Source organism: Guyanagaster necrorhizus, assembly GCF_019112545.1.
Source record: "Guyanagaster necrorhizus MCA 3950 unplaced genomic scaffold BT62scaffold_9, whole genome shotgun sequence".
In the NCBI taxonomy this organism is placed as follows: Eukaryota; Fungi; Basidiomycota; class Agaricomycetes; order Agaricales; family Physalacriaceae; genus Guyanagaster; species Guyanagaster necrorhizus.
Window position 1 is genome coordinate 876,655 of NW_025064888.1, and position 68,582 is coordinate 945,236.

Here is a 68,582-nt window from a genome sequence, read left to right on the forward strand (position 1 = left end):
GATATTGTGGGATCACCAGAATGTTATATTAAAGACTTTTCTTGGCTTGCTGGTGATTTGATTCTTGAGCATGAAAAATTACCTTTATTTTTTGAATGTTTTTAATATCAGAAGATTCAGAATAATAAGGCAATTTGAGCACCTTTCAGTTTCAGAGATGAGTGAGAGCTTACCAGATGGCTAATGCATGCTAGTATTAGTCAAAAGAAGATTGACATATTTCTAAAGTTGAAAAGTGTATGTATCTTTGATTTTTTTCACTTGAGCAGAACTTGAATGCTTTTTAGATTAAAAATAATGTCAATTCAAACTTCAGCAATAAAAGAAAGCTATTTCAAATTATTGATAAGCTTTCCACTGATCCTGAATAGGCATGTGAAGCCTTTAGGATTTATAAAGACTTACTTGATGATGAGAATAAACTACAAATAGAGGGTATTAAGCTTTGAAAGCATGATCTAGTTGCTTGTATTCAAAAACTTATCAGTGATGCTCAGTTCAAGGAACATATGCACTATGCACTGAATGAATCTACACAGACAATACAGATACAGTGAGATGGAAACAGCAGACTAGTAGTGGAAAATCCAGATATATCTTTCTATCTTCATATTAAAAGAGATATTAATAATAGAATAAAAACTCTTATTGAAAGATGTAATAATTGCTCTAGTGATTATTGCCTCTCATAAAATGCAGCTTTCATGGTTTAGTAGTGATAAGTCAGTGTAGCCTGTGTATTTAACAATTGGAAATATTAATAAGAACATTAAGTGAAAACCTTCTGAGCATGCAATTATATTGATAGGATATTTATCTATCAGTAAACTAGAGTGCTTCTCAAAAAAACAGTGGTCAGTTGAGTTTTACCAGCTGTTTCATATTTGTATGCACTTACTTTTTGAGCTATTGATCCAGGCTAGAAAGAATGGAGTAAAGATGCTGTGCACTGATGGTTAGATCAGATTCATCTACTCAATTTTAGCTGCATATATTATAGATTACTCAGAGCAGTGCTTGGTTGGATGCTCAATAGAGAATTGATGCTCAAAATGCAAGGCAAAAGCTGATGAACTTGAAGATTCTATGTGCTTACTTATGCATAATACAAAGAAAATAGTTAAGATTCTGAAGCAGACATCAGCTGAGTTAGAATCACAAGAATTTATAAATTGGGATCTATAGCTAGTCAATTCAAAATGGATTGACTTACCCTATTGTAACATATTCCAATGCTTCACTTCTGATATCCCACCAACTATACAAAGGGGTCTTCAAAGATCATATTATCAAATAAGCAACAGCTGCAGTGAACATTGATGGATCTGAGTATCAGACAGATGGACTGCAAAAAGCTGAAGTGGATTGTCACTTTTGAGTCATGACATGACATCTAAGTCTTTGACATTTCAAGAAAGAGATATCATTAATTTCACAGTAGACAGATAATAAATATAAGAATATAGAGAAAGTATTTCTAGCTATTATAGCTGGATATGCAGATGAGGAGATGGCAAAATGCATTAGAGCAGTTGTTAACTTCATATACTATACATACTATAAAGAGTATACAACTGAGTTATTGAAAAAACTGGAAGATTTGTGGTATACCTTTTATAAATATAAAATCTTTATTGACCAGAGAATATGTGATTACTTCAATATTCTAAAAATTCATTTCATACACCACTATACTTCAATGATATACTCACATGGCTCTACAGGTGGTGTCATGATTTTAGCCCCTAAATCATGCCTAGCTGCTTTGGCTTGTGACTTGATCAGAAACTGATCATGCTCAGCTGTTTTGGCTAGGTTTGAGGCACTGAGATATAAGCTTGGTGTCTGATCACCAAGACTTTTTTATACAGTATATAAGTCAGTAGCATACAGAGATATGTCTCAGTTTCAAGCTAAGGTCAGTATACCAATCAAACTCCTAAACTCTTAGTGTGACTATCACTTCAGTATTAACACTGACAGTCATAGCCTATCAACCTCTATATATCTCTCTCCTATTCATCATTCTAAACATTCTTATCCTCATCCTTCTGCTTTAGCTTTAGTTAGTGTTGGACTTCAGCTATTGCAGTGCATTGTATTTGTGATTGTTTGATTGTCACCTGATATTTAGCTTAAAACTCTTCATGCTCTGATCTGAAGATCTTTGACTCAGAACAACTTTTAAGAACATATCAAAAAGACAACTCCATCACTCTCACAGGCACATGCCTGACAATTTTTATAATTGATTTTATTTCTTACAATGTTATATGGATTCTATAAAGAAGAGAGTGATGAAGGATGGAACTGAAAGAGTGGAGAATCCAGCAGCAAATAGCTGCAACCTACAATGTCATCTGATCAGCTCTCTACACACTCTCAAATTGAGAGAAGGTCTATCTCAGACAATACAATCCAACCTCTAGCATTATTCCTTAAAGGAATGGCCAGAAATTCCAGCCTCTCAATTATCAAGAAGGACATCATCAAAGAACCCATTCACTAGTTCTATGCATACAGCATGAAGAGGACAGAGCTCCATTTCTTTGAAATAACAGATGACAATCCTTAAAGAGGATACTGGTATATCACAGAGTGCTGACAAGAAGTGGCAAGAGGATCTGAGAGCACACTACTGATGGTTGAGATATACTCAGATGGCTGATGCACAGTGGGTAGCCTTGGAGGAAGAAGGAAGATATATCTGTATGGCTCTATTCAGTCAGCAGTTTGTTGATGAGATGTGGGTATATACATGTACACAAGAGGCTATCAAAGTCAAGAAAGAAGAACTGCACTCTGAAGTGGCAGTCCTTATATATTACTACTCTGAATGCCATCTCAGCCACCATCTACTATAGAGAGCTGACATAGCTGAAATAGCCAAAACCTTTTCTATGAGTATTCTGCATCATTACTACCATTCTCAAGTGGCTTGTTTGCTAGTGCTAGACTAAAAGATGCTTCAGCAGAATCTGTTACTTTCACAGTATCAGCTCTATCAATAGCATTATTGCCATAGGAACCACATTATAATAGATGACTATGATCATTGCTTCAACCCCAGAACTCAGTTTTGCCACCATCTCTAAGTGAACCATGATCTGACACTCCACCTCCTTGGCAGTCTGAGAGTATGGATTCATGAGGCAATTTTAAACCCACAATTGTGAAGAAACTATTGGCATTTGAAGGCAAGAGCTTAGACTTCAACCAGTTTTTCAACCAGTGTAAAGCATATTTTAAGGTCCATAGCATATATTTTGCTATAAGTGCTAGTGAATTCATCCCACATTAAGTTATCTTCTGCTTGTCAAGGTTTGAAAACAAGATATGTGAGTGGTGGAACCACCAGGAATCTCATCTCCATGATTGACTCACTGGACATTAGTGGTATTCATCCTATTCTGATTTCAAGCATGCAGTGATTAGCTAATTTAAAGAGGATGCAGAAATGAAACTACAACAAATCAAGTGGAGAGTACTGAGACAAGCCAACTATAAGGATGCTAAAGTGTTCTTCCAGGAGTTTGAGAAACTGGCATACCAGATAGGGAAATTGAAAGATAGGTCAGCTATAGTAGAGCAGATGAAGAATGCAATCTGCATCAACATCAAGAACATGATTACATCAGAGAGTAATAATATTTTAACCACCTATGATGAATAGAAGTGCCAAGTCCTGCAGATAGACTATAACTATCATGTCAATGTTGTGGAAGGGAATAGCCATACTGCAAAAGTAGGAGGTACTAAGATAAGTGTGACTGGATCATTCCAGAAGAGATCTGCACCAACAGAGAGTGATAAAAAGACCCCAATTGGTGTAACATATGGAGGAATAGGGCAGCCAATAGATATAAATACCCTTCATAAAGAGAGAAGATGTTTCAATTGTAGAGAGAAGGGACATATGCTTTATACTTGCTCAAAACCCCATTATCCACATACTTCATCTATCACTTAAGACACTTCAAAAGCAAATGACACAGTAGTGTCTCAAAAGGATTTGGGAGATAAAGTTTTCTGATAAAAAATAGTTGGAACTTAGTAAGATATACCAAGAAGAACAAGCTGCCAAAAGAATGCAGGATGAATTGAACAAAGCAAAGATGGTTAAACCTCAGGAGAGTTTTGGAAAGTAGTCTCTCAATGCATATACAGGCAGACTACTAATATTATCTTAAATATGTGAGAAGACAGTGCTAATACAGTGTCTTTCCACTCAGACACTGTACTTACTGATACTAAACAAGTTTTTGTAGATTTCAACAATACTTACTTTATCACTCACTATTAAAGAAACCAGTATGCAACTAGAGACCTCATCTGACAAGGAGATAGTCAAGAACTCAAGTGCCCATGAGAAGGGCCAAACAGAGTGAGCAACACTCCATAAAGAACTACAAACTAATGAGTGATCACCAAAGGATTGGACACCAAAGATCCTGTCTCCAATTCAGTGCACTCTATCAGTCACAGTAGAGAGAGGATCAGATAAAGAGGATAGCATATCATACCAACTGATCCAGAAACAAAAGATGTCTGAACAGTGCAGAGCCTCCAAGAGGAAGCTCTAGTCTAAACAGACTGTCAAGTATCTGAAGAAAGAGCATTCTATTATAAGTGGCATCAAGCTAATTGAATGGCAGAAGCCTGGCACAGCTGCCTGGGTATTACATGCATTAGAGGAGTCAGAAGACCTCATTGCACTAGCAGTGTTAAAAGGATGGATTCATTCAAAGAGGCTGATCAACAACCTTAGAGAGATCAACACAGAAGAAGTACTATGGGCAATAGAAGAGTTATATTGACTCAAGAAATACATCCAAGAAGGAAAAGAGAGTGATGAGACTATCATCCACATACAACTGAAGACATTAGACACCCACCAAGTGGTTAGCATTATGGCACTTTTAGAGAGTGGCTGTATGGGCAGCTTTATTGATAAAAACTTTGTTAGAAAGAGTGGATTTAATACAAGAAAGATTGTCAGGCTCATTTCAGTCTACAATGCTGATAAAATGCTTAATGCAGGAGGCTTTATATCAGAGTACTATGAACTCTGAATAGCTACAGGTGATGGGCATGTTGAATGAATTGACTTTGCTGTCACTCATCTTCATAACCAAGAAGTATTTCTAGAGTATGATTGGCTCAAAAAACATAATCCATGAGTGAATTGAAAAAGTAGAGAAGTCATTTTTGATAAATCCACTTGCACCAGACAGCAGTGGATATATTCTGATCAGGATCAACCAGAAAAGATGATCTGAGGAGAACTGGATGAGAGAGACCACCTGCTGATGGTAGACTTTCAGCCTGCTATAGAGATGCAGGCAATAGGAACTATATCCAATGAATTGGCAGCCAATGCTTAAGCAGAAAAGCTAAGGAAATTCTTCAAAGAAATGGTCTCTGAATATTATAGAGACTATTATGATATCTTTAGTAAGAAAAACTTTGATGAATTACCACCACAAAAGCCTTGGGATTATGCAATTGAGCTAGTCTCTGATGCCAACATTAATCTGGACTGCAAAGTGTACTCACTTGAATGGGCAGAACAAAAAAAATTAGACAAGTTTCTTGATGAGAACTTGACCAGTGGGAGAATCTGAGTATTCAAGTCCTCCATGGTTTCACCCTTCTTTTTTGTCAAAAAGAAGGATAGAAAACTGAGACCTGTACAGAATTATCAGAAATTGAATGATCTGACAATCAAAAATTGATACTCACTCTCACTCATTTCAGAATTCATCAATAAACTATTAGGTGCCTGGTATTTCACCAAGCTGGATGTACAATAGAGATATAATAATATTCAGATCAAAGAAGGAGATGAGTGGAAGGCTGCATTTCAAACTAACTGAAGGCTGTTTGAGCCACTGGTAATGTTTTTTGAGCTCACAAATTCACCTGCCATGTTTCAGACTATGATGAATGATATATTATGAGATCTAATCATCCAAGAAAAGATCACCATCTACTTAAATAATATAATGATCTTCTCAAAAATTCTTTAGGAACATCACAAAATTATGCAGCAAGTACTGCAGATACTACAAGAGAACAAGTTGTATCTCAAATCAGAAAAATGCAAATTTGAAACCCTTGAAACAGGGTATCTCAGCCTCATCATCTCAGAAGAAAGGCTACAAATGAACCCAGTGAAAACAATAGAAGTATGAGAATGACTGACATCTAAAAAATGAGAATTGCAATCGTTTTTAGAATTTGCAAACTTCTATTGATGCTTTATTGAAGGCTATAGCAAGATCATCTTACCACTGATCAAAATCACTGGAAAAGCTGAGTGGAAGTGGAGTGATATGCAGAAACAGGCATTTTAAGAGATCAAACACTAGATCTGCTCAAATCCAATTCTGGCTATACCAGTTGATAATAGAAGATTCAAGATGGAAGCTGATGCATTAGAAGTGGCTCTTGAAGCCATTCTCGGTCAGGAGCAGAGTGGACAATGGTGATTTATAGCTTATTTGTCTAAAGCATTATTTATAACTGAATGCAATTATGAAATCTATGACAAAGAGTTACTGACTATCATGACCACTTTAGATGAATAGCACTATTACCTCATGGATGCCAAGTATGATTTTAAAATCTGGACAGACTATCAGAACCTCCAGTATTTCAAAAAACCACAGAAGCTAAACCACAGACAAGTATGCTAGGTGACAGAGCTGGTTGAATATCATTTTACACTTCACCACAAACCTGGTACTGCTAATAAGAAGGCAGACCTACTCAGTCAATGAGCTGACTATGATCAGAGGGGAAATAACAATGAGGAAATTGTCATTCTTAAGCCAGAGCTATTCTATGCAAATGCAATGATTTTTCCCACAGCTTCAGAAATCCTGAAGAAGGTTTGCTGAGAGAAGAAATCAGTGGAGAAGATGGTACAGCTGGCATTTGATAAGGAGGAGGATGGATAGACTCTTGAAGAGGAGGTGTGCTATTTTTATGACTGACTGTACATCTCTGCCAACAAAAAGCTATATGAGAAAATTATTGCAATATGCCATGATCATGCAACAGGAGGTCATTCAGGAATTGCAAGACACAAAAAACTGACCACATGCAATTATTGGTAGCCTGGGCTCAGGCAGACAGTGAAAGCATATGTCAAAAAATATGAGACATGTCAGAGAGTGAAATCAAACACTCAGCAGCAAGCAGCACCATTATACCTCAATGAGATCCCTTCTGACAAGTGGAAGATAATCTTAGTCAACATGATAGGGCCTCTTTCTGAGTCCAAGAGGTATGATACTGTCTTAATAGTGGTAGATCAATTTTCCAAAGAACTAATCTCAATGGTGACAAACACAAGTTTGAATGCTGAAGGCTGAGCATATTTGTTCTAAGATCATGTGTATGCTTATTATAGACTTTCAGACAAGATAATCTCAGATCATAGCCCACAGTTTATAATGCAGTTCATCAAAAAACTTTACAAGTTGCTTGGAATCACTGGAAACCTCTCTACTGCATACTATTCTCAGACTGATAGACAGACAGAGTGAGTCAATCAAGAAATTGAAAAGTACCTCAAGATTTTCATAAACCACCAGCAAGATAACTGGGTGGAATGGCTCTCAATAGCAGGGTTTGCCTATAATAACTATAAAAATTTCTTGACAGGCTACAGCCTATTCTATATAAATACTGAGATGAACCTCTCATAAAGGGAAAGCCAAGTACCTCAATAATTTCAAAATATAGACAGATTACCAAAACCTCCAGTATTTCAAAAAGCTATAAAAACTGAATCATCAATAGGCACAATAGGTGACAGAACTAGCAGAATACTATTTTAGCCTCTATCACAAATCTGGCACTGCTAACAAGAAGACAGATCTGCTCAGTAAAAGGGTAGATCATGATTAAGGAGAAAGTGATAATGAGAAGATGATAGTGCTCAAGCCAGAGATGTTTTATATAAATGCCATGATCTTCTCAACAGCCTCAGAAATCCTGAAAAAGATTTAAAGGGAGAGGAAGTCTATGAAATGTTCAGTACAACTGACCCTCAACAGTAAGAAGACAGGATGAACTCTTGAGGAGGAGGTAGAGGTACTCTACTTCCATGACCAATTATACATTTCCACTAACAAGTTATGGAGAGAAATCATAGCCACTTGTCATGATCACCTGACTGCAGAGCAGTTAGAAGTTGCAAAAACACAGGAGCTGGTTACCTGCAACTATTGGTGGCCTAATCTCTGAAAATTGATGGAAGCATATGTCAAAGAGTGCAAAACATGTCAAAGGACCAAAACTAGCACTCAGAAATGAGCAGCACTATTACACCCCAATGAGATCTCTTCAGACAAGTGAAAAGTGATCTCTATAGACATGATCAGCTTTCTTCCTGAGTCAAAAGAATATGATGCTATTCTATCTATTATAGATCAATTCTCTAAAGAACTTATTCCTATTGCCACCAACATGAACCTGAATGCAGAAGAATGGGCATGCCTTTTCTGAGACTATGTATATGTCCATGATAGTCTTCCAGACAAGATCATCTCAAACTATGGCCCATAATTTGTTTTTCAGTTTATAAAGGAACTATACAAGTTGCTTGGAATTACCAGGAATCTATTAATAGCATACAATTCTCAAATGGATAGACAGACTGAAAGGGTCAATCAGGAGATTGAAACATATTTATGGATATTCATCAATCATAAGCAGAATAATTGAATAGAATGGTTACTATTAGCAGGATTTGCTCACAACAACTGAGAAAATTCAGCCACAGACTTTAGCCTATTCTTTGTCAACACTAGCATACACTCAAATACCAGGATGAACCTCTTATGAAGGGACAGTCAAGTACCCTGAGCAAAAGACTTTGCTACTGACATGAAAAAAGTTCATGATAAGGCAGAATGAGTGCTTCTCAAAGCTGCCAATTCTATGAAAAAACAGTATAATGAGAAATGGTCACAGGCTAAAGAATATCAACCAGAAGATCAGATCATGCTAGATATGAAGAATCTGAAAACTGACAGGATAATGAAAAAGTCAGACAATAAGTATGAAGAGCCTATTAAGGTCACAAAGAAAGTAGGTAATGAGACATATGAACTATCTATCCTGAAGACCTGGAAAGTCCATCCAGTCTTCAATAAAGTTTTACTCAAACTATTCTAATAAGCAGAATTCTCCAACCAACAGAAACCACCACCATCCAAACCAGTAGTGGTTGGCAATAAAGGTGAGTATGAGATCAATGCTATTTTTGATGATAAGGTCTGATATAGGAAACAATAGTTTTTAGTCCACTTCAAAGGATACAGCAATGAAGAAAACTGCTGGTATGCCAAAAAAGACCTCTTCCATGCTAAAAAGCTTATTGCCAAGTATCAAGCAAGCTAAAGCTCACTGGCAGTTGTCAACTTTGCTCTACTGGAATGATCCATGTTCAACAAGTCAGACTATATCTGAACATAGAAATTATCTTTTCAGAAAAACCAACATCTGTTTAAAAAAAAAAACTGTATATATGGCAGGAGAAAAATGAACTACCAGCCAGAACCTTTATAGACCAAGCCCATTTTCTGAATCAAACAAATAATATCTTCACTGAAATTAATAAAAAAGATAAAGCATAGACTCTTTTTCCTGAGCTGCTTTAAGCAGTTAAGGATAACTGCCTTGAGAAGAGAGTAATATTATGATTTTATCTCTAAATTATGATCTGCTGATGCTTAGTAAGCCAACACTTATCAATTCTGGCTTAAGCCTAACTTCACAAAGATGATGATGTCATGATAACATTATAACTACATCTTACTCATTAACATATAATAAATAGCTGAGAACAATGTGACAATAATCACTGTCTCATGCTCTTGTCATAATAAAAAACTGTGGCATATAGAAAACTCATGGTAGTGATGGTATAGCAGAGCAACAATGACAAACAAAAGCAAGAGCATAGTCATTGTCACCCCAGACAACAGGTAAGAAGCATGGAAATCAGACAATAGTTGTCTGTAGAGCATAGGGTTCCTTGGATAGTATTTAAGACAGTAGAGCACCTCAATGTATCCCAGTTTCAAGCTAAGATTTAATACATCTACTAAACTCTCTGACTATCTAGTGTGAATACTTCTGCCCACTATAGTAGACTGTCTCTACCAGCCATGATTCTTTATCTCTCTATACAAAATTCTCATTGCTTATCTCATTATTCTCATCATACTCTTATACTGACAACAGATCTAAATCCAGAATCCAGAATTGGACTCTAGTGGAAGCAGTGCTGAATATTTGTGAGTGTTTAATAGAAATATAACTTTTTTTTTTGTTTTGGATGGCAAAATCAGTGTTTCAGTAGCTATTTTGATTGGCTTGTCTCTTGAAAGCAGATAAAGTCTATTGTTCTCACATGTGAGAGTGACTACAGGATATCTAGTGGCACTTGTCATCAATTTGAGTGCTACCTTGCCCATTAGTATAGAGGAATGTATGAAGATCCATTTTTCTGAAGTTATTTCAGTGGTGATAGGTATATTGCAATCTACTGTATGAGAGAAGAGGTTTGATCATTGTTATTAAGGATCTCTGTGCATGACATGATACAGTGATTTGCTCAGTAATAGCAAGTAGAAAAAGGATTAGTAGACTGAAAATAAACAATCAACCAAACTAAACCTTTTAAAATTCTACACTTATCACTAATGTGTTGAATTTGGGCATTTCAAGTATGATAGAAGCACTCTGTAGACTTGATAATCAAGGAAAATATTGTTTAAAGATGTTTATTCTATATTAGTGGGCTACACAAAGGTATCACTTCTGTTAGTAGAGGTAAAACATGATTGTAATAAAAGTGACTTGAGTTTTAGAGCTATTGTGCTCAATGAGATAGGACTGCCTTAAAAACTACAGGCACTTTTAGCCTAACTGCTCCTTACAAGTGAGTAAACACTTGATTAGTCACACTCTCAGCAACTAGTGGCACTCTCAGCCTAAGAATAATACTATACTGTGAGTAAACTTGCTAAGTGAACTTATAAAAACACTTTTAGCTATTCTAGACACAATTGTATTCTCAAAGCTAACTTTAAATCACTCAACTCAAGAAAGACTTAACAACTTGTATTACTTTGTCAAGGTTCTAAGCATAAATTTCTTTAATTGAAACTTTAGACTTTTACTAGTGATGTCATGATTTTAGGGAGATGGCTTGCCTGTCTATGTTATTCTATCTTTCTGACTAAATACATTCTATCTAAGACACTATATACTATAACTAGTTAGATACAAGAAACAATATTAGTAAGACTTCTGTGCAGTAATCATGTTTTATGATGAATCATTACACTATTCAGATTTTAAAAGTGGTTGTATGCTGATTAGTGAGTTCAGAAACTTTGGCTGAAGCTTTGCTCCAACTCTCAGGCCTAGTGACACTTTATTGCTGTCAAGAATATTTGACTAGCCAAACTGGCATGTCTGCAACATCTATTTATTGATCATGATTAGAGGAATAGTCTGAGAATGCTAATGCTGATTATGACAGATCTGTATCACACTAGCTGGCTCTAGACTCTGGTCTAGTGCTCTGTTATTTAATTCTAAGTCTTGTTTCAAGTCTACTATAATGCTAGCTATTTAAATTTAGGTGTTTTATGCTCAGACTAGTACAATTGTAACTTTACTCTCTAAGCTCTTTGTCTTCTATCTCTGGTTTAAAGCATTAATGACTTCCTCTCCTACTAGCAACTGTACACTACCAGTTATAGCTGATTCAGAGTTACTAATATGATTGCTAGATAGATTTAACCCACTAGTGATATTGTATCTAAGCTCTATCCTTACTAGCTGTCTACTGCTTTGACTATCAGTCTGAGACCTCAACTATAGTCTTGTTAAATATATCAACATAGAGTAGACCTGCAATAGAATTGTTCTAAAATCACAAAATCTGGGTGTGAATATGCAGTCAGCATATCAGTGAGCACTGTCTGAATTTGGATTCAAAGCTTCACCACCATAGCTCAGCCTTTAGTTAAACTGACAGTATGAGACATTCTGTTTGCCTGGACACAAAAAACACAGAATGCAATAGACACTCTGAAAAGTGCAGTCATTAGTTGTTCTACAATACAACCCATAGACTATATCTCTGGCTGAAATGTCATTCTCTCTATTGATTCATCCAAAATTGCTTGCAGATTTCTCTTGCAGCAGAAAGACCTTGACAACTGAAGGCATATTGCTTGTTTCAGATTGATTACATAGTCTAATGTTGAACTTTAGTACTCACAGGTCAAGATTAAACTCTGAGGCCTTTGGTATGCCTTACATACTGTCTGAATTTACCTTGTCAGCTTGAAACACTTTATTATTAAAATATATGCAAAATACATCAAGAAGATGCTGAATGATCTGGATCTCCACCTGAATGCCTCAATAAACTGATAAACTGAAGCAATATTGATGTTTAATTTCACACTGATGTACATCTCTATGAAATGTTTCAAAGAATCTGATAGACTATTATAGCATGAGCATACAGAAGATGAAAATAATATACCTGATAAAAATGCAGAGGATTAGATTGATAATAATATACTAAGCTATAACATATAGATCACTACATTCCTGCATGATGAGACTATCAGCAATATCAACTAGAGCAAATGAGATTCCATCAGACCTACCTAGGCTTCATTGGCTGCACATGCAGGAAGTGACAGTAGAAGAGAACTCCCACAGAATAAAAAGTATCAACAATGAGATTCAGTAATAGCAGATATTCAGTATTATCTTACATATTTTAAATGCTCACCATCAATTCCATAAACAAAACTACCTGTACTGCAATAACAAGCATAGCTGTACTTTATCACTAGAGGTCAACTATTCTGACACAACCAGAATGGCCAACATCAGCTTGTGATTCTTAGACCAGAATGTCTAGCAGTTTTGCAGGCCAATTATGATAAGTTAAGACACTAAAGAGGCTTTTATTCAATATGGTGACAACTCCAGGATTGTTTCTGGTGGCCTTAGATAGATAACAATATCTGATGGTATCTGAAGACATACTATGAATGCCAGTTAGAATCCATAGGACATGTACACTTATCTCTAAAAATCTCTACATCTGTGAAACTATTTTAAAAGTGTTATATTAATACTATGCATCTACCAAAGGCAGGAAGATATCAGTATATTATCCAGGGGAGGTGCAGTCTCACTCACTGGCTGGAATTCTAACTGCTCCATTCAGAGATAGAAGAACCAGTTAGATAACTTATTTTTAAGGAAATCTCATGTTGATAGAGTAGAATCACAGAGATATTGGTAACAGATAATGGCCTGCTAATTATTGCCACTGTGGACTACCTGAGCAAGAAGTATAGCATCCATCATATATGTATCTCAGCCTACAACTCACAGGCTAATAGTATTATTGAGGTCATTCATCATTCTATTCATGTTAGGCTTTCATTAACACTCACAAATCTCTAGCACTGCTTCCACTGGGGTCTTATTCTAGATGCTAAGTCTAGGTCTGATTTTGATATAAAAGTGTGATGAGAATGATGAGATAAGCAATTGAAATTTCATAAAGAGGAATAAAAGAGTATGACTGTAGAGATAGTCTGCTATAATGGACAAGAGTATTCACACTAGGTAGTCAGAGAGTTTAGTAGATGTATTAAACCTTAGCTTAAGACTGAGATATATCAGTGTGTATTACTGCCTTATATACTATCTGAAGAACCCTATGCCCTACAGATGACTGTTGTCTGCTTTCCATGGCCTCTGCTAGAATAACAATGACTATGCTTTTGCTTTTGTTCATTATTATCACTCTGCTATACTATTGCTATAGTGAGTTTCTCATATGCCACAGTTTCTATTGTGTTCCAGATGTGAGACAGCAATAGTTATCACATTGTTTCTTGTCATCTTATTGTGCATCAATGAATAAAGCATAGCTATAATGTCATCATATCTTCATCATCTTTTGTAAGGTTGGCCTGGAGTTGGGATTGGTAAGCATCTGCTTACTAAGCATTGGCAGGTCATGATTTAGAGGCAAAAATCATGATAATTCATAATACTCTGAAGAAACTCTGTGAAAGAGATAAAAGAGCTTGGCTTAGAAAAGCTCACCTTGCCTTCTGGACAGATGGAATCACTATCTCCCAACAGACATGAGTCTCCCCCTTCTATGCTACTCACAGCATCAAGCTCCCTCTTCTATTTGATATTCTACTTGTGACCTTTCTATTCCTCAAAATCTCTGATGAAGTTATCAAATCTAATCTTCTGCATATGCATGCACACCAGCTAGAATGATGGGAAGAGGACTTAGCTAATCTGGAAAAGTGTGTCATTCAGACTCAGTACAAGTCCATCACAGACTTTCAGCACTATTTTACAAATATGATCTATGATTATGATTTTAAACTGAATACCCTCATTTTTATATTAAACAAAAAAAATTAAACTCAGTGCCAACAGAAAGTTCTGTTCTTATTACTTTAGATCCATGATTGTAGTTTGATGCATCCAGAGAGAAGCATATTATCTCATGAAGCTTGACAGCATAGTCTCTTGGCTAAAATTTGCAGCCTTTCAACTCATTCCATACTGTGCAAGATCAAAGAAGGAGCTCAAGGTCACTGAGTTTGTTGTCATGTCAAACTTCATGGGAATTGCCAATGATGCCAAGAATGATACATAATTTGATCCAGAGGCCAAAATGAATAGTTTGTATGAGATATAAAGGATTTCACACTATTATATGCACACATTATCTTACTCAAGAACCTCAGCCTGCAATTATATTGTCTATATCATTTCTTAGTATCTTTACCTTTCATTGTCTTCATTATTTTGTTACATTGTCTTTCTTATATTCATACTACCTATAGTTCAAACTGTATATAAATAGCTACATCTTATAAGAGTGAGGATATCTCTCTCTCTCCTATCATTTTACTCTTTAGTCTACTGCCAACAGTGACTAAGTACCTACACTACTGTAGTAGTATAGCTAGCACTAGAGTTGAAATATATCCATATGAGCTATCTCTATAATCAAGCATCAGATATAATTATTGAGAGCAACCATATCAAAAATAGTTTCTATAAGAATAGGTCTGTCTTTTTTGCCTAGAAATCTAGTGTCCTTATACTGAAGTATGATAAACAGGCAATCCCTCAGAAGCTTCATTATCAAGGTTCAAAAGATGAAAGTCAAGAAACAGTGATGGTCTGTTATTTAACTTGACAGACTTGCAACTCTTGAAAAACTTGTCAACATCCTTTTGAGTGAGTTTGTGCTGGTGATGCATCTCTACATCAAGCTCCTGAGATGAATATAGTTGAGTAACATTATGAGCACAGGACTAAATAGATTGAGGGTTGCTAAAATGGAATATGAATTGGCTAGTGGAGCAGGAATAATTATGCTTAGCCTATCTGTTGTGTGAGACATTGTTCCCATTGGCACTATTGGAGGGGTTTCAGAATAGATAGCAATTTTCAGCATAGTGACCCTTCTTATTACAATTATAGCATCAGACTTCAGTCATGTTTTAGTGGAAACAAGAGCCTGTGGGCAGCTGTATCTTAGTCTAATGCTCAAAGCTGTTAATGTCCATGAATATAGGTATAGAGATGCATGGGGTGGCTGAGGATGGGAAAGCAATAGATTGAGCAGGTATATTTTTATCATTCTAGCATTGCTCACTCATATGATCAGCCTTATAGCCAGCCTGTGTGAAACATTTATAGCAAACCCAGTTGCAAATAATATCATAGACCTCTAACATAGTATGAGGATTGAGATTTGAGATGTGGAAGCCAAGTTCAGAAGGAAGAGAATGAGTGAAGTAGTACCATCAGTCTTCAAAGGTTATCTTCTTGTCATCCAGCTGCATTTCAAAATTTTGAAAGTGGAGAATATAGTCAGTTATATTGCTGTGATACTGAACTTTGTGTAGGATCCCACAAATTTCATCAGCACAGATAGATGAATTATATTGCATCTTGCACACTTTAACAAGCTCATTCCAAGCTAGTGAATAGCCTCTATTGACTTGCTCCTTCAAGAGGTATGAGATTTGAGCATTATCTCACAGAAGAGCACTAACTGACACACCCCAGTCATCTTTGGAAATGTGTGAGGTCTTGAGATAGTCCTGAATAATGGAAAGGAAGGTCTGAACACTCTTCTTAAGGATGCTATAGAATTTGGAAAGGTCAACACAAAAGCCATAGAGGTGTGCACTAGTAGTTGTTGTAGAAGTAGTGGAGAGTTGGAAAGAAGCATTCAACAGAGAAAATTGCAGTGTATTGGAGATGCAGTCTGCATAGTTACTTTCTGCTCAAAGTGCATCCAAAGTACCCTCATTTTCAGTGAGGCACTGAACAAAAGTCATAAGAACAGAGGCAAGTGCAGCATAAGTATCAGCAGAAACAAAGAAAGCCAGATTATTGAGAGGATCAGACATAATGAGGTAGAAGACTGATAGTAAGCCTTGACAGCTAAAAGTTTTGAATGTGAGATTGACTGGGAGGATAAATCTCCTCTGAGACAATGGTTGAGTGGGGAGTGGAGAAAAATGGAGCTAGCTGAACACATGATCAAGTATCCAGCCTCATAGATAGGCAAGTGTTTTGAGAAAATGTTCAACAAATCCCACACTTGATCAAGTGAGGTATTGCTCTAACTGGGGCAGGCTTGAGTCCAGTCAGACAATGAAAAGGGCAAGAGAATTCTAATATTTTACTATGTAGTTGCATCTTTATATACTACAGAATTCTGACTCCTACCTAGTCAGAAGACTCAGTAACAAGTCACTCTGAGTTATACAGAGGAAAAGGGGGAAGGAGGACGAAGGCATCAAGAAATAATAGTAATAAAACGGAGGGAACAGTGCCATGCAACATTTCATTGTGAGCACGTGAGCACTCTTGCCGAAGCTCACGAAACAGCTTCCATCTCGCTTGCGCATCCTAAGATTTCCACCCCAAGGAACCCAACTCCGCCTATCCAGTCCTCACCGGCAGTAAAGACGGTACGGAACCTAAGAAATCAAGTCTGAAGTGAAGGTGTAGTAGGTCAGTGTATTACGGCGAGTAATGTATATGACGGGAACTAAGCCGACTTCCTAACGTATATGCATTATGATACAATGATACAAGGAATGAACGATGATGGGACGATATAAGTGAGGAAGGGAGCAGAGGAATTATGCATCATAGACAAACGTGTCTTCCAGTCCGTCAACTCGTTTCATGTACTCCTTCTCCAAAAGGATCTCTATGGCCTTGGTGGGATGAATTTATGTAAGAACAGGTATTTTTCGATATGCCTAACAGGACCGCACCTTTTTGATGTCAGGAATCGTGGGAGCGAAACGCTGAGAAACCTGGTAAATGACTTCCTGGATCAGGCCTTGTTCTGTCATCATCCTATAGGCTTTCATGATTCTGCAATACAGTCAGCGGATGGAGAATGCACAGTGCGAACTGTACGAACCGAACAATAGCAGCTCGGATAACGTATTTCCTGTCTTCGTCGACGGCCTTGAGGACGTCAGAAGACTCGGCCTTCACTTCAGCTTTGATTCGCTGATTCAAATTGACCTGAATCTTCTTTGACTTGAAACCTGAAGAGAGAATAAGGACCGGTTAATGAAGCGAAGGCACGAGCGGAACCTATCACGAACCAGGGTTCAAATCGTACTGGTCCTTCTCCTCATTGACGAGAATCTTAGCCTTCACCAACAACGCCAATACCTGGGACAGGATGTCCTTGCTGATCGCGGTCGCTGCAGACAGCTCACCCAAGGATAACGTGTCGTTTCGGTTGTATTGAACAAGAACGGCCATCTGGTACGCGCTAGTCATCAAGATGTATTTCTGGTTCAGGTAATTCGTTCGCAGTTCGTTCTTCGAGTAGTTCCAAAGCCATGTCAATTTACAACCAGGGTGTGTACTCTGGTAGTACTTTGTGAAACGTTCATAGGTAGGCATGATCTCGACGGGAATGGTAAAGCCGTGGGTCGGAGGGTGGAGAGGCCAGAAGTTAGTACCGAGGACCATGACGGTGAAAGTCATGTCCATATCATCGTGGTTCTGGGCCATCCGCTCCTTGAACGAGTCAGTAAGATCCTTGCTCAGACTCATGTCTATTGTGGGCATCGGTTAGTCAGACATTTTGTACTTGCACAAAAACAACGAACCGCTGAGCATACGTTGGAGCTGATTGGTGTATTCGAAACCGCAAACCTTCTTCAGTTTCGATACCATGTTGGCTTCACTCTCATCAGAAACAGATACGCCGTCAATGAGTCGTATGGAAAATTTGATGGTGTAGAACGTTTCGAAGACGTCCTTGTCTTGCAGATACTTGAAGAGAACCATCTACAAGGGACCCGATCAATACAAATCCAAAATTGGCTGAACGAGGAACAGACCACACGATCAAGCGCGCTCTCCAAATCTCCTTCCTCAGCCATCTTGTTGTTCTTCCGCAAAAGCATATCTGCGCATTCCACGATCAGCTCCGGCGACCTGCTCGATGACAAACCGGTGGCGGCGTTATAGTTGATAAACCCTTCGCACGTCTTGTCGAGACTGGCCGCAAATCCAACTTCCCCTCGGAAACATCGAGTAATAGTTTCCGAGTTCTTCTGATGAACCTCCAGCAATGCGTCCACGTATATCTTGGGGTCGACATTCACGGCACTGCCCTCTCCCACAAGTTTCGAGATCGCTGATAGACCTGCTTGCTTGACGTGCACCTCGAACCGCTTCCTCAGCAGATCTAGTCCGTCCGAAGTACGCGACAACAGTGCATACATTCGCTGGAGGTCTTCGTCTTGATCAAAGTCCAGGAATGGTTGGAAGTAGTCCCACGTCAATTTGACATACTCCTCAATCAATACTTCGCGTGTCTCGGTGTGCAGATATCTTTCTACTCGGTCCTCCTCCTCCCGTAGACGCTCTTCCGCCTTTTTCAGATAATCGGAAACTGTATTCTCGGCAAGAAAAGCTTCTGACGCCTTCTTGTAGTACTGCTTGGTGGCTTGGATGAACGGCGCTTCAAAGTGCTCCTTGTACACTTCCAGACACTCTTTGCTGAGATCGGTGTTGTCGAGGCCTAAGGATACGAAAGATTGCACCACCTTCTTCACAAGTCCCTGGTCAATCATATCGCCGTTCCTTTGACGTTCGATAAGGTGGAAGACAGCATTGGCCAGCTTCTGATTATCCGTTTGTATAAAATAGAAGAATTGTGATTTCCATTGCGCGAGAGAAAGCTGATAGAGATGATGTCAATGGTAATGGCAAGACTGCTGGTCGCCACCACTCACCGTATACACAGGATATATCTCTTTCTTCCCCTGAGCACGCTGATGTTGGATCCAATGTCGATTGGGATAGGAGAAGAGACGATTGAGATAGTTCGCCCCAGTGGCGTAACGATGCCATTCCGACGCGTAGTATCTTAGGAGCTCTTCGCCTTGCAGCGAAACGACTGCCTGTGTTCGGTTATTAGGACGATCGCCGTGGTGCGACAAGGACTAACCTGTTTCATAGATACGAAATGCATCGTGAAGTATTCGATCAGCTTGAAGTAAAAGTTGCATGAGGCTACACTAGTACCAACTGCATATTTGTTAGCATGAAGGTGGCATTATTACAAATTCGAACTTACTTCGATTTGAGCTGTCATCGCTTTTTCTGTCACAAATGCCTACCGGCGATGTGCAGTAATTGTATGTCGCTGTGTACAGGTTGGCATAGTCGGTGACAGGAAGGCCCTCGTGATTGGACATAATATGGTCGATGCCTGGCTTGAGGAATGCCCATATATCATCCAAGTCTGCCATCTCAGGAGGAATATTGGCGAATCTGTCAGCTGAAGATGTCATCAAGGATGCCATGGTGGCAGATATGAAAGTTTGAATCAATCCTCCACATGAGCATTATAATTAAGCAGTAAAAAAGGAGTGAGTCATCCACAAGATGGCATCATGAGTCAAGTCTGAGACTTGGACTTGACTCACAATGCTATCTTATTGATGACTCACCACTTTTTTGCTACCTAATTATAAGGCTTGTATGTAGAATTGATTGGTTCAAACTGACTCATTACCAATTCACTCCAACTGACATGTGGTTCCCATAAGGAAGATGTCTCAAACAACACCACCACCTACCCATGTGACTGCTGACCATTTCCATCTTGCATCCTATACCTTCTCTGGAGCCAAGCAATATACATGATAGTTTTCTTACACCCAGAATTGATGCCTTATCCAATTCTATTCCTGTCCTGAATGTCCATCACCTACTTAATGATGATATCAATCATGCATATACACTCACACAAAGCAATGATGAAAATTTGACAAGCAATTATTTACATGGAGTTGCACAGATGCAAAGAAGATTATTGGAATTCAAAGGTATAATCTATAACCACATTAGAACTGGAATGCAATCTTTACATCCAGTACTTGACAAAGTGCATCAAAATACATGCCAAGCAAAGCAATTTGCTGTCAAGCAGCACTGAATATAGGTTACTATGCTAATGAATTAAAGGCAAGACAATGATAGAAACTGAAATCAACATTCACACTTCAATACATATACAGGTAATTCTATCTATGATAGAAGTAAACAAAAAAACCATGTTTGCTGAGACACCAAGACCACCAACTGAAAGCCCTCGCTCATCCACAGCAAAGAAAGGGGAGATACAAGATCCATCAGACGAACACTCAACTCGCCGGTAAACCCTCCAAATGACTCGTACAAGCACATCCAGAGAGCCCGCCAAACGTCCTCGAGACTCCCTCCTTCGAGAGAGCCAATGCTCTCAGTAGAGCGAGTGAGCGTGATTGTCATCGACTGGATTTGAAGGTTGCGGCATTTGTAAAAATGCGAGACTCGGTCAGTTTCTATAGAAAGATCCTGATGAGTATGTATCTAAAGAAGCACAAAAGGCACAGGCAGGGTATTTATATTTTTCGAGGGATGGTCCGTGCGCGGGACTTTGGCTCGGCTCACTGGAAACATTGTTATCCGTTTTGGGAAATCCGTTTAATTCTCAAGTCAGGAGAAATTATTTAAGGCAAAAAAGCATGTAATTGGTACAAGGGAAGATCATAAAACAATACAATAGACAGTAGGGTAAATAGTGGAATATGTATGGCGGCACCTATGGAGACATGCAATGATTGACTCGTATGTACATGGATGCAACGAGGCCCGGGGATGGGAAATAATGAGCGTAAGATGTAAAGTAAGAGGGGATATACGCATAAATGACGATACAAAATGGAGCAGAAAAAAATCATTCTTCGCCACTGACACTCGTTGAGACCACGTCCGTCAACGGTTTATTGGGTCTGCCCCGGCTCTTCATCGGCTCCTTCAGTGACCGGGGAGCCGCACTGACAACAACGGAAACCACTGAACGTGATGGAGAAAGAGACTTTCGCAATATAGGAGATGCGGGAACAGCAAAGGCTGGTGGTCGTGTAGGGCTGGGTGTCCTAGCCGTCGGAAAAAGCACCCGCGTGGTAGCAGGCTTAGGCTTGGGCTTGGGCTTCGCCTTGCGATACTTCGATGAAGTCGACGCCGTCTCGTCAACATCCATATCGTCGTAGTCGGAAACAGGTTCAGGCTTGAACGCCTTGTCGTCATTGGACGTCTTCGCGCGCTTCTTCCGAGGTTTCGAGGGCGGGGCCTTTTGCTTCTCTTTTCCCTTTGAGCTCACAACGCTCTGAGCATCATCAGCTATGGGCTGGTCAACTTCACCACCCTCGCCATCATCATCGGCAGGTCGGGCGCGCTTTCGTGTGGACCTTTTGCGAGCACGGGGAGATGGAGAGGGAGACGAGGTATCTGATGGAGGTAGAGGTGGTTCGTGGCAGCGAAGATGATCGCACGACGTGAGTTTATCGTCGTGAATGGATGAATCCGCGCGAAATCTAGCGCGTCTTAGATCCGTCTGACGAAGTATATCAGCATACATGAAAGGCGACGAACAAAGCAAATCCTACCGTATGCTTTCCTTCGTAACACCACCCATCTGGTGGTCCCATGTCCCCATCGCCCTCGACAGTCTTTCCACAGCATGCCCAAAGAGTCTCGTACTCCGTTCCTTTAGTTTTGGCCGCGCCTACCCTTGACACCTCCGCGCTTTCATCATCATGGTGCACCACGCAACTACGGTCGGTATTCTCGACATCAAAGTAGAACTTGTGGCACCGAACGCAATGGAGCCGCGGTGGTGGAGTCAGAGTCGAGAAGAAAGACGTCAAATGCGTCAGTGTACGCGACGAAGGGGGGTGTATGGGCACATGCGAAGGCGAAGCAGGTGATCGTGTGGGCGGTATGAGATGCGTGAGTGTGTATTCGTGGAATATCTTGGGCGGGACGGAAGATACGAGACTATGAAGGGCGGCAGGATCAGTGATAAAACCCAGATCGGCGGCGGCGTCGCCTTCGAGCGGTGGTGAAGGGGACGCAGGAGGTTCTTGCAGTGACGCAGTAGGGGAAGCATTCAGTCGGGCCATTCCAACAGATGAAGATTCGACAGAAGGAGATGGTGTTCGTAATTGAGTTGGATTAGATTTCAACTGGTTGTCTGGCTGGACCTTGCGAGAGAAAATACCGAAAACCATTATGGAGAATAAAGAGAAGATGGAAGTTATGAAAGAAAGATGACGGCAGATTTGAAAACGGCGGCAGTGCGTTCCCACGGTAACACGCGTCTGATCATATCCCCCTCACGTGTCCTTTGTGCTTTTCCTCCAACGCGATTACCGCATCGCTTTCGTTCATCTTTCGTCGCTTTCGAATGATTTTCCGCGTGGTCGACGTTTCATAGATTCTAAATGTATCTTTTGAGCTTCCGATGAAACTCTCGAAAAGATATATTCTTGTCTGAGGGGCACGCGGTTTGCATGCCAGTGATTTCTAAAAGCAGCCTACCAGGTTGTGCGACCAACGTGAGAACACGCCTCAGATTACCAGGTTCTGCATTCGAGAAGTACATAGGGCTAAACGGAGTAAATTACTGGTATCACGTGCCTGTAGCTAAATGCGGCCCGAAATTTTTACACCACCACCTTGCTTTCGAAATGATTCCCTTTGACTCGATAGGCAGCAAAGACAGTGCTCAAACGGGCGGCTGATATTCAACATTCCCTTACGGGGTTTGTGCCATTTTAATGTGTCTTTCAATGCTAACTGTGTTTTTAGGAAAAGATCTCAGGCAGAAGTGTTAGAGTTTAACGAAAAGGTGATATCTATGAGCTATATGCCGTCACCCTTTTTTGACTTGTAAGGCGCAGGTTTCTTTGGTGCATGCTTATCTCTGGATCCCTTAAGATCCGTAGATACCGATTGTACTCTACCGTAGCCGTTGGCGCCATGGCCCCCAACTACGAAGCTTGGTCAAGAACGGATCTAATCGCTCGCATTTCCGCACTAGAGCAAAGAGAGGCCTCCAACGCCACTTCTCCCCAGCCCAATACGGACTTTGACTTTTACTCCTACCCCATCCGAAAAATTGCGCTCAAGTTCTGCTACTCCGGCTGGGAGTATAACGGGATGGCGTTCCAGAAGAAACCGACACCGCTGCCGACTGTTGAAGGGGTGCTATATGACGCACTGTGTAGGGCGCGTCTGATTGACGAGGCTCGAGGGTACGAAGGTTGTGCTTGGGAGAAATGTGGACGGACAGACCGAGGTGTGAGTGCTGCTGGACAGGTCATCTCGCTTTGGGTGCGCAGTGCCCTGAGACAGAGCAAGGAGGAGAACTCTGATGGACTGGCGGAGGAAGAAGCTGAGGGACTTGACGAAAACGAGGACGATATGCTCGGGCTATTCGATAACACTACCAACACCTCTTTGTCCTCCAAGCCAGAGGAAGAGCACGACTACCCCGGCATCCTGAATCGCATTTTACCCCCCACGATCCGCGTTCTCGCTTGGTCCCCTGTGGCGGAAGAGTTCTCCGCACGCCGGTCCTGCACATTTCGACACTACAAGTACTTCTTCTCCGATCTGAACTTGGACCTCTCCCTCATGCGCGATGCTGCCAGTCATCTCGTCGGTTTGCACGATTTCCGTAATCTGTGCAAAATTGACCCGTCGAAGCAGCTGACGTTGTTCATGCGCAGGATCCTTCGTGCCGAAGTCAATGCGGTGGAGGCGGGGATGTTCGTGTTCGATTTGGTGGGAACGGCGTTTCTTTATCACCAAGTACGGAATATCATGGCGGTGCTCTTGCTCGTCGGACGTGGGCTTGAGCCCCCCGACATCATCGTTCAGCTGCTTAATGTCTCTCAGGGTGCAGAGCCTAGGGATATGGAGATTCTCAGCAGAAAGCCGGAGTACCAGATGGCTGATGGGCTTCCGCTGGTCCTATGGGATTGTGGGTACGACGAGAAGGATATACAGTGGCAGACTGGAGGCGCAGAGGGTGATGTTCGCGGAGGTCAAGCGCGTGGGATCTATGAGCGCCTCGAGGGGATATACGAGCGCTCTAGGGTGTTCACGGCGCTGAACCATCATTTCCTGAAGAAGGCAGCAGAGCTGCATTCGTCGAGACCGGTTGGCACGCGTCAAGAAACGCTTTTCCACAAGAAATGGAATCATCCAGAGGGTATCGAGGTTCCACTTGGTGCAGGAGCAACTAGAAGGATACGCCAGTACGTGCCGCTGATGCTGAGGGTGAGGAATGATGAGGTTGAAGCTATCAATGAGAGGTGGAGGAACGGGAAGGGGAAGAAACGTCTGACAAAGGTGGACGAAGATGAGGACGAGGACGGTGGTGACGATGACGGCGATGAGTAGACTTCAAACTGATAGTTCAACTCTGTGATAATTGATGTGAATTCCGGCGGTGATTGCCCATTTTGGATAGCGGCCAACGATGACACTTATAGTTCGTCGCCAATCTATTTTCGAACATTCTCTCGTCTCTTCTTTGCTCCTCATGAAGGTTTCATCGATGCTCTCTCTGTCCGCCTTCATTCCCTGTGTTTCCGCCGCGACTTTGTCAGTGCTCGTTGGAGTGAACGAAACAACTGGGTAAGTTCCAACTTCTTCACCTGTTCCTTGTGTTTATGAAGAGCTCTTATGCAGACAGAGAGGCATTGGTCGTCTATAGTCGCTGCGAACGGCGATATAATCAAGTTCACGTTTACGACCGGCTATCATCGTGTTCTTGGTGTGTGTCTTGACGCGGCTTCACTAACAAGCGTATTGATGCCAGCAGCCTCATCCTTCATCAGTCCATGTACACCCAGCGGCGGTTTTGACAGTGGCGGTCAGACAGTTCCTGAGGGCACCGCTGTTAATGCTTCCGGTCTACCCACCGTGAGCCTTCAGGTGAACAGCACCGGTCCTCTATGGTATGCTCAACGTGTATTCGTTATTGCACATCATTCACCCCACCTTGTAGGCTTTTCGACCAGGCAGATGGCCGACAATGCAATAAAGGCGGGGTACTCTCCATCAACCCTACTGTATCCCAAACGACGGCCCAGTTCATCGCCAACGCGATATCGAGTGCTGGGTCAGGCGACTTGTCGAGCACCACCACTTCTCACCCAGCTAACTGCTATTCCACGCCCGTGTCAAATGTAACGTTGCAAACAACTGCGGGGCTTGGGCTCACCGATGTGATGTGTCGGCCTCTTCGTATGCATAAGAGCGACGTTACGTGTTTTTATGTAGATTTATCCTTGGGAACTTCGTTTGTATGATGTATACCGGTCTTTGGATTGAGATCGTCTTGTGTTCAGTCAAGCCTTTAGAAACTACGATATTTAGGATGTCTTCTGAGCTGGTACCATTTCACGCGTATAATTAAAGGGTTTGGGGTGGTTCTTCATGTTACATAGTCCAGTCAATGCCATACCCAATCTGTTCGAATCGTTCTGACTGCCCTACGGACGGGTCTTCAACACTCTAGCTTGAGCATAATAGCGATGGGCGAACATATGTTAACCGACGTGCTGTAGACGTCTTGAACCTATTCTGGGCAACAAGGACTCCTTTGATCGACCCAGCGTCGATGTAACGCTTGCTCACTGTAAAGGACCAGTCACATATATACCCTTTCTTCTATCCATAATGTTGCGGGATCGGGAAGAGCGATAAAACCTGGATACACAGTACACCAGAACATATTATCTAACTGGGAGTCGATCATTGTAGAAGGCGAGCATCGTAATTAATCTAATGATTGCGAGCTGCTAGTCTCGTAAACCGGACTCAACGGTCCGTATGAAGATAAGTCGTTCAATGGGCGTAGAATGAGCTGCTAGCGCGTCCGTAGGGCAGGAAGTTTATCGACCTCCGTGGGAACTGCAATGCGCATACCCCTAGGCAAAAACAACTTAAGAAGTACAATGCTATCTCCTCGCGTGGGAGTCGAACCCTACTGGAAACAGGTAGACCGGCGCGCACCTCCATCACGCCAACAGGTGGCAGGCGAACTTAATGGTCATTTTCTCCGAGTCGTGGCTAGAGGCGAAAAAAAGAGGGAGAAGAACTTGACGGTGTACGAACGGGAGCATGCTTGGCGTAGAGCCCCGGGAAGAAGCTTCTCACACGAGCCCGGCGTTGGGCGAGATAATATCGTATTCTGCTAGTCTCTTCAACCGGGAATAGAACACAAGCGCTAATCCGGAATCCGGAACGAACATATGTTGGAAAAGCAGCCTGTGATACGTATTTTTGAAAGACGATGCATGTCAATTGGTTGACGAGTGAGCCGCTAATGCAGAGAATTGCTGGTCTCATAACGGTATGTTCTCCAAAATGATGAACCACGAGACACGCATCTCATCGGCTGGGAATCGAACCCAACTTACCGTTATCATAGAAGTGCATAACCGACGGGCAACTAGAGCGCCGGTGGATCCATGCAGCGTACCAAGATGTTCAAGTTTACACACGCGCGACGGAACTGTCAACGGATTCTCTGCACCAAATGAGGTTCGAGAAGGAGATACCTACTTGAGGCAGTACAAGGCCAGAGTTCAAGCTCCAATCTGAGAGTCGAGATCGCCGCCGGGCTAACATCATTGAAAATAAGAGGCGAGTTTGAAAAGAACATGAACAGACACACGGTATGATAAATGTAGTACATCCTCAAGCTTCTGTGAGACAGGGAAGAGAAGAGGCAGAGATATGATCAATCCAACTGATCCCCGGCGCATCGAGATGGTCAACAACAGATAGAAACACTGGCTCATAACTTCCGCCAGTTTCTCGTCAGAGCTCTCGTCCTCCGCCTCGTCATCCCCCAAATACCTGAAGGAAAAGTCAAGGCGATGTTCACAGCTCTGCTCGAGTGCGCGCTCTCCGAGGCACGTATACTGTCAATTGCGACTACACGATACAGCTCGGGATAGAGTGTTTCGATTACTTCTCTCCACGAGGCTGTATACCTGACGAAATCGAATCCGAAGATATAATGACGTCCTCTGGAGCGGGGATCACATAGATCTTTCTGAGTTCGGTGCAGGATCTTCGCAAGTATTTCTCCACGCAAATGACGCGTGGGAGATAAGGCTGTTTTGCAGTCGCGCCTAATTATTGTGAGCCGCGATTCCAAAGATGCAGCCGCGTCGCGGAGCAGGTCGATGTCTCTCCTTTGGATTGAAGAGTCAAACTGAGCGGCTTGGAAGTGTGTGGGCACTGCGTTGGTGCGCATGGGTGCCGTGAACTCCCGACCGTTGACTCAACCATCGCCGGAGGCACGGCCCGAAAACCGAGTTGTACGCTAACTCTCAGGCTTCCTCAACTCTTCCTTCTACTTAGTACTTACCGCCATCGAATTTTGTCGCTCTTCTTCTCTCATTCTCAGTACGACGACAATCACGCTATCTCAGAGCTCTGTGCCAAGTATAGATGATGAAGCAGCAAAACTTTGTGCGTCGGTTCCCCGCCATTGAAAATTCTACTGGAATACATTTTAGGAGTAATCCGACGCTCGAGAACAATGTGAGGCCAAGGGATCCACATAAAAAGGGCTATGCTCAGGTACATCCTGCACGACATCGGCCCGGCCACGATTTCGCTTAGGGATTTTTCCTCTGTGCATATATTTTCACCTGTGAACTGTCTGTACTTGGCTAAAGAGGATCATCATGAGTCAGGCTTGGATACATTTGAACTGAACCGTCGCTTTGCGTGGTATAGACGCTAATGGAGGCGTAGAGGGGTGGTTATGCGCACGTTTGTGGGTGTCTTCCGTTTACGCTTCGTCTTCCTTTCGCTTCTCCTTAAATATTAAATAACGAAGTCAACCATAGGCTAGCCTTACAACATCACAGCATGCAAGTTATTGTTTTTAAACGCATGGCTAAATCGAAAATACGTGCATCACTGGTAGTGTGCGGCTATTCTTAGCTATACGCATATGAAACTGGCAGACGAGCCCAAATTTTAATAACTATCAAGCTGGCCCGCCAATAAGTGAAAGCCGAACGTTGGAACTCCTGCAGTTACTTCTGTCCTATTTTGGCTGCTGGTCACCGGTCAACTGGTCAACTGGTCATGCGTCATGATGAAGTCACAGAACTCAGACAACTGCCATCATGTCGACTGAGGATACGGGAGGGACTTACCATAGATCCTGTACTGGCATTGCCCAAGAAACAGTGGCCAAGCACCCGTCATCTGGTACCCAAGATATCACTCTGTTTGGTAGCTGTTTCTGCCCTTTCGTTCAGCGTGTCTGGGTAGCTTTGGAGTGTCTGGAAATACCTTATAACGTGGGTTGTGATGCCTCTGTAGTTGCTCATTTTGGCTGATCGGCGGACCCTAGTATTGTACCAGTTTCGTTTCTCCGTCCATTGCCGGCATCCTGATAGCTTTTAGATGAGGTTGATCCGTACCAGAAGCCCAAGGATCTTCTGGAAGTATCCCCAAAAGGACTCGTCCCTGGACTCAAACTCCACAACTTCAGCCCACCTAGGGCCCTCAACGAGAGTACAGTAATCATGGAATATATCCAAGAGTAAGCTGCTAGTCGATCTCCCTCGATAATGCTGATCATCATAACAGTGTTTCAACCAATTTAACCGGGCGCAGCCTTCTTCCGCCCACTTCGAATCCTTGTAACTACTTTTATTGATAATGCTGTTTCACTATACGTGCTGACTAGGCTCCCCAGACGCTCGGGCCCTCGTGCGTCTCCAGTCAGACCATGTCAATCGCTCTCTTGTACCAGCGTTCTATCGCTATCTCCAAGCGCAAGACACCTCCTCCCAGATTGAATCGTGTAAAGAGCTCCATTCCTCTATTCAAGGACTTGTTGCACTCCTCGAAAGGGCTGAAAAGGAAATTGTTGGTGTCGGAGGCGTCTCTGGTGAAGGAGAAAAGAAAGCCCTAAGCATTGGACTCGGGCTATGGATCGAAGGTAACAACGAGCTTGGATGGATTGACATTATGGCGGGACCTTGTGAGGAAAGCCCGCATCTCGGTCCGGTCAATTGTACTAACTGTGTAATATCAGGGCTGTTTCGCGCTACGAATGTTCTGAAACATTATCGAGGATTTATTATGCCGTCCGGTCAAAAATTCAAAGCCTGGATGTCCAAGCTTCTTGGACACCCTGCATTCGCTCGAACCTGTAGCACGGAGGGCTTGTACCTGGATAGCTATGAAAGGTCACCAGTCAGAAATTGACTCAGTCACTGACTTTTTATCTAATTTGACATTTTGTAGATATGCTTTCAATCGCCCCAACACTAGCCAAGTCGCTAATGCTATCAACTCTGGCCGAGCCCTCCCTTAGGCAAATCATGAACAAAGGTATATGCTATTCGCCGAAGTAGCAAACGAGACAAAATAAAATTGTATCACTATATGTAATATTAGCCGTTGATTTTCCATCGCAATCTACCAGCAGGTACCACTCGACAGGCTTGCCATTGTTCTGACTCGAAGGGCTTCTTTTACAGAGCCATTGATCCCGTCCGTCCTCCATATGAGTTGCTGCAACACAAATATCAATCTTTAGATTCTTTACCAATCTTTTCTGGTCAACGTGGACTCTAGTGGCTCCGCGAAGTCGTGATGTACGCAGATGAGGCATTACCTCGGGCCGACGGCATCCAGCGTTATGTGCCGACCCCGGCAGGAAGATTTTCTTACAATGGAAGCTCGGTAACTAATGGGCAAACAATCGGTAGGCCCATGGAGGATGCCAGTCTCTTTTACTATGGTCTGAAAATAGATATCTGTGTTCATCTCAGCGAGTACCTTCGTAAATTTCAGTACAACACCTTTCGGAAGTAGCTTACGTAATGACCAAATGTCGGTGAATCGGGCCGTAATCGGTGCCGGGTGACTACCAATGACGCTCTAAACGGCAGAGAATTCCCACAGCACTCTACCTCCTCCCACCACTTACTTTTCAACATGTCGACTGAAGAGTACGTGTTTATGTGATACCGTCTATAATTTATCTAACAATCTTTACTCAGAACAGAACCTGCAGCGAAAACCCGACCCCGTCTCGCAGCCCCCTCCCGTCGTGGCATGTTCGGGTTGCTCGTCGGCACACTCAAAAAAGCGGAGAGGGAAGATAAGGAGCGCAATGCCAGCGAAGCAGTGCGTAAAATGAATTCATCTACTGTATCAACCTTGCTTAATGCTGACTCTTAGGCAAAAAAACGCATGAAACTGGAAGCACGGCTCCAGTCGAAACTGCGGCGGGAGAACGACACTGTGCGTAAAGCCGAAGATGCACGGAAGGATAAGTTGTCAGCAAACAGGAAAGAGGAGGAGCTGCAATTGCGAGATTCTGTCGTGAAATACCGCAGGAGCCGTCTGCCAATCTTGGCGAACTTCCTCCTCACGTCGGACGTTATCCCCCAGGATCAAGGCGAGGAGCAAACTCGTTCTCTCCTGAATCCCCTTGCGAATCCCCCTCGTAGTCATCCGCCACCCCTGTATTACCTTCCGGCCATCCTCCTACCATCACAGGAAGCATTCATCTCAGCACGTCGCTCCGCCGTAAAAGACGCTGCTGAAGCAGAGTGGCAGATGTTCCATGCTGAGCGCGTGCAGGGCATTGAAGATGTAAAAACGCTGCGGTTAAAGGTCGAAGAAGCTAAGAAATCTCAAGGTGAGCCCATGGATGAAGATACAGAGGATGCGAAGGTGGAGGATAAAAAAGAGGGTGAGGAGGGGAAAAAAGAGGGTGACGTGGAAGCAAGAATGGATACAGATGAGCTAGAGGGTAAAAAAGATGACGGAGGGGAGAAGGAGAAGGATGAGCCCATGCAAGCTATCGATGACGAGGCCGTGGAGTATTGAGCTGACGTTCGTGAGCATTCTGTTCTTCATTCGGGATCGTTCTGATGGGGTGAACAGGTATAAAGTGTGCGTCTGCTTCTTCAACTCACCTTACGTTGGCAGTGTATGTATCGTGTCATCTTTTTTCTTCATTTTCTTCCGTCTGGGTTGGTGAATGTCTATTCGGTATGTTTGATCGTGCGATGGCCCTGGATGCAGCTGACGAGTTTCCTAGTGTTATCTATGTACCTTCACTTTCCTCCTTTCCTTAAGTTGGCTAAGTGTATAGTGGTACGCCTCTGTATCTTTCCCCATACTGGGTCGCTGATGACCCTGTTAGTGTAAATAACGCGTGCGTCGTTTGTCTTGATTCTATCACTCTCCCTCGTAATAGGCTATGTGATGTAACTAACCTTTGAATGAAATTACCTTCCTGGACCAACTGCCATGGATGATCGCTCAGATACAGGTCCGGTTGGGTATACTTTGCGTTTGTTTTTTTGCTTATTAAAAATAAGCGGCGCATACTCTTTTCTTTAGCTGATTCCATCTATTACGATGCACAACTGTGAAGGAGGTAACATGAAAGGAGTCCACAAGGACTCATTTTCTTCGCCCATGATGTTCGTTCTGAGTTCTATGAGCGGAAATCGGACTGCTGGTTCACACTGTGCTTAAATAAAAACAGTTGTTGCTCGATACAGAATTGTCGGCATGTGTGCCAGGGCAGTGAAGTATTGGTTTTGATAAAAATCTGAGGGGCGTTTATTTACCACAATCAGGCATCCTCTGTCAATGTTTCGACGGGTTGCCTATTATTGATGTTCCTGGGCAGAAATACTAAAGGCCAGGTTATTGCTCCTCCATCTTCATCTTTCTTCCCTTTTTCCTTTCTCAGATGCTCGCCGGTCTGATATTACTGGACGACGCTGCATTCTCGCCTGGCTTCAGTCCCAGTTTCGTTTGGGGACCTAGTCATGGCCAGTTGTGGTATCAGAATTATTCCAGTTGAGCCCCGTCCACCTACGAAAACACCTCAACGTATGGATCCTTCTCAGTTACATTCGAAGGTGCTTCCGTCCCTCTTGGCTAATCTTATGGAAGTAACTTGACTCTCTGACAGGTACATCGATCGCCTTTACCGGTAACACCCCTGGCCAGTCGGATAAGCAGGATTCTTCTGTGTACATCGACGGAGCAGATACGTATGTCGCTTCTTACCCGTCGCCGGGAACATACATGCAGTGGTATATGTTGCCGACGCTGGACGACGGCAATCATACTATCACTCTTACAGAGATGGAGCAGATAGACGTGGACTATGCGATCAGCGGTCCTAGGTAAAAACATCCTGGTAGACCATACCAATGAAGGCATCGTCTGGACTGGAGACTGGCAAACAAATACGGGTACCCTGATTCATACCACGAGGACGTACATCGAGAATCGCCCGCTTGGGAACTCTACGAAGGACAGTAGCACTGTCGGGGACTCTTTTTCTTTCCAGTTCAGAGGTCAGCTCTCATCGCGTTCAATTGAGGTGACTAGCTTACCATTGTCGGCAGGGACGAACGTGTCTGTGTCCGGCGCCCAGAGGCTTTCTATAAACGGAAGCATCTCTGCTGATTTCCGCGTAGATGGAGGGAAGGCCACTACCTTCACTACAACCAGTACGAGTTCTGGTAATGACGTAGCCAACGCGATGTTCTTTTCGTCTTCGATCCTCGATTCTGGAACCCACACGCTTATCGTGAATATCACAGCGGTCACTGGTGACCAGTCATTCATGCTAGATTACATCACCTATTCCGACCAGGCGTCCAGAGGCAGTAGCTCGTCGTCGTCTTCAAGTAGTAGCGGCTCCTCGGGCACGGATTCATCCTCTTCATCCGGCTCCAGCTCACCTGCAAAAATGACCGCCTTCGGAGGCATTGTTGGAGGCGTGATGGGCGGTGTTGTTGCTTTATCCCTGATAATAGGCACCCTGTTTTGGAGGCGACGAAGAAAACGAACTTATCATCTAATTCGATAAACTTGTCTGAGCCGGATATCGGTTCGTTTGACCCCTCGCTACTACTCTTCTTTCAACGCTTACTCTCTTTCAAGACGCCCCAGACGAATTCGTTCTTCGCCAGGCCGAATTGTCTACTCCTACGCCCCCCATACGCGAAAAGAATTTGATTTGGCTGCAAACAGGAGGCACGTCGATTGTGGGATCTATGCCGACTATCGGCTCCCCACAGGTCTTCGAGCCACTCTCATCGACTCCTCCCTCCCGTGCCGCCTCCGAGAACCAAGCGGAAATCAGACGCCGACTGGAAGAGATCAACCGTTTGATGGCGCAGATGGAGCAACCCTCGAACGGAACAGCACAGATACAGGCGCTGCAGAAACGAATTGAGATGTTGACTAAGGAGAACACACGGCTGATGGGGCCCCGCCTTCAACGTACCAAGATTGAAGAAGTCGTTGTCAAATTCCACCATTTCTTTTGCGTCACATTCCTTTAGCCTCACGTTCTTTATCACCTTACATTGATGTATTTATGCCGAGGAGAACAGGTCATCCATCCATTCATTGGACAACGATGCTATGCCCGGTCGTTATTTCGACCACAAAACAAACACACTTTTGCTGGGTCTCGACACTAAAGTTGCAATACCAGACAAATGATTTTTTTTTTGGATCCACGTGCTTTTTGAAGAAGTCCTCGATGAATAGGCTTCAATGGTTGACAGGTGTAGTTGAACTTCTGCGCAGTAAAACACGTATCAAAGAATCCTCAAGCGCTCGGTGAGTTTGTCGGCACTTGTTTGAGTTACGATAATTACGTGCGCGAAAACATTCCAACGAGGGTACGCTGTTTCTGAACACAAGCCTGAGCGAGTGTTCCTCCAGGTTACACTTACGAGCCGTGTTCGGGTTGACTGCCAGGCACAGAGATTCGTGACATCCACGTTGGTGATTGTGGTGATTGGAGCTGAAACGTTGATTGTTGGGTTTATGTTATGTGAAAGAGAGAGAAAGTTTTTTGTTGAGTATCAGAATCGCACATAAATATCAGCTTCAAAGAGACAGCAAAAAGAGCGCATAAATTTTCAAGGCTGGAATGATGCTTTAGTTCCAAAAACAGAAATTTGCACGGGACCGTGGTTCGGACGCGTTCGAGATCTTCCTTTCAGTCTTCTATTACCGGCCTCATGTTTTCCACATTCAATCATTAGGTATATCTATCTACCCAGTGTCGGCTTGTTTCTCATCTTTTCCCTTTAGCAGCGATGGGCCAGTCATCGTCGAGGCAGAGAGGATTCTACCCACCACCACCACCTTTTGCACCTACATACGGCTATGGATATGCGCCTGGCTCTGGCTCTGCATACGCCCCTGCTCCTGTATACGGCCCTGCCCCGGTATATGGCCATGTCCTACCCCAGCCAACGATAGTTGTACCACGTTCTGCTGATGCCAGGAGGTCACGGAGGCGGCACCAGTCATCTCGCAAGAGAAGGTATGATGAGTATAGAGACCGTGGTGCGTCCACTTTGTGATATTTATTCAATTTTATCTGATGTGCTGCCAGTTCCTGATCCAGTGATTCGTGCGTCGTCTCCGCGTACTCTAATAGTGGGGTTGACATGTCATTCCAGCTTCCAGGGCAGGTTCTGAGATTCACGGTCAGTTTATTTGCGATAACAAGGAAATAAAACCATAGATAATTCCACCCAGTACACAACGAACGGGCCCAACCTGGACCAAGTATTCTGAGGCGCTCGACTGGTATTCATACACCTTATCCGAGTGGCCCTGCACTACCCCAGGACGAATTAGGTGGATCAGGACATGACCACCCGCTAGCTGATCTTATCGCACCCATGTCTCCAGCACCACCAGCCGCATACGGCCCTCCTCCACGCCCCGGCCCTCCTCCACTGCAACATCACAACCCGCTACCAGAACCACCTCGCGACCTCTACGCCTCATCGCCCTACAACGCCATCCTTGACCTTCCCCAAACGACGGCCCTCCTAACTGCCAGCTTCTCACAGGACCTCCCTCCAAAATCAAAAGGCATATTCGGCAAAAGCAAAGGTCTTCTACGATCGCTATCGTCCAAGAAGAAGGAGGAACCGCGGATACATTTTGTCCCAGTCAACGTGGGGGCTAACGGTTATCGCCCCGATGCCGGGCCTCCAGTGCTGAATCGTTCCATGGCACCATCGTCGTCTGGCTCGACATCAGCAGGCCCGCCACCCGTTGCCATGAGTGCGGCCTCCGCTGCTCCTCCAATCGTGCAAATGCCTGTACCGGAACCCGCCGAACCTCCACCCCCAGAACCCCGTCCCGAAATCCCGTCTTCTGTCATACGAATCACTTTCGACAACGAATATCGCGACTTTTGCAATCACTCTTTCCATCGCGTCATGTACAACAACCAGACGTACGACACCGCTATGCATCTCTTCGAAGCCATGAAGTTCCTCCCCGACAACCCCCAGATTGCAGACAACATCCGACTGTGCAAGAACATTGGGGATGTCTTTCCCTTGTCAGCCAGTTTTGCGCAGTATCAACGATCAGATTGGGGTGAGGTGCATAAAACTATCGCACGTGGATTCTCGTATCGTCAGACCATCTCAGCTAATCAGTTCCATAGCTGGAAGAAGTGCTCTACCACAAGTACGGACAAAATCCTGACGTCCGGAACCTCCTCCTGAGTACTGGTTCTGCGGAATTGGTATATGCTGATCCGAACGACTCTTACTGGAGCGAAGGGCCTGATGGCCAGGGTCAGAATCACCTAGGCAGAGCTCTCATGCGGGTCCGAGAGCGACTGAAAGCGATGGGATATAAGAAATGAGGTTCACTATTTTCTTTCATCTGTTATGCGTCACTCTCCTGTGTTTTCTGTTGTGCTTTGACGAGGTAAGATCTCCCCTTGCTTCATTTATTTCATGTACGTGCTGCTTACTCTTTCTCAAACCATTCAACTGAGAAACACGATTGTAGGACTTGCAAATGATTGTGCATGTTTTTACGATAAGAGTGCTTATGGAGATCTTATACCACCTGCTTAGTGTCGCAATCAATGATAACCTCATCACTATGAGGCTCGTCGGGCCTGATTTCCAAGTTGTCACCTCTCCTCACCAGTTAGATGGCTACTCTGTATCGACAGTAGCAGTGGCATCTGCCACTCAAGAATTTTGCCTTCAATTAGGCTCTCAAAACAGTCATAAACAGACGGTCGCACATCACTTCTTCCGCCTAATTCTCTTGTTTCCACCACTATCTTTCCGCATTGTGTCTGACTCCAGCAAGCGCAGTGCCTTGTCAACAGCCTCGCGTCGGACCTTGGCCGGTACCTTCTCCCAGTAAATCTCTTCTCTTCGCCCTCCTACAGTCTCCATAGTAATTGCCTTAGCCTCGACATCTCTACCTTCGCTATCAAGCCCGTTTGTTTGTGCCATCTTAGCTTGAGTAAAATAGTCCGTGAGGGCGCGTACATGCTCCGACGTCGCCACACGCAAATAACACTAGAAATTTGATATCAATCAGAGTTTCGAGTCCCGAAGGCCTTTTACTCACGGAATCCATTCCCTTGGTGAAATCGACATAATCGATGCCATCGGGAAGGGTTGTGAATGCTTTGGAAAACAGCGCTCGTAAAGTCGTCTTGTTAGTCTCGCAATGGAGATTTCGAACGAACACCAGGCAGTTTGGTGGGAATAGCGATGAAGATGACAGTGTCGACTCGACTGTTTGAGGGGGAATCGACGATATCGCAGGTGAAGGCGATCGTCTTCGCTTGATCACGGTTATCTCATCCTCGTAAGCCACTATCTCCTTTACCAGCCGTGCACGATACGCAAGGTATTCATCCTTCATTTCGTCCCATCGTCTTTTGGAAAGCGTTCGGAACCCGAATTTGACAGCTTCTTGGATTTCTGGGATAGGCGGCTTGACATCGACGGCGGAGGTCCATGGCCACTCGCGTAGGAGTCGCTGCACGTCTTCGACGTCGAGGAGTGTGACGAGAGCGAAGCCTTTGCACTTTGGGATGTCTCTTGGTTTGTCGAGATGATGTGGCGGGAAAGAGATAGCTTGTATACGATTAGAGGTCGGTACTGTATCAGTATTTTTCGCAAGCAGCGCTTGGATGAGATGAAAGACCCCAGAGAGCGATGCATATTGAACTGGGGTATTTTCCTGAGGTACTAAAGTCATTAAGGGTGTCAGAAGCAAGAAACAGCGCACGTACAATGTATAGCATCCGTTCATTCCAATCCTCCCTTGTAAACTTGTTCCGCGATAGAGACGCCACTGAATCCCTTCTCCGCACCTCGAACATTCCTTTGTTTTTGTACGATCCTTGCACTGACCACGACGGCCCAGACAAGACCATCCGGACCTCCAGGATGTCAGTAGCCTCAGACCGCAGAGCTTTGGCGACAGCTGTCTCTGATTCGGAAATGAGGATACCATGAAGAGCGTGCTTCAGAACATGAAGTAACGAGACGACTGCAATAAGTCTGTCGTTAATACGTTGGATATCATAGACGAAGGAAAACTCACACCCATCTTCGCCTCCATCAATTTTACGCCGAAGGTCTGGATCAGAAAATAGTGCAAAGTCGGAGAGCGCTAAGGAAATAAGGGACGCATACTCTTGGTCAGAAAAACCAGGCTTGACTACAGGTCTATCGATATCTAGTTTTTCGTGTTCTTTGCCTTTAACTACTGATGGTGGAACCCGGGAAGAAGAGGCGGAGGATATGTCCATATCTCTGCCCTTTGTTGACTGTATTTTCTTGGATTTTGTCGCGACATTGCGTGGTATGAAAGGAAGTGACATCTTGCACAGCCACAGCACTCGAAACTAGTCAAGAAAAAAATACAGTAGTTTCTTACGGTCAGTACTAGCGAAAACCGATATTTTTACTGCTTCTTGCAAACCAATTTATGTCTTTTCCAGTCCGACTTTTGACAGAGCGCAGAACAATAGCTGACCGCTCTACACCAGGCACACCGCTTGAGACCCTCCGTTTTGCCACAATCTTGGGCCGCACAACTTATTCGACTCCGACCCGTGGATTCTAGGAAAGAAAGAGCAAAGAACGGGGAAATCTCTGCCTCTGTAACGTGGCTGCAAAACCTCTCGTCAAGTCCGGCATCCTTGAAAAAAGAACTAGCGCCATGGTGTTACGAGTCGTTCCACGGCCCGATACTTTTACCTGACGTTTTTCCCTCTTTCCCCCGTCTCCCCGGTTTAGCCCATATTTGTTATTCCCACCATATATATATATAAGCCAGTACATGTATTATAGCTAGAGGTTTTCACAGTCAACCAAGCCTATATGCCTGTCAGTGACTGCATGAGCCTTTCATGAGAGAAGTGACTTTCACCACCCTCTCATTTTTGACAGCTCCATTGGCTTAATCTTTGCTTTTATCTTTTTCTCTCTCTCATCTGTGCTTTTCTCTCTAAACTCTCTATATCTCTCTTCATCGATATCTGGACCCCCTACAGCTTGATCACCCAAGGACATTCTGACTTCGACACCAATATCTAATTTTTCTCTTTACTTCTTGGTTCCTTAGGATGTCATGTTACCCTTTGCACAGCCATTGCAACAACACTGTTGTGCCAGCTACACCAGGGATGGACAATCCTTTATCTCAGTTATCAGGTGAGTTGTCACCAACAGACTTTGATACTAAAAATGTGGCAGATTCTAGCACTGCAAGTGCTCAGGATGCTACCCCTGTTCTGGCTGTGAGCCATGTTCCAGCATCTGGTGCTACAGCACTGAGAAACCTTCCTCTTGCCTGTGCACAAGCAGAGGAAGAGGATTCAAATCACTCAGAGAAATCAGAGGATGTCAGTTTCAAGGGAAATCCAACCATGGAAGTTTCAGATAATGATTCATCCTGTAGTGATGTAGATAATGGAAATGATTATGAATCATCTACATCTTCTACCTTTGAGAAAGCATCCCATAGTACAGATGCAGAAGAATCCAATAGAATGGCAAGACCTGCAAGGCTTCACTGTACTTAGAGTCTTGATGACCTGGGGAAATGTGAAGTTCATTTTGGAGGACTACACAAAGGAAGGAAGCACATGAAGGAACAGCTTTCTATCATTGATGCAGCTGAATGAAATTTGACAACTGCACAGCAAGAAATGCTTGCCAAACATCAGAACAAGCTGATGGAAGACAAGGGCTGAGAGCAACCTACTGCATCTCAGACTCTGATGGCTACACCTGGACCTAACTCTTACATAGCTAAAGGAAAATTTGTCAACCACAATCAGGAGATTGATAACACTGAATTAGATGTTGAGGCACAACATGAGGCTCTTGAAACATGGAATCAGGCTTGAGACATCAATCAAGAAGTCCCTAAAGGTGATGTGTCCCATTCAGAGGCCCATCCAGAGGTTGAAGATGGTTTTATAACTGTCAGAAAGTCTTCTAAGCATAATAAACAGAAAGAAAGACCTCAGGGATCAAAACCAAAGACAAAGGTTTACAAAACAGGCTGCTATGATGCTCTTGAAGTAGAAGAAACATCAGATGAAGGTTCTGAGTCAGATTTGGAGGCAGAGCCTCAACCAAAAAAGGCACCCTCTAAGACAAGTGCAAAATCTTTGAAATAAAAGACTGTCAGATTATTGACCAATCATAGAATGAGGAACATCATATGAGAACACTTGAAAGCACCTTCAAATAGCTGACATGGGTCTACTCACTCTGTGGATCAGCTACCACCTGATAGCTTCTTGGCTGATGTGTTAGATGTTGGCAAATCAAAGAAGAAGCAGAAGATCTCATCTGAGCATAAGAAGAAACTCAATAAGAAAAAGCTTGAAAAACAGAAGCATCAGCATCATGCTAGTTCCTCTAGCTCTGAATCATCAGAGTCTACTCCCAGTAATGAGTCCAACTCAGATTCAGACTCTAATTATTCAGGATCTTCTCTGTCAGACAATAGTTCCTTAAGCACTGGTTCAAGCTCATTGAGCTCAAGTAGCAGTGATGCAAGTGATGAGTCAGATGCATCAGATAGCTCTGAGCTATCCAATCATAGATGTCAACACCATCATTGTCATACTAGAAGGCATGGTTCCCATTGGCATAAGCATAGAAGTTGAAAACATCATCACAAAAGATTGATTCAACCAATACCTCCTACACCATATGATGGTACAGCTGATGGTGAAAAATTCCATTGCTTCACAATGGAATTGACTCAATTCTGCAAAGAAGGTCAGGTTCCAAAGGATGAACAGGTATTTCTGGCATCACATTACCTGAAGGAAAAGGCATTATCTTTCTTCATTCAGAAGGTTTTGAAAAACCATGCAGAATGGATATTGATAGACTTCTTGTGAGAAATCTTTAATTCATGCTTCCCTTTAAATTACTGAAGTCAGTAACAGGATAAAATAAAGAAGTGCTATCAGAATGATTGCACTATTTCAGAATACATTTATGAGCTGAAAACCTTGTATGGCCTTGTTGGTATGACTAGCAAGCATGAGCATATTATCAAGCTTTGGGATAGATTCTATAAGGAGATGCAGCATGAACTCCATCAAGCAAAGCTCAATAAGGAGGTTTATAGCTGGCATCATATTGTTGAAGAGGCTGAACTCATTGAAATCACTGACCTTGAATTTACACCTTGAAGTACCACAGAAAAGAAGCCATCACAGAGAGGTTCTGGAAACAGCAATAACCACAGAAATAGTGAGCATATATCTAAGAAATATAAGTCTGATAACAGTCATTCAAAAGGATGTTCTCATGAAAAGAATGGACCCTGCAAGAGAGGATCTAACTCATATAGTCAGTCATTGAGCTACAATCAATCCTTGTCATCTTCCAGAGGTAATAAGCCATTGAACAGAGAGTGCAATAGTGGAAGCAAGTCTATCACAAATTCTAGCTCTGAAAATAAACTATTGGAAAGCAAGAAGGCAGAACTTGTCACTGCAAATAAGTGCTTTAGATGTGAAGAAGTGGGACATATGGCTAGAAATTGTCCTCACAATAACACAGTAAAAGTCAAGTAACAAAATAGGGCCATCAGGCTTCTCAGCATATGGTATATATTACAACTTGACAGATGATCACCAGCTTCAAAATTTGGCAGAGACAACTGAAACAGTTGATCACATTTCAATTGGAATGATGTTTATATCTACTGAACAAGACAGTCAGTCCCAGAATGATAATCTATTTGATGAAGACATTTCAAACCTTGAACCTGTATTATGATTTTTCCATTCTTTTCCTCAATTAACCTCTATTTATGCTTAGTCAGAGCACTAAGATGAGTGCTTAGGACTGAGGGATGAAGGCTTAGTCATCACAAATGGCTGAGTCCATCATTGTTCTTTGATGCAACAGCATTGCCTGGTGATATACAAGCAACCTTTTATGTACAATAGCAATGCTCAAGGACAAAGAGCACAATAGACAGAAAAACACACAGTAAGTAGTAGTATTATTAGCAGACTGTGTACAGTATTTAAGACTGCTCACTCTCACTGGTAATCCTCAGCTTTGAGCTAAAGTTTATTCTATCTCATTTTACTTTCAAGCTATACACACAAAGTCTTGATGCACTGAGAATCAGCATTAGCACATATAAGTGGACTCTATTGGAAGGCTCAAACATGAAGTCATGATAGTTTATCATGTGCTCATTGATCACATGCAGCTTGAGTCTAACAATTAGCTTAAAGCTTCATCTTCTCTTTCTCAAGCCCAATTGTGCTGAGAAACCAAATGCTCTCTGCCACTACTGTCAACCTTAACCATGACTTCTTTGAATTGATAGCTTCCATTATTAGAATGCTACTAGGCCTTCTTGTGATCATTACTCTCTGTCATGGATGACAATCAGTAACTGCTTGGATAGTCAGGCACTATCAAGCATTTCAACAGATCTGCACTATTCTCCAAAATGTAACCCCAGACTTATCTTTCTATGACATCTCCACCTCTGTCAGAATGTTCTTCCAGCTGCAAGGGTGACCTGTATCAGAAGCCAGGCATAGCAACTCACATTCAGAGAGCCTTCAGAAAGAAGAAGGATCTTGATACCCTCCTTGATGACCTAGCAGAAACTGCAACCCTGTCCTCACAGGATTCCAGAACCCTTGGACAATGAACATCATCCAGGATCCCAAGGAGGTCCCTGATGACATCCCTCTGAATGCCTCTGCCACTAGCCATTCCATCTCCTCTAATGTCTCCAGGATTGGAAATCATGCTCAGGACTCTCTTGATGCCACTCAGATGGCTTCGAGACCTCAGACAACCTCCAGCCCCCCCCACCATTCCCTCTATGCTACTCCCAAGTCAAGCCTATTCATTGGCAGGCTGGGGCTCGATGATCCCTATAAAAGGAGCATCTATCAGGATTTTGTGAATGTGGAGCTTGCCATTGCTATAGCAGAGGACTCCTATAATCATCTTCATGTCAGAAGTGAGCCAGAAGCAGCCATGGCAAGCACTAGAGAAAGGATTGCTCAGGACAGAATTATTCAATGAGTCTTTTCAGACTGAGACCTTTGAGTCCCCTTTGATTATGACAGCACAGTACAACAGCAGCAACAGAACTAAGCATGATGAATAGAAGATGAGCAAGCCTGAGAGGAGCTCACTGAGTATGCTTTCTCAGAAGCTCAGCAGGAGTATAAGGAGGCTGGATATGACCACCAGGCATGGCGACAGGAGCAAGCCAAAGAAGCTGCCCAACTGGGATCCACCTCCCCAGACTGGTATGGTCTTCACTTCAAAAGTTTGGGATCTCTCTTCAGGGAGCCTGCCTCAGAAACAGACTTATGAGCAGGATCAACCAGAAGTATTATTGACAGAAATGAAGCCATCTGAAGGGATCAGGCTGTCCAAGAGAGCTGCCACCCTTCTTCTCTCAAGTACCCTATCAGAACTGACTCCCTCCTTTCTGATGCCAACTCCATCCTCAGAGCATATAGTGACATGCCCTCTCCATGTTCAGGCATGTAAAATTGTGAAAATTGCAAATACATGGACTGCATTCCAGTCCAGTAAGCATGTAACAGAAAATAGGACTAGAGCACACAGAAACCTAGTTATCATAATGCTAAAACTGAAGTAACAATAAGCAGAGTGCATGGCCTAGTAACATACTAATATCAGAGGGGTTAGGCTGCATGTGAGGTCTCAGCACTTGGCCCTAAATACACCAATACTATTATGAGAGGACATGTTAAAAATAAAAAGACTACGATCAAAATATGATCAGCAATTCTGATCACATTGATCAAAGATGCACAGCCATTGATGCACTGATGGGACATGCTTTAGAACAGAGAACTGAGACCCAAAGAAAGGTATCTGAGTAAATGGGTATTGAATGGAGAAATAAAATGATGACAACAAAGTAATAAGCAGAGGAATATTACCCCAGGAATGAATAGTATGCATACTTATAGTGCCTTAGTGCATATAACACAGTGAGAGACTCCACATCATACCGAGAAATGACACCTTTGATAAGTCAGATAGAATGACTGATTGGACACAGAAAAGCAGAATATAGCTATTGTGGCTGGCTCCTGGTATAAGAGATAACTCCAGAGGTCTGGAATAGTTTACTGCTGTCAGAGATATCACCAGGGAAATAAGAAAGCAAGCAGACCTGGCAAGGCCAGCTAGCCAATATCAGCTAGTAAAGCAACAGTAGGCACAGTCCTCACCCAAAAGAGAATAAGTGTAGTAACTGCAATATGCATGTGAATAATATCCATGGGATCTGGCATGGAGTCCTGCACTTTGAAGATACCATAGTAGGATTGTATTAGTAAGTACCACAGTAGAGTATTTAAATACAGTATTGTATGAGTAGAATACAAGTTTTCTGACCCCTCACAGTTGCAGTGTATTGAGCACAGAAAGCCTTGCACTCTAGCTCTGGGTTTGTGTTAGTAACTCTGGGCAAGAGAATAAACTGATTATTGATATCATTAGGAGTGCTGTGAGAACTAAGTGAGGCATCAAAGCTTGCAAAGGACTTGAGCCCAGTTTGATAAGAGGTTTTGAATTACACTTTAACCTGAGAATAAGAGAGTGGTGTCTGAAGAGCATCATCTTGAGTTTTTGAGGTATTTGTGATGCACAGCACTACAGATGGCAGAGGTTCAAACCCTTTGGTCTGTTGGACAGGGTTTTATTGTGTTTGTGTCTCTGGATCACATAGGTTTGAATCTTGTGGGTCTATAATCAGTTTGAAAACTTGTGAACAGAGATCTGTGCTTTTGGTCACTTGTAGATGTGTTTGTGATTGGTTTTTGCTTAGAGTGCAAAGCTTTGAGTTGTGTATTGTGTGTGTTAGGGATTTGAGTTGATCTGAGCTGTGCTTGGAACCATTTAGAGAATTTTGAAGGAGTGTTTTGATGTATTGTATTGAACTATAGTACCCTTTGCCTTGAGACCCAGCAACACCAGTTGCCACCTCTTGTTTTGATAAAACAAAAAGCTTTGAGACTTAGAAAGGCCTCGGACTGTTGTAAGCACACTATTACCATTTGCATGCTGTGATCTCATTGAAGAAGACAATTATATTTGTCAATTGCTACTTTTATTGCATTATAATCTCCCTACAAACTAAGAGTTTTGTGTGTGTGTTGGTGTGAGTGTGAACAGTGGATAATGCTTTGCTGTATCTGTTTTCACTTTGCACACACTCAGATCCTCTTCAACAGACTCTGAGTACCAGACAATGCCTATGTCTCTGACAGAGCCCTCTGTCAGTTTCTGGGAAGCCAGGTCACCCATCAGTTTCTCAATCCCAAGTTCTATCAAAACTTTGACCTCTATAGCAGAGAATTGGAGGAGGAGAGAGCATGAGAAGGAACTTGCTATTACCAGCTCCCTGATCCTCCCATCCAGCATCTTGCCCCTGGGCCTGACCCTAGCACTGCTGGGCCTAGCACCAGGAATGACAACAAGCTCTCTGGCAACAATCAAACTGATCATGCCATTAATCTATGACCTGCCTGTCAGTTCTCTCCTCGAGAAAGAGGACAGTGGGAATGAGGGTAATGAGAAGGATAAAAGAAGTGAGGAGGGTCTCTTTAGGCCTGAACAGTTCATGCAATATGCTGACAAAGACACAGATGAAGAAGCATTAAGAGAAGAGGTGGAGCAGGCAAGAAAGGAGGAGTATCAAGGACTATATAAGCAGAGAGTACATTTTTTATGGGGAGACATACACTGGCTAGCTATGCCTCTTGGACTTGAGTACTGATATGCAGAAATTACTGAATGAGATAGGATCTTGCAGTATGCTGCAACAGAATATGCCTGGAAGGAGTATACCTGATGGCATCCAGAGGATCTGCTCAGGCTGATACCTTCATACTAAACAAAAACCTGAGTACAACTATTATCCAAGACCCCACCTGTTCTACTGAAATGAGCTGTGTACATAGCACCATCTCTCTGTAGTCAGACCAAAACCTTGGACCCCTCCATTCAAAGTATGGCTACTTGGCTAATGAGAACCTGATATCAGCTGAGATCACCCAAATGATAATATAAAGGGTTTGCAAACCCCTGGACCAGCAAAGAAAGCCAACTTTTGGGAGGACAGCCATCTTCTGATGAGATAAGAATAAGTAAGAAACTGGCACAGGATGATCCTGAGGCAACTCACCTAGGATTCACCATAGGGAACAGGGTGATCATGCAAAGAGAAGCTGCATTAAAAGGGAGCCCAGTTGCTGATGACCACTCTCTGCATTCATTCTCCAGACCTTCCAGCTTATAGAACCAGCTCTTGTTTGATCAGTGGCCCAATCCAATGGGAGCACTACCTGAGAATGCTGCTATCATGAACTGCCAGCCAGATCTGTTATAGAAACTCCACCTCTTTAAAGGTGCCTCTGATGATATAGACCAATTCATCATAGACTGTGAACAATATTTCAAGGTATACATCACATATCTTAGGACTAACATGAATAAAGTAGTCTTCGCCTTCTCTTATTTGGAAGATAAAGCCAAGGCATGATGGATGCTACTTTTGCCCACCTTCTTTTCTACTTCTCAACAACATTATTGATATCCATCTTGGCCAGTTTTCAAACAGATGCTAAATAACAAGTTTGTTGATTCAGTCATACAGAAGGTGCATAAACAGAAGATCAAAGAGTATAAGATGGGCAATAAGGTGGCCACAGATTACTTTGATGAACTGAAGTGGCTCACTAAACTCGCTGGAATTAGGGATGACATAGGAAACAATGAATGCATAGTTGAAGCCCTCAAGCAAAGAGTCCCCTCCTCATATATCATGATGATCTCTGCAATTGGCATTAAAGCATTGATGCCAGTTGGATATAATGAGTGGAAAGGAAGAATCATTGAAATGTACAAGGAGCGACAAAGGCAGAAAGCAGAATCATCAATGCTATAAGACTATACCAAGAAGCTGACCCCACCAACCCTGAACAAGTCAGAGCAAACTGCCAGGAAATCATCAGGACTCTTGGCAGCCCTCATCTATGGGAGTCAGAAAACCAGAACAGGCACTACATACACCAGAGCAGGAAAGCCAATGGATATTAATTGAATGAAAAAGGAGGGCAAGTGCTTCAATTGTGGACAAAAGGGCCACATGGCAAAGGACTGCCCAAAGAAGAAATGAACATGCAAAGACATTCGAGCACAGATTGCCAAGCTACAGAAAGAAGATGAGGAGCTTGGAAAAGAGACCAAAGTGGAAGAAGTAAAAGATAGGGCTGACCAGTGAGCAATTCTACTGGATTGGCCAAAGAATATGATGTGCTATTAGCAGCTGCTGGTCAGACTAATAGTTTCCCTGTAGTTATGAGAGTATTCTAAGAGCATTTGAATATACCCTCTATTGCACATAATCTAGAATCACAAACTGAACCAACTCAAACACCTTCAGGCTGAACAGAGACAGAGAGTCTCATTTATTGGCTCAAACCATTTGACATGAAATGGACTTAGAGGGCCATCAAGGATGCCAGAGATGAAACCACAGCAAAAGCTGTGCTCAAGAACTGGATCCACTGAACTCAAGCTGAAGAAGTGATCAACAAGATGATAGAAGGAATGAGAAAGGCTGAATGACACCAAGCTCTAGAATGGCTTGACAAGCTTTGTGGACCACACAAGTTCATTCACCAGTCCAAGACACTGGGCTGAGATTTAATCTCCAAAGCCCAAATTAAAACACTCACATCTCAATCTGTCCATGCAGTAACTGCCCTGATTAACAGTGGCTGTACTAGAAGCTCCATCAATCATGCTTTTATTGACAAGCACAAACTCCCAACCCAGATCACAGCAGCCTCAATTCTGGTCTACAACACAGATGGAACTAAAAATCAGGCTGGTTTGATTACTGAATTCATGGAACTCAGACTCACAATTGGCAATCATTCTGAGTGAATCAACCTGGCAGTGACAGACTTTGGGGCCAAAGAAATTTTTCTTGGTCACAATTGGTTAATATGCCATAACCTGTTGATAAACTGGAAAACAGAGAGGATCACATTTGCTAGATGTCAATGTCAGAAGATACTATTCAAGTTACCTGATGAGGATCTGGAAGATCAGTGGAATGAGAAAATGGAAGATGGGGAGACTATTCTTGCCATCAACCTTTAATGGGAATTACATGTTTATGCTGTTTATCATACCAACAACCTAGCTACCAAGGCTAATAAAGGCAAAGAGGAGAAAATCTTTGAAGAAATAGTGCCTGAGTGGGCTTGTGACTTCAAGGATCTATTTGAAAAGAAGAGCTTCAATGAACTATCAGAGCCAAAGCTCTGGGACCATGCAATCAAGCTGATCCCTAATGCTAATGCTAATCTTGATTGCAAGATGTACCCTCTTGGGAATAACAAGCAACAGGAATTGGACCATTTTCTGGATGAAAACCTGTCCAGTGGACAAATTCAATCATCCAAGTCTCTGATGACCTCCCTGTTCTTTTTCATCAAAAAGAAGGATGGTAAGCTTCAGCTGCTTCAAGACTACCAGAAGCTTAATGAGATGACTATCAAAAACCAATATCTATTACCCTTGATCTCAGAATTGATGGACAAACTCCAGGGAGCCAAGTACTACACCAAACTTGATGTTAGATGGAGATATAACAATGTCCAAATAAAAGAAGGGGATGAGTGGAAGGCTGCCTTCAGGATGAACTGAGGACTGTTTAAGCCCACAGTCATGTTCTTTGGACTCACCAACTCTCTCACAACTTTCCAATGGATGATGAATGACATCTTCAAAAATCTCATCACCACTGGGAAGATCACTATCTATCTTGATGACATTTTCATCATGTCCAGAACAAAAGAGGAGCACAGGGAGTTAGTATGACAAGTACTGGCTCTCATGAGGAAATACAAGCTGTTCCTCAAAGCAGAAAAATGTGAGTTCGAGATGCTCAAAACTGAGTACCTCAGAGTCATCATTAGCAAAAAAAATATTTGGATGGACTCTGTCAAGGTGGCAGGAGTGACAGAGTGGCCTGAGCCAATCAAAAAGAAGAAGTTACAATCCTTCCTCAGCTTCACAAACTTCTACTGATGGTTTATCTGAGATTACAGCAGGATCATCTGATCAATGACACAGTTGACCAGCAATGCTCCTTGGACTTGGGGGCACTCTCAACAAACTGTCTTCAATGACCTGAAGTGACAACTGGCTGAGGATGTTATATTAGCTATTCTCATCCAGGAAGGAAAATTCCAAGTGGAAGCCAACTCCAGTAAAGATGCCATTAGAGCAGTACTTTTCCAAGAACAGGGGGGGAAATGGCATCTGGTTGCATTTCTATTCAAGGCACTCACAGTCACTGAATGAAACTATGAGATATATGACAAGGAGCTCCTTGCCATTATGCTCATGCTAGAAGAATGGCAACACTATTTGATTGAAGCTGATAAGATTTTTGAAATCTGGATCAATCACCAGAATTTATGATACTTCTGACAACTGCAGAAATTAAACCGCCAGCAAGCAAGATAGGTCACTGAACTCAGCCAGTACCAATACATATTGCACCACAAAGCAGGAATAGCAAACAAAAAGGCAGACCTTCTTAGCTGATAGGCAGATCATGACCAAGAGGGAGATGTCAACTATGGAGTGACATTACTATGGCCCAAACACTTCAGGGCCATGATAATGCCAATAGAGAAAGAAATCCATGAACAGATCAAAAGCATGACTCGCAATAGCCACAAATAAGACCAACAAGTGACCTTATCTCTCAATCATGAATGAGGCATGACAAAAGAGGGAGAACTAATTCAATATGATGGGCAAATTTACATTCTCCAAGACAAGAGACTACATGGCAAAATCATTGCCACTTGTCATGATCACACCACTGCTGGTCATCTCAGCATTGCCAAAACTAAGGAATTAGTACTGTGGGAGTACTGGTGGCCCAAAATGAGCAATGATATCACTGAATATATTAAGATGTGTGAGATCTGCTAATGAGGCAAATCATCAACATAGGCTCAGGCTGCACTGCTCCATCCAAATGAGATTCTATCATCACCATGAACCCACATCTCCATCAACATGATCACAGGACTATCAGACTGTAATGGCTATGATGTGATTATCATCATCATCAACCAATTCTCCAAAGTGATCATCCTGATCACTTGTTCCACAGAACTGTCTTCTGAAGGATGGGCAAAAATCCTACATGACAAAGTTTATGCCCAATATGGCATACCTCAGGTGATTATCTTAGACAGAGGACCATAATTTGTCTCCAAATTCCTAGACAACTTCTACCAGCTTCTATACATTAAAAGGAATGTGTCTACCACATATCACCCTCAAACTGATGGACAAACAGAACATGCAAATCAAGAAGTGGAGAAGTATCTCCACCTCTTCATTAACTATCAGCAAGATGACTAGATAGAATGGCTGGCACTCACTGCCTTTCAACACAACAATCAGATACACTCCACAATGGAAAAAACACCATTCTTTGTCAATTATGGATGACATCCATATATCGCTCATACAGAGTGACACTGAACAACAACTCTCATGTCCACTGATTTTGCAAACATCATGGAAAAAATTCATGCAGAAACCAAGATGGCTCTGGAAAAGGCTGATACAGAAATGAAAAAACAATATGACAAACACTGCTGCTCAGCACATGAATACCTTCCTAATGACAAGGTTTGGTTGAATACTATCAATCTTCATCTTCCTCATCCCAAATATAAACTAGCAGACAAGCACACTGGTCCCTTTCAAATCATCTCTAAAGTCAGTGCCAGTGCCTACAAACTCCATTTATCCACTACTTGAAAAGTTCATGATGTCTTCAATGAGGCATTATTAACCCCCTATATTGCACCAGCATTCTCAAACCAGAAATATCCACCACCTTCACCCTTTGATCTCACTGATGATAAAGAACACTATGAAGTGGTCTAGATCTTAAACTATAAACTATAAAAGGTCAAAGCAAGGGGAGGGGGATTTACAACCATAGTTGACTACTTAGTGAGCTGGAAGGGCTACAGACCAGAATCCAACTAGTGAATGAATGAGAAGTTGATAAATGCTGATGATGCCATACACAACTATGAATTATCCCTAAATTAAGCTATCAGGACAATAGTCTTAAGGAGAGGGTAATGTTATGATTTTTCCATTCTTTTCCTCAATTAACCCCTATTTATGCTTAGTCAGAGTGTTAAGATGAGTGCTTAGGACCAAGAGACAAAGGCTTAGTCATCACAAATGGCCAAGTCCATCATTGTCCTTTGATGCAACAGCATTGCCCAGCAACATACAAGCAACCTTTTATGTATGATAGGAATGCTCAAGGACAAAGAGCACAACAGACAGAGAAACACACAATAAGTAGTAGTATTATTAGCAGACCATATACAGTATTTAAGACCACTCACTCTCACTGGTAATCCCCAGCTTTGAGCTAAAGTTTATTCTATCTCATTCTACTTTTGAGCTATACACACAAAGCCTTGATGCACTGAGAATCAGCATTGGCATATATAAGTGGACTCTATTGGAAGGCTTGAACACAAAGTCATGATAGTTTATCATGTGCTTATTGATCACATGCAGCTTGAGCCTAACAATCTATTTCAGAAACTGATAATTCTGGAAGCTCAGACTATGAAACTGATGGTGAGTGGACTTTGCAAGTGCTTACTGAGCTCTATATATCACCTATTGAATCTGAAAATGATATCACATCTTCAGATTCTAGCTCTGATAATTCTGTCAAACCAGAATTAGATGACCTAGAGACATTTATCTATGATTTCAGAAATATTGAATGTAATGAAGCCTTACTGATGCCTGAGATTGAGAAATTTGCTCATCCATGGTCTGAAGAGGATGCCTGCATAAGAGATCATAATAATGAACCTATGTATTGCTGGGCTGATAATGCTAAGGATGTCTATGGGTATCCTGAGACAGACTATACCAACTTTATATGGATTTTCAAGCCATATAGCATCAATATGAAGGATAGCAAGATTCATCTGATCAGTAATCATAATCTGGTTTCTGTCTGATATCTTACAAGAAATCTGGAATCTATCGTACAGTGAAATTGGGCTTTCATAGTCTAATTCCTTCAGATCTGGATACATACTAATGCTATGACTCAGAATAAAATACATGCCTTGCACTATTATGTCTCTAATTTCAGATAAATTGTGGTACCACTCTGTAGAGTTATATGATAATGCCAACAACCTAGCATACTGTTTTGCATACCATGCACCAATATGAAACTTTGGGTTTTGTAACAGTAAAGCAGATATAGTGAGTTCTCCATGTTCTGACCCAGTATTTGCAATGGTGAAAGTCTTCTGATTCAGACAGAATACTCTGAAACGATAGAAGCTTACTGCACTCCAGCATAACTCATCACCAGAGTAAGGTGTATCATGGTTTAAGCACATTTCAGCAGCATATTGATGTAGATCGCCAATTGTATTAGATCGCCACTTTGAATCCACCTCCTGCCACAGTTTGATGCAATCAGATAGCTTGCAAAGAATCTGAATGCATTCATAGCAAGGCAATATAAGTCCTTACTACTAGATGAGCTTTGCTTTGAGGAGCTTAAGCAGAAAGAAGCTATTAAAGTTTGCTCAGAGCAGTGGCACATGCAATGAATGGGAAATGTACTTGCTGAAGCTCTTGAAACTAAGCTATATGAGAACCAACCTTATCCAGAGGATTCTCAGGAACCCCATGGACACCTTTGGTTCACACTATGGGACTCTAAAGCAGACCATCAGTTTAAATGGATTGACTGCAACTATAGTCTAGAAGGAGAAGTTCCTTATAAATGGGTACTGAACCCACAGTTCAGTCTTGGAGAATTCTGAGGATGACAATTAGCCATGTTTGATAATATACCAACATTCCAAGATATGGATTACCCTCAGATGGGCCACCCACTTGCCACCACAGTTCAAAAGTCCTTAACAAGGCATATACTGTTTATTACAGATCAGTGAGATCTGAAAGATAAAGTTCAGTATATTGTATACCCAAATCCAAAGCAACTGACACAGGAATACATTATTGATAATATATACTGAGAGTTTAAGATCTCAGTAACAATCAAGAACTTGATGAACCCAAACTTTGACCTTCCAAACTGGTATAGAAAGAAGCTCAATCAAGCCTATGAAGATCTTCTTCAGCACCTTCAAGGTTCTGTTAAGTATAAATTCTTACCTTGTCTATTCTCACAGTCAGTAGAGATGAATGAATTTGAGTGGAAACTTGATATAACAGTTGCTAGAGCTGATAGTTACTTGCATCTAATGCATAAAAACTTGCAGTGGGAAGAACAAAATGGCTACACTCATATTATGAGTATAGCAGGCATTCAGATTGAACCTAAAACATACTCAGCTATTCAGTGACATGCAGCAGTGGTCAAGGATATTGGTCAAATAGTACCTCATCCTTTGGTTATCATTGTTGAGGTTAATGGTAAACCATGTCAAGCATTGATCAACACTGGCTTACTGAGAGACTTTATGTCCACTCAGCTTGCAGATCAGCTGAAAGTGTTTAAAACATATCTGCTGACTCCAATTCTCTTGTATCTTGCAGTATAAGGTTCACATTCTAAGATTCTATGTGGAACTAAGGTTCAGTTTAAATATCAAGGTATTAAAGTGGAACATTACTTTGATATAATGAACCTCTCAGAGTATAATTTAGTACTAGGCACACTATAGTTGTACCAGCACAATGTATGTGTTAGCTTTAATCCTTCTTCCATCAAAATAGGAAGCAGGATGGTATTGCCTATGGAAGGTGATAATATGAGCCAACTTCAGTCTCAGACAATGATGGCAAGTGACAATATACTTGACCAAGTTTGCACAGAGCTTAGAGAGTATGCAGCCCCCATCTGTAAGACAGTCTTAGAGACTCCATTGCCACCATTTAGAGTGATCAATCATACTATTTCACTAATTGATGAGCAAAAGGTCTACCCCTGGAGGCCTTTGTGATGTCTAGAAGCCTTTCACTCACAGTGGGATCAGAAATGATGGGATTATCTGGCTTCAGGTAGATGGAAACTCACTACTGCTGGAAATTCTGTATCAATGTTACTGATTCCAAAAGTAGGAAAGTTGAAGTACTTACTTCAGACAATTGTTGACTTGCATGTATGTAATGCTAATGCCCACAAAGTCTCTGTGCCTCTTCCAAATATTGAAGGCATCTTGCATTATGTTGCCAAATGTAAGTATCAGAGCATAATTAATAGAAAAGATGCTTATGAGCAAATCCATATAGTACTCAAACATGTGGATAGAACAACTGTTACTACTCCTGATGGAAATATGGTCAGTCTGGTTTTACAACAGGGTGATTATAATGCACCTGCTATATATCAGGCACTGATGAATCATATTTTCTCCCCATATTTAGATGTATTCATAGAAGTTTACTTTGATGATATTGTCATATATTTGAACTCTCTTGAAGACCATGTAAAGCATGTAAAATGTATTCTTGATGTGTTGAAATGAGAACAGTTATATCTGAGTAGTTTGAAGTTGAATTTTCTACCAAAAGAAATAAAAGTTCTAGAATGGATTATTGATAATAATAGTATTCATATGGACCCTGATAAGGTGGACTCTGTAACTCATTGGAAGACTTCTACATCAAAGAGTCTTCTATCAGGGTTTTTGGAAAGTGTAGGGTACCTAGCTGATGACTTACCCTGCATCTGTGGTCTTATGGGTATTCTCCACTCTCTCATGGATTCTACAGTTCTATTCTATTAGCCCTATACAGAGCAGCAGGCCTTCAATGAGATCAAAGAGATTGTTGAGCATCACCAAAACTATAGCTGAGTACTAATAGATTACTCACTTAACTATAAACTGGTCTAGATGGTTACTGATGCCAGCTCAGCAAGTATAGCTGGATATGTAACACAAGGAAGTGAGTGGCAGACTAGTAAAATTGCAGCATTCTACTCTGCTAAGCTGAGTTCAGCACAGCAAAACTATGCTGTACATAAACTAGAGATGCTGGCTGGCCTGGAGATGATGTTGAGACATTAGAACATATTGCAGAGAGTACACTTCACATGGATAACAGACCACAAAGGGCTAATTCATCTGATGAACCAGAAGAATCTAACTGGATGACAAGCATGTTGGTTAGAAAAGATGAGTGTATTTGACTTCAATATAGTATACACACCAGGCAAGACTAATATCCTCTCAGATGCTCTCTCCTGAATCTACACCAATGATAGTCCTAAAATAGTATGTGCTCATTCTGAGTACATTGTTCATGATGACAATGTAGATATAGATCATTTAAATATACATAGAATTACTATACCTTTGTTAACTAGCCTCAAAGCTTATGCTGCTTGTACTATCTATTCCTGTGCACTACCAAGACACTCCAATGCAGATACAGGCCATCCTGAGACTTCATCTGAGTTTGCAAAGCAGATAAAAGATTATATATGCTTCATCAGCCCTAGAACTGCATAGGAGGGCAGAAGCACCAAAGAATTGACTCCACCATTTCAAAGTATAAGCCCTAATAGGGCTAAACAAGCTATAGAACCTAAAACATCATTAGAAAGCAGTATAAAAGATGTGAAACAGCACCAAAAGCTTACTATCAAGATCTCTCCAAAATCAAGGCCTAGTCCCAAGGATATGAGCCATAAGTCAGTCAGACAACCTGCAGGTGCTTCATAAGACATATCTACAGAGGATAAGGTCAAGGACTCACCTCACAGAAGCTGGGATGACCATAAATCTCAACAGCAAGAAGGCATTGATGCTTAAAGTGCCAGCAAAGCAATATCACATGATTTGGCCAAATTTGGTCCAGATTGTGACAGTGTGATATTGCTTAATGCTATTCCATCACAAAATGGCCTCAACTTTGAGCAATCAATCAGAAACCACTATTCCAATGACACTCTATTCAAAAGAATAGTTGAACATCTTGAACACTTTAAGAATTTTGAGTGGGATATGGATTCTGGCTTACTGTACCTCAAAAAAGATGATAACTGACTCTTATGCATACCTTGTGTACTTATAAATGGCTGAACAGCTCAAGAAATTATAATTTCAGAGACTCATTCAATTCTAGCTCACCTTGGAGCAAGTAAGGCCTTGGATTATCTTTATCAGAATGTCTGATGGAAAAACATAGTTTCAGATGTGAAGTCTTACTGTGAGTCATGTCATATATGCAAAATGAGCAAGCCTAACAATCAGAAGCCTTATGGCTTGTTGCATCCACTGAAGGTACCTTCATACCCTTGGGAGGTAATTGATGTGGACTTTGTTGGACTATTACCAGACTCAAAGAATCAGGATAGTACCTTTAACTCAATAACAGTCATAATCAACTTGTTTACCTCTATGGTACATTTAGTTCTATGCCATATAATGTATTCCACTTGTCAAGTAGCTGAACTAATGTTTGAATATATTTACAAACTCTATGGAATGCCATGATGGATAATAAGTGATTGAGACTCTCTTTTTATAAGCATCTTCTGGAAACAGCTTTATAAGCTAATAGGAACTCAGCTCAATATGTCCAGTGCATACTATTCTCAGAGTGATGGTTCTACAGAATGTGCTAATTGCACTATCACTCAGATGCTATGACAGTGCATTGATACCACACAGAAGGACTGAGTATCTAAGTTATCAGCTATTGAGTTTGCTATCAATTGTGCTCAATCAGAAACCACCAGATATATTCTGTTTATGCTTAATACAGGATGCATGCTATAGTCTATGATCTGGAATTCTAATATGAAAAATGAATATCTCTCAGTTAAAACCTGTGCATGACTTTGCCAGTTAGCAATTATATCTGCCCATGATGCAATCCTAGAGGCTCGGGTGAAGCAAACTAGGCTTGCCAATCAGAAATAATGGGTTGAACCCTTCCATGAAGGGGACTTAGTTTATGTCTTGACACAAAACTTGAAGTTTGTGAAGGGCCTAGCTAGGAAATTAATTCTGAAGTATATTGACTCATATAAGATCATAAAAGATTTTGAAAATCATTCATTTTGGGTGGAGCTCCTCTCAAGCTTTATTCAGCAGGGAGTTCATCCAGTCTTTCACTCTTTTTTGCTTTGAGTTCATATTCTAAATAATGATCATTGATTCTCTGAGCACCTTGATACCCAGATATATGAGACTCCAGAAGCTGAACCACAATGGAAGATAGACTGCATTGTATTACATCATAGTGCAAAAGAGCAAGCTATATTTGAGATTAAATAGACAATAGGAGATATCATTTGGCTGCTCTATAATCAAATTTCAGATCTTGGGTGCCTGTCAGACTATCTCGAATTGTTGAGATATACATCTATTGGTCAGCTTCTGATGAGTTGTAGAGTATCTCCAGAGGATCTGGAATAGGATAGAATATCTGTAGGGTCTATATCATTTGAATTAAGCCCTAGCATGAGGATACATAAATGGGAGCCTCATGCAAATTTCCCAACTTCATTCTCTCCACTTGCCACCCTCAACTCTATCCTGTTTTCTCTTGATATGCTCACTGATTGATCTCACAAAAAGCATAAGGGCCATATGCATAGCCGTCTCCTTCTCTTGTCTAAAGCCTCTTTCAAATCTCTGGCCCAGTTTGTTCATTGCAAGAGTGTTGAGAGATTCAGTGTCCAAGAGGCTCCTGGCTCTAATTTGCTTGGAGACCTCATTGTTGACATCTCTGCTATCCTGATGCTCTAGTGCATTGAGCATAACAATCACCTTTGATACACCCACAGAGCTGGAGGCATTCAAGCTTATTGCCAGATTCATTATGAGCCTATTGAGTACTCTATCATCATGGCTTTGTACAATGCAGGTGATGCTGAGGACAAGTTTGCTGAATGAGACAACTCCTTGAGCAAATACCATCTCACTCACCTTGATGATCCCACTCCCACTGCTTGCAATCTCAAGGTTGACATGCCTATCCTCTTTAATCTCAAAACCATTCAAATCCTCAGATATGTCATCATTCCAGAATATGAGTATAACAATAATCAGTACCTTGATCATACCCTCTTTCTCAGACAGGAAAGGGCCAAGAAGAGAGCTATCCAGAGATAAAAAGACAAACAGGCAGGAATCCTTTGGGAGGACCATGATGAGTTGCTGGATTTCCTCTTGGACTCTGACTGTCTATTAGAGTTTATCCAGGGTACATCTAATATTGGTAATAGAGAAGATGACATGGAGAGTGATGTTGACATCAAGGTGAATGGCAAGGAAAGAGATGCTGCTATACAGAATGGAGAAAATTAGTCTTATGACATTTACTTTATTCCATCAACAATTTTCTTTACTTACTTTATGTTTTGTTGAAAAAAAGAGATACATACCACACTATCATATTGTCCAACTTTGTTGGTCAGGAGGGCATATATTATGAGTCATTCCATGGCCTGATACTTTTATCTGATGTTTTTCTCTCTTTTCTCTGTCTCCCCAGTTTAGCCTGTATTTGTTATTCTCACTATATATAAGCCAGTACATATATTATAGCTAGAGGTTTTCACAATTAACCAAGCCTATACATCTGTCAGTGACTGCATGAGCCTTTCATAAGAGAAGTGACTTTCACCACCCTCTCACATAGTCACTCACATGAACATAGTGGTGTTTTGAAGTCCTCTAAAGATGCTGGAATTCTGTGAGTGAGGTATTCACAGTTATCAATGTGACTCTAAGTTCTACAGTATTCAGTGATTGCTGAGAGCATCTGCTTTCAGAGCTTAATTTCTGCCCTGTGCATCTTTATTATAAGCATCAGATTCCTATCCAACACTAGTAAAGTCCAGTCCAAAGCTTTTGTAAATAGAAGGACAAAACAATCAATGACTATAGTATAAGAAACAAGACCAAGACAAATGTGCCAGAGAATGATTATGATTTGAGGCAAGTTTGTGTCTTCATTCATGATACAGATGATATGCTAATGAGGTGTGTCCATCCCAGCAGAGGCCAAGACCAGAATGAAAAATGTACCTTTTGATTGACAATAAAGTATCATCTCTCTGTGCTGCCAGTAGATCTCACAGACTCCATTCACACTTGGAGAAGATCAGTGATATGTATTGTCAGAGCCACTCAAGATTTCCATTAAGATCAATTACAGGAAGGGATGTTAAGAGGAGTAATGTATGGATCAGAGCCATAGTATCTTGAGCATAGGTACAGAGCCATAATTAAAGGAGAGGCTGTCAAGGACTTTTGGATTCAATACAGAAGCTGAGACATATAAGAAGTAAATGTATGTGAGCTGCTGAATGATCACTCTGATAGCAAATGATTTCACCTCTATATAATGGGACTTTCATGTAATATGCAGCTTGATTTTGGTGAAACATGACCAAATGAGAGAACTTGAAGCCATCAAATTGAAATTCCACTTTGCATGAGGATTTCTGTGTAGCAGTTATGCCATAGCCTTTTAATAAGGCATCACAAGCAGTATTATCTATCATGTTGGTTCATATAGACAGCATAATAACATTGTCAGAGTTACTAAGAGAGGCTTTAATGAAAATAAGCTGATTATTAGAGGTGGCAGGAGATACCTGTTTGAACTTACCAAGGATGCTTGAAGTCAGAGAAGCATCCAAGAATGAAGGATATCTCCAACTGAGAAACACATGTTGACCATTCAACAGCCTCATTTTAAAAATCATCAATGAGGAACCCAAGTGCCACATGGATTCAGAGAGAAATTCTTTTAAAGGTTGTTGGGATTTTGCTGGAAAGTTCTAGAAAGAGCAATCTGACATCATGCTGAGGGTTGATGAGTAAGCTTGAGAGAAAGAGAAAGTTGTAGTAAATTCTAGATATAAGCCTAAAGAGTATAAATACAAGCTCTGTAGGAGCTGTAGAAAAATAATATCATGATTTTCCTTACTTTTATTTCTTTTCTATGAGTTAACTCTTATTTATGCTTAGTCAGAGCATCTAAACCAGTGCTTAGGACCATGGGACAGGCTGAGTCAGCACAACAAGCCCAGTCACTCATTGTCCTTTGACACAACAGCATTGCTTGATGATGCACAGCAGCACTATTGTAGGTAGTATCAATGTCTGAGGACAAAGGGCACAAAGGACATAGAAATGCACAATAGATAGTCATATATTTATCTCTATGATGTACAGTATATAAGGAGGCTCACTTTTGCTGGTTAAACCCCAGCTTTGAGCTAAAGTTTATTCACTCTTATTCTACTCTCAAGCTATTATCTTGGGTCTTGAAGCATTTGGCCAACAAAGAACACAATAAAGTGAACTCTAGCACAAAGGTTCAAATATAAAACTATGCTAGTTTATCATGTGTTTCTGATTACATGCAGCTTGAGTCTAATAATTAGCTTGAAGCTTGAAGCTTCCCTTTCTTCATGCACATTAGCATGGAAGAAACTGAATGCTATCCATCAACCCATCATCCCCAAACTTTGACCATAAGTTCTTTGAACTCCTTGCTTTTATCATTGGAACATTATTAGGCTTATTGGTGATCATCCAACTTTGTTGAAGATGCCAATCAATCACAGCTTGAGCAGTCAGATATTACCAAGAATTTCAGCACATCTGACACATACTCTGAAATGTAACCTCCAACCTTCTGCTCTATGACATCCTCAACTCCACCTAACTCTCCTTCCAGCCCATGGAGTGACTCTTACCCAAAGCTGGGCATAGTAGCTCACATATAGAAGATGTTCAAGAAGAAAGACACAGATACCCCTCTTGATCCAGCTGACCAGACAGCAGAAACTACAACTCTCATCTTACAGAGTTTCAGAACCTATGGATTCCAACTCCTATCTTAAACTATAAGGATGAGAACCTCTCTCAGGACTTCTTTAATGACTTGCTATTCTCTGACTATTCCACCACCTCAAGAGAACCTGGCATTGCTGATCATGCTAGAGACTCTCTTGATGCCTCTAGGGTGGCTTTAAGATCCTGAAGTGTATCACCAGACTCAGAACATGACTCACTCTATGCAACTCCAACTGGAAGCCCTGCTCTCTCAGTCCACTCCAACTACAGTAACCATAGGGTGGGCAGGATATCTGGCAGCAATGGCAATACCCAAAGGCAAGGATTGGCAGCCTGAGATAGGATCATTTAGTGGATATTCTCAGACTGAGACCTTCAAGTCTCATTTAATTATGATGCAGCAATACAGCAGCAACAATAATGACAGAAAGAGCAAGCCCAGACAGACCCTGAGTGAGCTTGAGAAGACCTTGCAGAGCATGCCAGAGTGCAGGCTCAGTGAGAGTATAAAGAAGCAGAAGAGGATAGATGACAGTGCCAGTGACAATATGAGGCTAAAGCCATCTGCCTGGGGAGCATCTCTCCAGGCTGGTACAGACTCCACTCCAAACTTTCTAGGTCTCCCTTTTGAGGGCCTGTTAAGAACATGCTAATTGAGTGAGTTTGAGTGCACATGCAGAGACCAGCAGAGTGTGTGGATGTCAATGAAGCTATTGGCAATGTCACCCTTGAGTCAGAGCTCAAGGATTTAGATGGATGGAATGAAGTTCCATTGGAGAAGCAAAGAGGAGTATCCTTCAGAGCAGAATCTAATGGATGAGGTAGGGAGGAGTTGAAGTGAGTATGAAGTGTAGATGGCTATTCAAGTTAATATTCAAACTGAGTAGTTACAATAATTATATATAGCTTTATATACTAATAGTAGCTAATTCTGAGTTGGATTCTATTGGGTTCCAGTGTCAATATTCATTATCAAGTTTAGGGTCTAAATATTACAATATGAAATACAGATGTGAAATGATAATGGTGAAAATGAAATTAATAAATAATGAAAAGTGGCCAAAGTCTAGTGGATTTTGGTGATTGAATCTATAGTTGGTTGAGGTGATATAGAGGCCAGCAGCATGCATGTAACAGTATTCTCCTGTTAGCATTCTTGCCCTCAAGAGCACAGATCCTGATGGCTGGTGGAGCTATATAGAAGATTGTTAGTGGCTATGGGAAATTTTGTAATTTGATCAGATACCACCACTATTGCCTAAGCTTTTTGCAACTATATTGCTCCTCACTATATATTATTGCTCATGCACTCCTGAGCCTTTGGTGAGGGAACTCATCTCTGATGGCCCTGAAGAGGCCAAGAAATTATTCTATCTGAAATAGCAAATCATAGAGAAAGAATATGCAGAGGCTGTAGAAGTCTACTTGAAGTGGAAAAGAGAGCAGGAGAGAGAGGAGAAGGTCTGGGCAGATCATGTGACCTAAGAGGCACAGAGAAAGAAGCAGCAAGAGAGATTGGAGAAAAAGAGAGAGGAGGTCCAGCAGATAGTGGAGAGATGGATGAAAGAGATAGAGGAGATGTTGAGAGAGGCAGCTTGAAGAGAGGCTGAGGAGAGGGAGGCTGTGGAGGCTGCAGCTCTTGCTGCAGCCTCAGAGGTAGGGCAGGAAGGGATGGTTATGAAGAGTGGGTTGCAAATGACTCCTGCAGAGGCCATTGATTTTTGGCATATCAAGTGCTGGCAGAATGGTTTGGTCCTGATTCTGGTCTTCACTTTAAGAGAGTGACTGGCCATATGCCTCTGGAGTCCAATGATGAGCAGGACAAGGAGACTGAGAGAGATGATGAGTCAAAAGAATCTGAGGAAACTCTGGAGAGGAGAAAGAGGATGCAAGAGGAGAAGAGGAGGGTGGCAGTTTTAGCAAAACAAGGCTAAAAACAGAAGTTCAAGTCTCAGAGTGTGGTGGGTGACAGTGAGGCAGAAATAGTGGCCAGTCTTAAGAAGAGGGTGAAGTTGGAGGTTGCAGGGCCAGTGGAGAGTGAGGAGGAATTGAGCAGTGAAAGTAAGTGTCTTATTGTTTCTGGTTGGCTTGTCTTAATTCTGTTTTTAGAGAGTTGCATGTGCTGCCATCAAGATGGCACACTCTGTTATGCATGTTTAATAACTGAAGGCACCAGCTATGGGTGGACTTGTGCCCATTGCAAGGTTAAGAAGACTGCCTGTTTGTTCAACAAAAGTATTACTGCAAGTGAGGTGATCAGTAGTATAGAGGTCTCCACTGGTCTCCACCAACTTTCAAAGTTAATATGCAAGTTGATGCATTATATGGATGAGTTGGCAGATGAGATGATGGATGTTTGTAGTACTATAGTAGGTCTCCAGGATGATTATAGATCAGATGATATGTCATCTCTCTTAGAGTTGTTTTCAGAGTCCAAATTAAAGGCCTGGAAGAAGGCTTATCTGCTTTTCAAGGACAAGAAGGATCAAGAGATGGAAGATCTGTGGAAGGTAATGTTGAAGAGGCTGGATGAGGATATAGAGAAGTTGAAGAGATGGGGGGAGAGTTTGAGTTCTGATGTGAGCCTATTGGATTCCACTTTCTTGTAAAGATTTTGTATGAAATATATATAGAAAAAGGCATTAAATGTTAGTAGTGGAGAAAAAAAAAATGTAAATACAAGATTTTGATTTTGAAAGTGTAAAAGAGGTGATTGAAATAGTAGTAATTAGTGGTTAAAATTGAAATAGTAAGGTGGAACACTGGTGGTATCCAGAGTAGTGTTGTATTAGAAACAGAATGTTTGAATGACTTTGAATAAGGATTCTAGTTTGCCTGAATATCAATGATAGAATTCTTTGATGAATTCATTAGCAGAAAACTCAGAGGCCAGTAACTAAGCAAATTCTTCATTGATATCTTCATAGCCTAGCCACTGGATCTTATACAGCAGTGGGCAGTGAAACTAGCAGTCTAGCTTAGAGTTGAGGATTTAAGCTATTTTGAAATATTCTTCTCTGTTGACTTTAACTGGAGGTGGTGGTAGTTAGATTTGGTTAGGAATGGTGTTTTCTTCTATAGGTTCCAATTGTGACACATGAAAGACTGGGTGAATGGATCAGAGATCTGGCAGAAGCCTCAGCATGAAGGAGTGAGAATCCAGTTAAGCTATGATTTCAAAAGAACCAAGGTATTTCTCTGAGAATTTTCTGGTTGGATGGATGGTTTTGATATGTTTGAAACTGAGGTAGACCTTGTCACTTACTGTGAACAGGGGTGCTGGAATCTGATGCTTGTTCACCTGGATCTTGAAGTGAGTCTGAGCCTTAGAGATTTTGTCTTTTAATACTTGATGGAGTTCATCAAGGTCAACTGCATAGTTTTGGGCCTGAGTGGAGGTGATGTCCCTTTCAGAATGAATGATGATGTTAGAGTGGTAACCCTTATTGGCAAAGAATGGAAAAATCTCAGTGGATACATTAGAGATGTTGTTGTAGGCAAACTCAGCAATAGGTAAGAGGGTGTTTCAGTTGTCCTGCTGATAGGAGCAGTAGATGTGGATGTCTTATTCCAGAGTTTGATTTGCTCATTTGGTTTGTCCATCAGCCTCTGGATGATAACTCAAAGTAAGGCAGAGTTCTATGTTAAGGGCAGTGACTAGGGCATGAGTAAACTGGAAGACAAATTCAGAACTATGATCAGATGTGATGTGACTGAGTACCCCATGTTTGGAGAAGATATGAATAAGGAAAAGTTGGGTGAGCTCCACAGAATTAATAATGTCATAAGTGGAGATGAAGATAGCTTGCTTGCTAGCTCAGTCTATAACTACTAAGATAGTGGTAAATCTATTGGAGTCCAGTAGTTGTTCAATGAAACCTATGAAAATAAAATCCCATGACCATTTGGGAACTGGCAGAGGTTTGAGTAACCTATAGAGGCAGTGTCTAGATGTCTTATTGCATCCACAAACTGTGCAGGACTTAACATAGTGTTGAATATATTCATACATCTTTGACCAGATATAGTTCTACCAGACTAGTTCCAATGTTCAGTTTTGACCAAAGTGACCTGCCAAGATATGGTCATAATTGTTCTATAGTATATGGAGATGGAGATTGTCAGAGTCTGGAATATAGATGCAGCCTTCAAACTGAAGGGTGTTGGATTCATCAATGGACCACTGAGAGAGAGTGAATTCAAAAGTGGCCTTGGTCTGGTGGAAGCCATTGGAGCATATAGGGTCAGAGAATTGTGCTTGTTTGATATCAGTGTAGAGTTTGTCAATATCCATGATGGCACTAGCCCATAGGGTGAGGCCTTTAAGATAGGTTGTGTGGAGTGATGCAGAAAGTTGTTCTTGAGTGAACACAGGTTGGAAATTATAGAGGTTGACTTGGGTATATTGGCTATCCCTCTCTTTAGAGTAGATGTCCCATTGTCTAGTGAGCACATCCAGTTTTCCTTCAAGTTTCTCAGGGCAGAACTGGATTACTAGGTTGAACTGAGATAGATATTCAGACCAGCAGACCTGTCAGTGGATTAGAATCTTGGTGGTGGCAAAGTATTCAAGGTTTTTGTGGTCTGTTACAGCATTGATAGAGTCTATAGACCCTTCAAGATAGTGCTGCCAATGTTTAAAGGCTTCAAAAATGGCTAGAAGCTATTTGTCATAGGTATTATAGTTGAGTTTAGCATTATGGAGGCTTTGAAAGTGAAAGGTGATGGGGTGAATTTTGCCATCTTCAAGATAGATAGAGAGGATAGCTGCAACTGTATAATTAGAGGTATCAGTTTCCACCACTATCTTTTGATTGGAGACCCAGTGAGTAAGGATAGAGACATGTGTAAAAGCCTGTTTCAACTTGTTGAAGGCAGCCAAGCATTTGTCATTAAATTTTCATGGAGTTTCCTTATGAGTAAGTCATGTAAGAGAAAGAATGATATCACTATATTTATGTATGAAGTGATGGTAGAAGTTGGTGAAGCCAAGAAAAGATTGAATGTCTTTGACCTTTTGTGGCACTAGCCAGTCAACAATAGCCTTGACTTTTTCTTCAGACATGCAAAGTCCTTCAGGTGATAGGATATAGCCTAGGTATTCTATGGAATCCCAGTTGAATTTGCATTTGGAATCTTTGCAATAGAGTCCATTAGCTCTAAGCCTGCATAGAACCTCATGAACATATTTCTGGTGATCTCTCAGGTTGTCAGAATATATGAGGATGTTATCAAGGTAGACTACTACTGATATGTTGAGCATGTCAGAGAATATATTGTTTACAAATTGTTGGAATGCTGCTGGAGCATTTGTGGGGCCAAAAGGCATGACATGCTATTTGAAGAAACTATAACAGGTTCAGAAAGCTGTTTTCCATTCATTCTCTTAGGCTATATAAACAAGATGGTAGGCATGTTGTAGGTCAAGCTTAGTGTAGATGCACATAGAGCAAGTGGAGTTGAGGAGGTTGAAAATGAGAGGAAGAGGGTAGTGATCCTTCTTGGAGATTTTGTTTAGGCCATGATAGTCAACACAAAGTTGAAGTTCACCAGTTTTCTTTTTGATAAATAGAACTGGAGCTCTGTGCAGAGAGCAGGATGGAGTAATGAACCTATTGCATAGGTTATCATCAATAAACTCTTATAGGGTCTTGAGTTCAGATTCTGAAAGAGAATAAATGGGTCTAAGCAGTGGAGATGTTCTTTTCTCAAAGTTGATTTTGAGGTTATATGGCCTGTGTTTGGGTAGCTTTTTGGAGAGAATATCACTGAAGACATCTGCAAAATCATGGTACTCTACTGGCACTGATAAAAGGTCTGCTGGTTCTACAGATACAGCTTTAGCTCTAATTTTAGGCAAAAAAGGCTGCAGTGTGAACTGCTGAGCACCTTCTGCACTGGCTCAGACAAATGTGGCAGCAGATATGATAGAGATCTTTGAGTATGCTTTTATAGTAAAAGACTCTGAGAGAGAATAGAAATAGATGGGTTCATACAGGAATAGAGTCTGCCTGCTACTCAGAAGGGATTTGGAATAGAATGAAGCTCTAAAGGTTGGACTGATGGAGTCTGGTGAGCACAGAAGTCCTGAAATTGAGCTGGAAGGCTCAGAGAGGAATAGACTGTTGTTCTGTGAGCACAGAAGTCCCTGGGATGTGGTGGAGACCATGGAATTGGTTGGAGTGAGATCCTGGTAGCTTGAGTGAAAAGTGATACTGTTTTCAGCCCAGTCAATCAGTGGATTGTAGTGGAAGAGCCAGTTGTATCCTAAGACAAGATTGCAAGACAAATTCAGAGGAGTGACATAGAAGTCAATGGAGAAGGTGTCTCCAGATGGAAAACAGATGGGAATGGTTGTGATTTGAGATATATGGCTCCTGATGGAGCCATCAAATAATTGAAGTTGCATGCTAGAGATGGCTTTAATAGAGATTTCATTGGTAGCTACATACTTAGTGTCAACAAAGCAGTGGCTAGAATCATAATCAATAAGAGCAAGAAAGTGCAGAATAATACAAGTTGGGGAACTGTTGAGTTTCATAGTAGTAGATAATTCTGCTGAAAGGGAAATATAAAAGAAGTGATTGGAAAGGGATGTTGGATTGAGGGTGATGACCTCTGGTGTGTGAATAGAGTCAATACAACCCTGAACTTGCATAGAGAGAATAGAGTTGCTTCCTAGTTTTCTGACTCTGCTGGAGCCAGCTTCACAGAAGTGATGTCTACTTCAGCTGCATGACTCTTGGTGGTTACTGTGGCCTTTCATTTGTTGCAATCCTCAGTCTTGTGTTTGGCTCCACAGAATATGCAGAGGTTGTTCTGATGCTGGCAGTCTTTTTCTTCCTGGGTCAGATGGCCATCTTTGCCTAGCTTGTCAGCATAGAGCTTAGCAGTGGTGGATTTTGGTGCAGAGCTGGAGTCTGAGGAATTGGATCCCTTAGATTTGGGATTGGAGGATTGGTTAGAGGCCTTATTTTCTTAGTTTTCATGGGCAATTTGGTCTTCCAGGTCCAGTAATGAGCATTAAGTTTTTGGATGAGGAGATGCATGTCACAAAGGTTGCTGGGCTTTCCATAGTGAGCTATATCATTCTTGATGTGAGTACAGAGGCTACAGTAGAAGGTGTGGTGGAGGGAGCTGTCTCTGTATCTGATTTGCAAGGCATACTGGTTGAATTAGACTATGTACTTTATGATTCACTCTCTATCACACATCTGAAGGTGTTCTAATGCATCTTCAGCATCTCCAATAGTGTTGAAGGGGCCAAAGTTGCTATGAAGCTCATCCAAGAAAGCTGTATAGAAGAATTGCCAGGCTGGTGGATTCTATGGATTGGGTTTAAGAATGTCTAGTTTGAACCAGTTAAGCACAGTGTTAGCCAGAAAGAAAATAGCATAGTTGATCTTACTAGCATCTGTTGCAAATGCAGTAGGTCTGTTATTGAAGTTCAACTGAAGGAAAATGATGAAGGTCTTCAGTTTGTGAGAGTTAGAGCCATCAAATGGTTTCAGTTCCTTGACTTTGGTGTGAATAGTGGCTGGTTTAGGGTTATTGAGAGAAGCAGAGACTTCTTGTAACAGGTTCATGAATTCTAGAAACATGTCCTGCTGGTTTGGATTGTTGCTTTCTGCAGGGCCATTGGAGCTGCCTGGGCTATTGGGACTGCCTGGACCTTCTGGCCCTTCTGGAAAAGGGTTTGGTGAGTTATCACCTGGTTTCTGTCAGATGAGAGTATGAGTGGAGATGTCTGAATTCTCATGCATGTTATCCAGAGATAAAGGGT

General features: G+C 41.9%; 15 protein-coding genes across 15 annotated transcripts; 10 read left to right on the plus strand and 5 right to left on the minus strand.

Moving 5' to 3' along the window:
- Positions 1 to 1,441: 1,441 nt before the first annotated feature.
- Positions 1,442 to 1,792, plus strand: BT62DRAFT_891833 (uncharacterized protein; the record flags this gene model as incomplete). Its single annotated transcript, XM_043183084.1, has 1 exon — positions 1,442 to 1,792. A coding segment is annotated over one exon (351 nt), but the record flags the coding sequence as incomplete, so codon positions are not given.
- Positions 1,793 to 17,128: 15,336 nt separating this feature from the next.
- BT62DRAFT_947868 (Cullin-domain-containing protein) lies at positions 17,129 to 19,925 on the minus strand. Its single transcript, XM_043188041.1, has 9 exons — positions 19,739 to 19,925; positions 19,610 to 19,689; positions 19,395 to 19,562; positions 18,495 to 19,340; positions 18,261 to 18,441; positions 17,745 to 18,206; positions 17,555 to 17,684; positions 17,403 to 17,505; positions 17,129 to 17,342 (listed from the first exon to the last, which is right to left on the minus strand). Exons 1-9 carry the CDS (start codon positions 19,911 to 19,913, stop codon positions 17,265 to 17,267), a joined length of 2,223 nt encoding a protein of 740 aa, XP_043041222.1. The 5' UTR covers positions 19,914 to 19,925; the 3' UTR covers positions 17,129 to 17,264.
- A 350-nt stretch (positions 19,926 to 20,275) lies between these two features.
- BT62DRAFT_892011 (uncharacterized protein) lies at positions 20,276 to 20,602 on the plus strand (the record flags this gene model as incomplete). The annotated part of the gene is made up of 1 exon (XM_043183091.1): positions 20,276 to 20,602. A coding segment is annotated over one exon (327 nt), but the record flags the coding sequence as incomplete, so codon positions are not given.
- A 560-nt stretch (positions 20,603 to 21,162) lies between these two features.
- On the minus strand, positions 21,163 to 22,778 carry BT62DRAFT_1075083 (uncharacterized protein). The gene is made up of 2 exons (XM_043179084.1): positions 22,098 to 22,778; positions 21,163 to 22,045 (listed from the first exon to the last, which is right to left on the minus strand). The coding sequence occupies exons 1-2, from the start codon at positions 22,719 to 22,721 to the stop codon at positions 21,386 to 21,388; spliced, it is 1,284 nt and encodes a 427-aa protein (XP_043041224.1). The 5' UTR covers positions 22,722 to 22,778; the 3' UTR covers positions 21,163 to 21,385.
- A 373-nt stretch (positions 22,779 to 23,151) lies between these two features.
- Positions 23,152 to 25,192, plus strand: BT62DRAFT_789994 (pseudouridine synthase). Its single transcript, XM_043182296.1, has 4 exons — positions 23,152 to 23,255; positions 23,302 to 23,341; positions 23,394 to 25,137; position 25,192. The coding sequence occupies exon 3, from the start codon at positions 23,407 to 23,409 to the stop codon at positions 24,898 to 24,900; it is 1,494 nt and encodes a 497-aa protein (XP_043041225.1). The 5' UTR covers positions 23,152 to 23,255; positions 23,302 to 23,341; positions 23,394 to 23,406; the 3' UTR covers positions 24,901 to 25,137; position 25,192.
- Positions 25,186 to 25,983, plus strand: BT62DRAFT_1061244 (uncharacterized protein; the record flags this gene model as incomplete). Its single annotated transcript, XM_043178618.1, has 3 exons — positions 25,186 to 25,276; positions 25,325 to 25,473; positions 25,524 to 25,983. The coding sequence occupies 3 exons, from the start codon at positions 25,186 to 25,188 to the stop codon at positions 25,812 to 25,814; spliced, it is 531 nt and encodes a 176-aa protein (XP_043041226.1). The 3' UTR covers positions 25,815 to 25,983.
- Positions 25,984 to 27,307: 1,324 nt separating this feature from the next.
- BT62DRAFT_1004489 (uncharacterized protein) lies at positions 27,308 to 27,772 on the minus strand (the record flags this gene model as incomplete). The annotated part of the gene is made up of 1 exon (XM_043177039.1): positions 27,308 to 27,772. One exon carries the CDS (start codon positions 27,770 to 27,772, stop codon positions 27,308 to 27,310), a length of 465 nt encoding a protein of 154 aa, XP_043041227.1.
- Positions 27,773 to 28,643: 871 nt separating this feature from the next.
- BT62DRAFT_966783 (uncharacterized protein) lies at positions 28,644 to 29,991 on the plus strand. Its single transcript, XM_043188831.1, has 6 exons — positions 28,644 to 28,839; positions 28,942 to 29,080; positions 29,128 to 29,180; positions 29,237 to 29,524; positions 29,579 to 29,732; positions 29,791 to 29,991. Exons 1-6 carry the CDS (start codon positions 28,659 to 28,661, stop codon positions 29,858 to 29,860), a joined length of 885 nt encoding a protein of 294 aa, XP_043041228.1. The 5' UTR covers positions 28,644 to 28,658; the 3' UTR covers positions 29,861 to 29,991.
- Positions 29,992 to 30,606: 615 nt separating this feature from the next.
- BT62DRAFT_966788 (uncharacterized protein) lies at positions 30,607 to 31,386 on the plus strand (the record flags this gene model as incomplete). Its single annotated transcript, XM_043188832.1, has 2 exons — positions 30,607 to 30,678; positions 30,733 to 31,386. The coding sequence occupies 2 exons, from the start codon at positions 30,607 to 30,609 to the stop codon at positions 31,384 to 31,386; spliced, it is 726 nt and encodes a 241-aa protein (XP_043041229.1).
- A 1,092-nt stretch (positions 31,387 to 32,478) lies between these two features.
- BT62DRAFT_1061256 (uncharacterized protein) lies at positions 32,479 to 33,537 on the plus strand. Its single transcript, XM_043178619.1, has 3 exons — positions 32,479 to 32,879; positions 32,931 to 33,418; positions 33,472 to 33,537. The coding sequence occupies exons 1-2, from the start codon at positions 32,687 to 32,689 to the stop codon at positions 33,395 to 33,397; spliced, it is 660 nt and encodes a 219-aa protein (XP_043041230.1). The 5' UTR covers positions 32,479 to 32,686; the 3' UTR covers positions 33,398 to 33,418; positions 33,472 to 33,537.
- A 1,011-nt stretch (positions 33,538 to 34,548) lies between these two features.
- On the plus strand, positions 34,549 to 36,485 carry BT62DRAFT_947879 (DUF1768-domain-containing protein). Its single transcript, XM_043188042.1, has 7 exons — positions 34,549 to 34,589; positions 34,639 to 34,896; positions 34,946 to 34,963; positions 35,013 to 35,039; positions 35,092 to 35,969; positions 36,020 to 36,319; positions 36,373 to 36,485. Exons 2-6 carry the CDS (start codon positions 34,644 to 34,646, stop codon positions 36,221 to 36,223), a joined length of 1,380 nt encoding a protein of 459 aa, XP_043041231.1. The 5' UTR covers positions 34,549 to 34,589; positions 34,639 to 34,643; the 3' UTR covers positions 36,224 to 36,319; positions 36,373 to 36,485.
- Positions 36,411 to 38,146, minus strand: BT62DRAFT_966792 (uncharacterized protein; the record flags this gene model as incomplete). Its single annotated transcript, XM_043188833.1, has 4 exons — positions 36,411 to 36,899; positions 36,952 to 37,572; positions 37,625 to 37,884; positions 37,939 to 38,146. 4 exons carry the CDS (start codon positions 38,144 to 38,146, stop codon positions 36,618 to 36,620), a joined length of 1,371 nt encoding a protein of 456 aa, XP_043041232.1. The 3' UTR covers positions 36,411 to 36,617.
- A 155-nt stretch (positions 38,147 to 38,301) lies between these two features.
- Positions 38,302 to 38,532, minus strand: BT62DRAFT_891508 (uncharacterized protein; the record flags this gene model as incomplete). Its single annotated transcript, XM_043183073.1, has 1 exon — positions 38,302 to 38,532. A coding segment is annotated over one exon (231 nt), but the record flags the coding sequence as incomplete, so codon positions are not given.
- Positions 38,533 to 38,965: 433 nt separating this feature from the next.
- Positions 38,966 to 39,595, plus strand: BT62DRAFT_918965 (uncharacterized protein; the record flags this gene model as incomplete). Its single annotated transcript, XM_043184114.1, has 4 exons — positions 38,966 to 39,053; positions 39,096 to 39,244; positions 39,309 to 39,416; positions 39,545 to 39,595. 4 exons carry the CDS (start codon positions 38,966 to 38,968, stop codon positions 39,593 to 39,595), a joined length of 396 nt encoding a protein of 131 aa, XP_043041234.1.
- Positions 39,596 to 40,069: 474 nt separating this feature from the next.
- On the plus strand, positions 40,070 to 41,008 carry BT62DRAFT_1061268 (uncharacterized protein). Its single transcript, XM_043178620.1, has 2 exons — positions 40,070 to 40,145; positions 40,256 to 41,008. The coding sequence occupies exons 1-2, from the start codon at positions 40,107 to 40,109 to the stop codon at positions 40,520 to 40,522; spliced, it is 306 nt and encodes a 101-aa protein (XP_043041235.1). The 5' UTR covers positions 40,070 to 40,106; the 3' UTR covers positions 40,523 to 41,008.
- Positions 41,009 to 68,582: the final 27,574 nt, after the last annotated feature.

Excerpts from the sequence above, each read along its gene's own strand:
- BT62DRAFT_789994 (XM_043182296.1), top strand. The coding sequence starts at position 23,407 with ATGCTTATCTCTGGATCCCTTAAGATCCGTAGATACCGATTGTACTCT.
- BT62DRAFT_1061256 (XM_043178619.1), top strand. The coding sequence starts at position 32,687 with ATGCGATCAGCGGTCCTAGGTAAAAACATCCTGGTAGACCATACCAAT. Across the intron at positions 32,880-32,930 it reads TTTTTCTTTCCAGTTCAGAG|GGACGAACGTGTCTGTGTCC; the intron begins GTCAGCTCTCAT and ends CATTGTCGGCAG.
- BT62DRAFT_966783 (XM_043188831.1), top strand. The coding sequence starts at position 28,659 with ATGTCGACTGAGGATACGGGAGGGACTTACCATAGATCCTGTACTGGC. Across the intron at positions 29,181-29,236 it reads TCCGCCCACTTCGAATCCTT|ACGCTCGGGCCCTCGTGCGT; the intron begins GTAACTACTTTT and ends TAGGCTCCCCAG. Across the intron at positions 29,525-29,578 it reads TGACATTATGGCGGGACCTT|GGCTGTTTCGCGCTACGAAT; the intron begins GTGAGGAAAGCC and ends GTGTAATATCAG.
- BT62DRAFT_947868 (XM_043188041.1), bottom strand. The coding sequence starts at position 19,913 with ATGGCAGACTTGGATGATATATGGGCATTCCTCAAGCCAGGCATCGAC. Across the intron at positions 19,690-19,738 it reads CGATGACAGCTCAAATCGAA|TTGGTACTAGTGTAGCCTCA; the intron begins GTAAGTTCGAAT and ends ACAAATATGCAG. Across the intron at positions 17,343-17,402 it reads CGATTCCTGACATCAAAAAG|GCCATAGAGATCCTTTTGGA; the intron begins GTGCGGTCCTGT and ends CATCCCACCAAG.
- BT62DRAFT_1061268 (XM_043178620.1), top strand. The coding sequence starts at position 40,107 with ATGGGTCTACTCACTCTGTGGATCAGCTACCACCTGATA. Across the intron at positions 40,146-40,255 it reads GGATCAGCTACCACCTGATA|CATCATGCTAGTTCCTCTAG; the intron begins GCTTCTTGGCTG and ends CAGAAGCATCAG.
- BT62DRAFT_947879 (XM_043188042.1), top strand. The coding sequence starts at position 34,644 with ATGGGCCAGTCATCGTCGAGGCAGAGAGGATTCTACCCACCACCACCA. Across the intron at positions 35,040-35,091 it reads GGCAGGTTCTGAGATTCACG|TACACAACGAACGGGCCCAA; the intron begins GTCAGTTTATTT and ends AATTCCACCCAG. Across the intron at positions 35,970-36,019 it reads GTGAGGTGCATAAAACTATC|CTGGAAGAAGTGCTCTACCA; the intron begins GCACGTGGATTC and ends TCAGTTCCATAG.
- BT62DRAFT_1075083 (XM_043179084.1), bottom strand. The coding sequence starts at position 22,721 with ATGGTTTTCGGTATTTTCTCTCGCAAGGTCCAGCCAGACAACCAGTTG. Across the intron at positions 22,046-22,097 it reads GTTACGAAGGAAAGCATACG|ACGGATCTAAGACGCGCTAG; the intron begins GTAGGATTTGCT and ends ATACTTCGTCAG.